General features: G+C 38.4%; 2 protein-coding genes across 2 annotated transcripts; both read right to left on the reverse strand.

Annotated features, from left to right (window-relative positions):
- Positions 1-1,748: 1,748 nt before the first annotated feature.
- FHL5 (four and a half LIM domains 5) lies at positions 1,749-33,463 on the reverse strand. The gene is made up of 6 exons (XM_056342268.1): positions 30,203-33,463; positions 12,574-12,755; positions 10,149-10,323; positions 7,169-7,338; positions 4,838-5,024; positions 1,749-3,583 (listed from the first exon to the last, which is right to left on the reverse strand). The coding sequence occupies exons 2-6, from the start codon at positions 12,730-12,732 to the stop codon at positions 3,432-3,434; spliced, it is 843 nt and encodes a 280-aa protein (XP_056198243.1). The 5' UTR covers positions 12,733-12,755; positions 30,203-33,463; the 3' UTR covers positions 1,749-3,431.
- Positions 33,464-35,621: 2,158 nt separating this feature from the next.
- UFL1 (UFM1 specific ligase 1) lies at positions 35,622-57,336 on the reverse strand. Its single transcript, XM_056342261.1, has 19 exons — positions 57,187-57,336; positions 56,257-56,402; positions 55,157-55,185; positions 54,288-54,385; positions 53,305-53,419; positions 52,002-52,132; positions 51,284-51,342; positions 47,838-47,984; positions 46,488-46,663; positions 45,605-45,784; positions 45,064-45,184; positions 42,713-42,835; positions 40,645-40,765; positions 39,503-39,666; positions 38,255-38,385; positions 38,033-38,113; positions 37,188-37,273; positions 36,561-36,741; positions 35,622-35,857 (listed from the first exon to the last, which is right to left on the reverse strand). The coding sequence occupies exons 1-19, from the start codon at positions 57,261-57,263 to the stop codon at positions 35,645-35,647; spliced, it is 2,379 nt and encodes a 792-aa protein (XP_056198236.1). The 5' UTR covers positions 57,264-57,336; the 3' UTR covers positions 35,622-35,644.
- Between the last annotated feature and the right edge of the window lie 14,753 nt (positions 57,337-72,089).

A 72,089-nucleotide genomic window follows, 5' to 3' on the forward strand; every position in this document is an offset into this window, starting at 1 on the left:
ATGGCAAGGTTTTGCTAGTGACTGGGCTACAGGGGCAGCTTCTGTGAGAAGCTGCCAGAAGCTGCCCCTGTGTCCACTAAAGACAATGCCAGCCAGCTGCAAGATGGACCCACCGCTGGCCAAGGCTGAGCCCATCAGTGATGGTGGTAGGACCTGTGGGATAGTGTATTTGAGAAGAGGGGAAAAAAACACTGCAGAACTGCAGCTGGAGAGAGGAGTGAGAATATGTGAGAGCAAAAACCCTGCAGACACCAAGGCCAGTGCAGAAGGAGGGAGAGGAGGTATTCCAGGCACTGGAGAAGAGACTGCCCTGCAGCCTGTGATGAAGCCCATGGTGAGGCAGGCTGTGTCCCTGCAGCCCATGGAGGTTAACGGTGGAGCAGATACGCACCTGCAGCCCGTGGAGGACCCCATGCCGGAGCAGGTGGATGCCTGAAGGAGGCTGTCACCTATGGGAAGCCCACACTGGAGCACGTTTGCTGGCAGGACCTGTGGGCCCCTGGGGAGAGAAGACCTCACTGGAGCAGGGGAAGAATGTGAGGAGTCCTGTCCTCGAGGAGGCAGGAGCAGCAGAAACAACGTGTGATGAATTTGCCATAATTCCCAATTCCCATCCCCTGCACCACTGCAGGGGAGGAGTTAGAGGATTTGGAAGTAAAGTTAAGCCTGGGAAGAAGGGGTGGGGTGGGGGGAAGGTGGTTTTAAGATTTTTGTTTTATTTCTTATTATCCTACTCTGATTTGATTGGTCGTAAATTAAATTAATTTTTCCCCAACATAAGTCTGTTTTGCCCATGAAAGTAATTGGTAAGTGATATCCCCCTGTCCTTATCTTGACCCACGAGCCTTTCATTACATTTTGTCTCCCCTGTCCACCTGAGGAGGGGAGTGATAGAGCAGCTTTGGTGGTGGCGTCCAGGCAGGGTCAACCCACCACAAGAGTATTACTGTATTTTTGTTTAGGCATTGGTTGCTAGTGATAGACACCAGGAAATGTCAACCTGATATCTAATATAACTTTTATTCCAAGTATTTATAGCAATCACATTTATTTCTTATTATTATTTTGAAGTGAAAATGCTCAGTTTCAGATTTGATTGTAGTGTATTTACTGCAGGAGGAATAAATAATTCAGTTGGTATTTCTAAAAATATAATTAGTTGATGAGTCAGAGAGGAATTTCATTTTCCCAAATGTTAAGGCTGAAAGATGGGGATTATCATGATCAGTGTGTCTGACCTGTGACTTTGTCATGTCTTAGGACTCTGCCTGGTAATTCTTGTGTCTGTTTGTAATTAAATTGGAAGATTGCTCAGACAAGACAGAATAAAGGGCCCAACCACATTCTTGCACTTTGCTGAATGTTATTTCACACAACACAAACAAAAGTTATACCCCATAGACAAGCCTGAATCTAGTGATTCATCATTTTCATTTAAAAATTTCAGACAATTAACATTTACTAATGGGCTAATTTCTGATAACTCAGTGCACATTTTTAGAACATCATACATAACTGTGAACCGCTGTACGTGTGTATGTGTATATACATATATATTTAAGGCAATGAAACATATTTCTATTTATGGGAATGCAAGTCTTACCAAGAACCTGTATCAGCCATGTGAAATGTGAAAATAGAAAAAGAAGCAGCTGGGATAAAATGAAAAGGCATAAACTAATCAAACTCTAGACCGCAATAAAAGCTGCCATGAAAGCAGTAACTGAAAACCAAAAATGAACACCATGCAGAGGAAAAGATCAATATTTTATTGACTGGAAAACAGACCGCTATGTACTTGTTGGTCAGTCATTATCCATATTGATTTTATGCCACTGCAGTTCAGCTCTGGCTTAGCTAGGCACACATATTCTTTTTTTTTTTTTTTTTCTTTTTTTCACTTTTCTACCTAAAGTAATGGCTGTCTTCAGTCTGGATAAAGCCCACCACTCAGGTCAGCCCATTAACTCTATGCACTTAAGGTCAGAATCTAAAGGAGAATATATGACTGAAAGACGTGAGAGATGAGGACTAAAACAGTGCTGAGTAATGCAGAATCCGCCGTTCTTAGTATCACTGCACCATTCACAATGTCCTGGTACGGGCACTGTAACATGAATTAGGCCAGTGTAACTTACAGTATGGAAGAAGAAAGAAGAGAAATGCTTGTAACTCAGCTCTAGATGACCTTTAATGATACACACTTGAGTGCTGAAGCTCAGCAAGCAGGTTTAACCTCCTCAAAGCCCGGTACCTAGAAACTAACACCTTGTACTACAAGAAGGGTTGCCTGGCTTGCAATGACAACGTTACCAATTCTTGTCATAATATCAGCAAATGCACGTGGCACATGGCAAAATGAGTTGGGCATTGGTTCTGAAGAGCTTGTACCCTGGTATAGACAAGCAGGCACTTACAAGAAAAGGGGCAGGCTGTGCATCAAAGACCTAGAGGGGTGGAAATGGTAAGGCCATTTACAGTGCTTTAATTGCTGGCAAATGAGTTTTGAGGGGAGGAAAAGTACAAGGTTAAAGGGACAAGTGTAAGTTGGTTCTTTGTCTACTAGCAAAAATATATATTTCATGTGTGTATTTCAAGGTCTAGTGAGGACAACAGAGACAAAGTCTTAAGGCATATTAGATATGGGAAAGTGTAGATCAGCACTATCCAATCTGGGGCAATCATCATCTCTTACAGTATCTCAGTGTATGGGTTTATTTACATTGTAAAGAAGCTATGCCTGAAAAATTAAGTACAGTTAACCAATATGGTGAAAGGACCTGTCAGTTTTTTGGATGACTAAAGACTATATTTGTAAGGAGGAATCTCAGTAAGGAGAGGAAAATGACCTTTTTTCCCTTTATCTGGCCCTGGAATGGGCCTCTGTGACTTGGAGGCCCTCTGTGAAAAAGTACCCCCTCCTCCCACTTTCTGCCTGCTTTGTCAACAACTTTTTTGCCCAAAGTATGGAGAAAGCTGATATTTACAAGTTGTTCTTATCAGTGTTATGACCCAATAGAAAAATGCACATGCTTAGCTTTCCACACCAAGGTCTGCATCTCTGAAGCAGTGCTAACGCCTCATCATTAGTCATATGCCATATAGGCTTTCACAGTCCTCCCTGGTTCATAGGAAACAAAATGTAAATTTTTAAGCTTCTAACAGCAGAGTGCAGTGTGTTACAAGGAGAAAGATACTGTAGTTATTTTTAAAATATATACAAACCTCTTCCGCATTATTTCTTAAACAGTATACAGCTGTTTACATTTTTTTAGAAGCAGTTGAAAACTATGATAGAATTAAACTGCTGGTGGAAAGTTACTTCAATGACTAAATAACTGTTAGACCTTTTATATGGTTTTCTTGCTGCAGAGTAAAGAAGTACATCATTACAGAGCAAGAATAATGCAGCTGTACAGCTCTCCACAGAACTATGAAGCAGAGCCACATCTCTGACAAAGGACATCGTCCAGCCGAGTGAGAAATCCCTGGCCCACCAGCGAGACAGAGCATTTTGCACATTTAAAGCATTCCCCATGCCATTGGTGCTCTTCAAATGAGATAAATTTGCCACCTCCAAGAGCTGAAAGAGATTACGAGAAAGAAGATGTAAAGCCAGTATTTCTGGACATGGTTCAGAAACGAAACAGGTTGTTTTCTGATGTGTGATCAGGTTGTCATTCATATAGCAAACAAACAAATCAACAAAAATCCATAATCTGAAATATCCTTTCTTGGCTGAATTGACAAAAACCTTTAAAATTAAATACAGTAAGAAATATTTTAAGCAAAGCCACAACTTGTTTTCATATCCCATTACAAACTCTGAACAGAATGAGTTTGTCAGAATGTCCACTCAGATTTGCTAACTTCCCAACAAACTCTCATGAAAATTATTTGCAATGTGTTGATACATGTAGTTCCTTACAACACTGAGTGAATTTAATTATTTAGACCTAAGTTTTTTCATAATGGAGTCTGTAGGAAATTACTAGATCATGGGATTCCTAACGTAAGTGTCTGAAATAAAATATCGGGGAGTTGTGGGGTTTGGAGTTTTTTCAGGATTTTATTTTTTTGGTTGGTTTTGGTTTGGTTGTTTGGTTCTTTGTTTTGGGTTGGGTTTTTTTGGTGTGGTTTTTTTTGTTTGTTTTTTGGTTTTGTTTTTTTTTGTAAAAACATGCCCATTTGATTGGATATTCTTCATTTCCTTTGTCCACTTAAATATACAGCATGCACCTGTAACAATCAGGTGGCACTTTTCAACAGCTGAGTCCACACATAACAGAATTACGATGCAGAACGCCAGCAAATGCTCCCCGAAAGCTTCAGCTATCACAGACTAGTGACGTATGTCCAACTATAAATCAGCTAAGTACACAAGGATGCATGGAATAGAGCTCTGTTGCATTTGGCAAGCTTTCTAATTTGACAAGTGTGATTTAGCAACAGGCAGTTAATTCATGTCCAGTTTGATTGCATTTGCATTTAAAAACAAAGCTAAAGAAATTGCAGAGATGAGGGACTTGTGTGTACTGTCCTGAGAAGAGCCAAAAGTGCCTTTTTTGTATTCTTAAAGATGAATTTTGGTGCAGAAGGCACTAAAACAATGGAGGAACTCCTTTTGGCACATAAACCAACTCCTTAGCAGTTAGGGAACACGCATGACCAGTAGGTCCTAGCACGATATGTTGCATGTGATGGGGAGAGTGTTCCTCTAGTAGTTAACTCCTTCAGTCTTTCATTATGATGGGACTTTTAATGCTGTTTTCTAAAGTAAAGGCCTGCTTTGAGAGGATACATCAGTTTCTGGCTCCTTCTAGAAGATGAGACTCACCTGTAATAGGTTTCTTGCAAGCAGCACACTTCTTGGCATACAGTCTGCTGAAACAGTCTATGCAGTACGGGTACTCGTCTTTGGAAATAAACCTTTGTCCAGATAGCTGGGTGTTACACCCAGCACACACAAAGCATTCTTTATGCCAAGGCTGGTCATGGTAGGTCAATCCCCCAGAAGTTATTACCTAATGTATTGACAAACCAGGACAGAGCAATGAGACTGTGAATTGTGAACAACTGTGAACAATGAAAAGTGAATTGTGAAGGATTATCCGGCCCTTCATAAGTCCTTCTGCTTCATTTCTCTCTTTCCACACACACAAGAGAAGACAGTTGTGGTCACATCAACTGTTTTTCATCTGGAATATCAATCTGACTAACTGTAGTTGAGCTGAACATGCCACTGGTTTGTTATTCTCAATTTTCTGTCACAGGATAACCTCATTGTTTGTAATAAACAGGTTAGCTTCTTCTGAAATTTTCCTCTTATACATGTGGATAAAACCTTGACATCAGGTACACTCTCAGAAGAACAATTCTCAGTGACGGACAGTGGATGAGAGAACATACGCTGAGATTATGGCTAATCTCCAGCTGGAACTGGCAGTTTGCTGTCTCCCACTGAAACAGTATTTTAAGTAGGAAGAAAGACAGTAAAGAAGCAAAAGTAAGGCAGGAAGGAGATCTACACTGTCAGAAGAAGAAAAAATGGTGTTTATCAGTGTCATCAAACTTCCCAATCCCTGCAACTCATTCACAGCTCTCCACTGGTTATTTATGAAGAGGGAAATTTCCAGTTGCTTTATGGCTTCCATATGTGTGGTAAAGAGCTGGTTTCACAGAATTTGTGAGAGACTGTTCAGAGAAATTTCTGTAGAGATAAAGATGAGCTGTGAGATAGTGTTTCTACTGTCAAGTCACATGCATGACAGTGAATGGATGTATGAATAATTGGAACAGGAGGAGAAAAATTTGGAGAAGCTTCATTAAGAAAAAACAGTGACACCATCAAATTTCCCAGGGAAATACAGTTTCAGGGAAATAAAGAATAATACTGGGTGATGTCAGGCAACAAAGAAATCTAAGTAGTTCCCAATCCCCCTAGCATTTCAGTATCGGGCTATTTCTAACTCTCATTTGCTTTTCCATTAAAATCTGAAAATCTCTGGCACAAAATTCAAGACTCCAGTTTGGCAATTTAATCTTTTTGGGCTCCATTCTTATTGATGGGAACTGAGGCAAGTTTAAGTAGTAAAATTGCTTTAGCTGTTATGTAGGGGACTTGTTGCATTCCTAGAATTTTTAAGAAGCAAATCCTGATTATTTCACATAAGTGCTAACCTCCATGCCTCTAATAAACATAGAGCAGAATTACTATATTTGCCATGTGATCTTTTAATGCAAATTAAAGGCTAGATGTAGAGACATGGGAATATATAAAAGTACTTTCTGAAGTTTAACTACTGAAGAAAAAAAACAGGCAGCAGATTTTTATTACATTAAAAGCTTTTGTTAGAGTTTTACAGATAAACATTAAATAAGTACAAAAATTATAAGTTATTTGATGAAGTGATAAAAACCTAAATAATTTTTGCTTCCATAGTGATACAGGTACTAAAAAATAAGTTAAATTCTGCCATAAAAAGCAGCCTCAAACATTTCCCTAGAGAACACCTAGAAGAGTGTTTTCATCATCCAGAGACAATTTTAAAAGATGAGAAATTGAGGGAGGAATGAATTGATTTATTTGTATTTGGGGGGAAAAAGAAAAACCCATTTGAATTCAAACTTTCTGCTACCCACAGGGGAAGCATCATATGTTGAAACAGTGGAACTCTTGAGTAGTATTTTCACGATGGAATATTACTTAACCTGATTATTGCCTGATACATTTCATGAAAAAAAAACAACCAAAACAAACCAGGCAAGACTGTGAATGCTTTGCTTAGCTTAGGTGGCTTATTATGCATTATATATATGAAAAACATCAAAAAGGGAGGTATGTTTATCAAGGCAAAATCAAAGATTATCAGGGTTTTGCATAACTTTCAGAGAAAAATTCTACCTTTGTTAAAAATCACAATCAGTAACAAAAGAACCCTAAAGTATTTGTTCTGGTCAATAAATTTATTTCAAATATAATCAGGCTTAGATCAATATTAACTAAAGGGGACAGCAGACACTGTCACACTTGGCTTTCAGTGGCCGATGCCAAAAGGAAGACTCTGCTCTTACTCTTAGTTCACCATGCATTTTACATGTTCCAGCCCCTTCCCACATGAGCAATATTGCCTCATTAGGGCAATTTTTCAATTTTATGTTTAATTACCTTTTTGCAAGAGTAGCAATGGTGAGCAAATTGCTTCTCAAAACAGGGCATGCAGTAATTCTCATTGTTTTTGGTGATCAGTGGTTTTGTTCCCAATGGTTGCCGGCAATACTGGCAAACGAAGCAGGATTCATGCCAGAAACTTCCCTTAAATTCCATTTTACGGGAACCTGCAAAAACCCAAAGTGAACAATCCCCCCAGATATAGCTTGTAATATAAGTTTTAAATGCTGGGAACACTCCTGTTTTTAACCTTCTATCTCGGTACTGGATTACCCAAGAAAGCATTTATCCTCTGATAAGTTTCTCTGCATGTACTTGAAATTTCAAGAATACATTTGATGACATATGATCGCCTGGCAAAAGAAGTGCTAAATTGCCTAAGCTGTGATTTTTAGTCTGTCCTTATATAAGTCTTTTAGTGTTACTTCCCTGTGATATGCTTTAGTTGCTCAGAGTTTTTCTCAGACCAGCCAACTCAGTGATAATGTTCAGGTACACAGCACTTTTATGAATTACAGATTAATTTGTTGGATGTTTAGTACATCTGTTAATGCACTAAATTTTGGCTTCCTTAAGTGAAGGCCCTTCAGTTATAAATGAATTATTTATCTTATTCAGCATAAGATGGCAAGTTTTTAAAAGTAAATACCTTTTTGTGATAAAGCACACTACACTGCCTCGTCTCATAGCTCATTATTTCCATCCTAGATAGACAGTTCTTTTTATCATGTTCAACTAGATGCTTTTGATGCGGCACAAGGATAGAAAGTCACTCAGTTAAGTGTCTGTCAGAGGAGTTTCAGAGCTCTTAGCTCTGCGTACAGGTGCCCTGTACACCTTAATGTAGATGTGTAAGTCCAAGATATGCACATATATCCAAAAACGATTTTTCCAGTGACTCTCCACCATAACTTCCTCCCCTGCTGGTAGCATCAGACTGCAAAGGGAGGTGCCAGGTGCTTTGCCATCCTTTCCACACAAAGAGGAGAATTGCTGATACAGCTGATGAATCCTGAATACCTGTTTCCTGCACTGTGAGGCTAGTGGAGAGAGAAACCTCCACTAGTGGCTGTATGTAAACATAAATCAGAAGGCTGACTTTACTGTCTTTGTCTGCTGGGTAGTTTCAGCACAGAGCTAGAAAGCTGATGACAAAGAAGTTAACGATATAGAAACTGGTTGGCATTTTCATGCTACTTCAGTTCCCTATTTGCATTGTTACTCCTAGTCTCAGCACTTGCTGCAAGGATCTAGTCTCCTGGAGTCTGGGGCAGAATCTGTAAGGCAGATATACATCAGAGGATAATAATGCAAACCCGAGTATATTCTTGAACTATTCTTGTCACATCTGGTAAGGTGTACCTATTAGACATTTTTTTTTTTTTAAACTATGTAAAATGTAAGCAGTGTATCATCCTTCAACTGAACACTATTGCTACAATATTCATTTCTGTTAATACGGCTTTTACCTGTAATGAAAAGGAAATAAACTGTAAAAACACAAATTAATGTTACAAGTTGAACCACGACACCAGTAACCTAGTATTTATACTAAGACACTTAATTCTGTCAGCCTATACCTTACTGTTTGGCATTAAGATCTACTGACAAAGAAAATTCCTATGTCACTGCCAAATTTACTGATGTCGTTGGCCAAAGGTTCCCAAACTAGTAGTCAAGCAGCCATGGCAGATAGTTTGCAGCTGGTATTTGGAGCTACATATGTGATCTGTAAAAAGGTTCAAGCTTTGAGGGTACTTCACTCTTCCAAATGTTAGGGAGCCCCTTTCCTAAGCAAGCTGCTTTGTTTTGCCACACAAAGTGCTGTGGCTTCTCTTAGATACCTCTGAAGAGGCAGATTTTAGGCAACCTCTCTGCTGTATGAGCTTTACTGGTGTGGTAGCAATGAAAGGTCTAGAGGATGTCCTGAACAGATCCGAGCAAAACCTGAAAGGCAGTTTAGTGGAAAGTGCCGAATTTTGAAGTTTGCTAATGGCAGGAAAAAACCTATTGTAAACACAAATGTGCTCGTATTCTTTTTAGTAAAGATGCCAATAATGATTTGAACACGAAATGCCATGTTTTGACAATTTAAACAAAAAATATTTCTGAGTGAAAGAAATGGTATAAAGAACACAAACTTAAGGTCTGCTCAATGTGACAGACAAAAGTGCAGGTGTCTTGTCTAATCCGGCACTCCTGCTAACGTTAGCTCTGTCTACCTACGCTCACAGCAGGATATGCTTCCTAAGAACAGCAACAGAATCAAGGACTCAACACGAACACATTTTACCCTGTCTTGACCTGGAATACTCCTCATAAGTATTCATAAACCCCGTCAGTGCTAGACAGAGGCAGTGTGTCTGGAGAAGGGCAACGGAGCTGGGGAAGGGTCTGGAGCACAAGTGTTACGAGGAGCAGCTGAGGGCACTGGGGTTGTTTAGTCTGTAGGAAAGGAGGCTGAGGGGAGACCTTACTGCTCTCTACAGCTACCGAAAGGAGGCTGTAGGCAGGTGGGTGCTGGTCTCTTCTCCCAAGTAACAAGTGACAGGACCAGAGGAAACAGCCTCAAGTTGTGCCAGGGGAGGTTTAGATTGGATATTAGGAAAAATTTCTTCACTGAAAGGATTGTCAGGCATTGGAACAGGCTGCCCAGGGAGGTGGTTGAGTCACCATCCCTGGAAGTGTTTAAAAAACGTGTAGATGCGGTACTTAGCAACATGGTTTAGAGATGGAAGTGGCAGTCCCGGGTTTATGGTTGGACTTGATGATCTTAAAGGTCTTGTGCAAACTAAATGATTCTATGATTCTGTGTTGTGGCGTCTCTTCACTCCCGGGAGGGTACTACAAACAAAGGAGAAGGAGTTACCTGAAAGCTGTTCTGAAAGTCAAGGACCTTGTAGCTTGGTTATTCAAGGTTGTGCTTATAATTAGAAATGCTGTTCCATTTTCCACCAAAGGGTCCCTGTAATCTTACCAGGCATAATAGTCTTCTGGCAGTGGAAACACTTAGATGAATACTCATCAGAGTAGCATTCGGTACACAGCAAGACCTCATCCTTGGCAGCAAATGGTTTCTCCACAAGCGAGCGACTGCATCTGGCACACCTGAAGCACCCCTCATGCCAGTGGCGGCCTTTGTAGGCCAGATCCTTGGAGAAAGTAAGGCCATGTTAATGAATGCATTTCTTTACAGTGTTCTTATCCCTCCGCTCCTCCCAGAAATAAAGTGAAAAATGGCAAGCATTGCAACAGCGACTTGAAGAGATGACAAGTGTGTCCGTTGGGAAGTGTGCTCAGAGATGATATAAGCACTCAACGTCACTGTATCAGTGTATTTTGTAGATCTCTTGCAGAGACCATTAGGAGCCGTGTTGGCGCAGGCAATTGTCTTTCCTTATGTAACACCAGAGATATGCTTTTATTGGGAGAATCATTTTGTATTTTGCAGTTGGCCTTCAAGGGGAAACAAGTGATCAACATTTTTAATGTGCATGGGCCACCTGACAAGAGGTGCATTCTCCACCGACTCCGAGATGCACCTCATGTGTTTTTCGACATTACAACTTTTTCTTCCAGCTGACACTATATGACACTAAAGAAAGATCATATTATTGCAGACAACAGGCAACTAAAATCTCATTGAGAACAAAATGATTCTTGGGAAGATTATTAAAAAACCATTGCTTTTATTTATACCTAATATAACTCCTCCTAAAAACTTGGCAGAAAAATGTTTAAGACTCAGCAGGCTTAGGGGACGAAAAAGCTAACAGTATATGCATGAGACCTTGACTAAGAATTAAAAAAAAGGAGCAAACAGCAGATTTTATTTTTCCAAGATTAAAAAAAAAGGGAAAAATGCACCTCTCCACCCACTCTCCCAATTAAAAAGTAAGCCAGACCCTTCCAGTTCTCCTTTGTAAGAAGCACAAAAGGGCAGAAATCCAACCTCATTTTTCTCCATTGTCAGAACCCCACCCTTTAAAGTGCTACATGCTTCATTCAGTTCAGGAGGTGCTGAGAGCTTCCCACTTTCCTTTGCTTTAGTTAGCACTCTGAACCTTGCAGAAAGTAGGCGAATGACCCCAGTGCAGCCTGAGGCAAAGGCTGGGTAAGAAGGGGAGGAAGACAGCCAAGCTCTAGCACCTTGGCAGAGGTGGGACAACCAGCTATAGATCTCTGTGGTCCACTTTTTCAGCTGACTCTGGCCTGTTGCACTCCTGTCTTATTATTCCTGCTTTTTTCTCCCAGCTTTTCCTTCCAGTTAGTCCAAAGACCTGTTTCTGTTAATGACCTTAGACATCGGTAGTCCTAACACTTAATTTTAAACTTTAAAAGTGAAATCAGTGAGTTCAGAGCACCTGTTCTTCAGGTGACCCTGATTGGTGCTACATGTACAAGTCTGCTGTTGAAAAATGCTGATGAGAGTTTGAGGAGTGTCAGCCAGATCAGCGTTTTCCTTGGATGATTCCTTTACAGTTCTGAGCTCTAGTCAGACAATGTGCTTTGCAAACCATGAAGTGCTTTGGCCAGGGAGACCTCCCGAGAGGCTTGTTTTAATAACTTTCTGACCTTTTATTTCAAAAGAGCATAGGCAAAGCGAGCGTGAGGAGGTGAGCACTACACACTGAACTTGGCAAAACAAAGGCATTTTGATAGGTTTCATCTGAACTTAAAAATTCAAAGTCAAGTGTACAGGCTTTAAATTGGAGTACAGGGTACTGGAAATCCTGTCAAAGGCCACAGAGGAACTCGTATTATTAATTAATGTTCTAAAAAGGGAGAGGTGAAAAGAAAGACAAGCTCAGAAACACTGCCACTAACACGCCTTCTGCGAGATAGGCAAGGTAAGTATGGAATTAAGTTAAAATTAAAACATACCTCATTTCCAAAAGACAGAGGGAATAATATATAAATTCTAAATATGGGTTTTCCTCAGCTTGGCATCTGCATGTCAACACCTATAGTAAAAGTAATTTATCCAATACTCAAAATATTTTTTCCATGGACATCTCTCAGATATTTCAAAGTGTCATTCAACTTGATCCACTGCATTACACCATCCCCCTACCATCTCTCAAGCACTGCACAGTCTCTGCAGCCAGTGAGTGACTGGAGGGGAAGGATGGAGTCTAGTTGTGCTCCACACATACACCACAGCCTTGCCGTATGTTTGAGGCACATGTATGTGCAGATTTCATGACCTTTGGCCCCAGAGCTTTCCTATTCTTGGAAAGCAGCACTGTTTCTCTTTGCTGTGCGTGGCTGTACAATGGCTATGCTTAGGTCTCTTCACCAGTACAGGGATATGCAGAGGTCTGGATATAGAATCTGCCATTAAAGAAATGGGATTTGTATATAATTTAGAAAAGAACAAGAAGTGAAAGCTAAATGCTTACCTTGGAGTCGCACTCAATAGGTTGCTTGCACTCTTCACAGGGGTTGGCAAACAGGCTGTCATAACATGTAACACAGTAAGCGTTTTCTTCTCTCAATGCATATTTCCTTCCACGAAGAGACTGCAGGCAGTAATGACAGTCTGTGTGACTGCTGGTCATTCTGGTGGGGCTCTCCACGTGCTCTGGAAAGATGGAAAAAATCATTCAGTGGAGGACTATTTGCTTGCTCAGATAACAAGTAATGCTGCCTTACCTGTGGAAGTCAGGACAGGTGTTTCTCGGTCATTTGCAGTGCCCTGAATTTCTAATGCTGGTCTGTTCCATAATAAAATGGTAGTCTTTAACAACGTATACTGTTTATTTTGTTACCTACATAACAGGGAGCAAGAAGGTTGCCTCAGCTTAATCTAATGGTACTTACACTCTTAGGTCAGATGCCTGAAGATAAAGCTGTCTTTGCATTCTCTATGTATTACTGGCATTATGAGCATTACGTACTGGATTGTGCGGCACGGTTTATCGAGAAATCAGGGAACAGAGAGAGAAGCAATAGTTCAAAAAATAAACCAGCTATGGAGTTAAAAGGCCCAAGAAAAGTGTCAAGCACTTTGTAATGTGTTCCTGGCTTTCTCTTGCCATTCCTATCTTTTTGCTCATTCCTTCCTTTTCAAAATACTCCCCTCTACCTGACCAAACAGAAGGAAGACAAAGGAGTCCAAACTATGTGGCTGTTATTCACATAATCCCAGCTATGCTGCTAACATTTGGTGGCAATGAAAGGTGACACAAATACCTCTGGATAGCAAAAGAGCGATCTCATAAAGAGAAATAAACTAAATCGTAACTGCAACTCCCAGAAGGTTTCCCTTGTTGTTATTGGAAAATATTTTCTTTTCCTACATATTTATTTTATTTCTTTATTGCCAGGTTCCATGTTGGCAGTGCCAAAATGCTGTGAGATAGGTTATAGTTCTGTGCCAGACAAGTGCAGGAAATACCACAAATCTACTGAGAGCCACTTGTACGAGTTTCCCATCCTTCGGTTTTCCAGGCTAAGAAGGCTTGGATAAGCATGCAAACATCAGCTGCTTATAGATCTGCAATGCTGACTGTTTTCAGGATCGTGGAGATGAAGACTTAGTCTTGTTGCTGGTTGGATTATCAGCACTTTGCTAAAATTGGGTCTTGGTTCCTGGGAATGAAGGAAGAAAAATCCAGAAAGTTCCCAGTGAAGCAAACCCAGAAACATCTGCTGGACTCATTGGATTGCACTCTTCATTAAACTTGAGTGTAGCTGCAGACAGTGCCAACAATCATAAATTTTAGAGGACTTGAGAATAAGTCCTCTAATGGGGATGGTCTCCTAAAATGTTTAAGTATCAGTGACTTTTAGCATCTGAAATCCTTGTGCTTTGAAAAACAGTTTATCCTAACCAGATGCAAAGCCTGAAAGTAAGGAAGAGACGCACGTGAAGAACAAGATTCGAGGGAGTGCTTAGCCATCACAGAGCTGAAATCTAGTCCATTTAGAGTTACTCCCTCATACTTGTTTTTTATACACTCACTGCCTGTCCTATACCCATGGTTCAGTTTTAAAAAGGCATATCATCTATTTCTGGGTTTCCACTTTGTGAGATGTAAACCAAAATGATCATTTGAACTATGAGAAAGAACAATTACTGCAGGTCTCCACTGGCACCAATGCATAAAGTCAGGCATTTATTAATTTAATCCTGGAGGGATAGTAGTAAGGCAGTGGAAAAGGGCAGGGAGAGAGGCGATAATGCTTATTTCAGACCAAAAGTAATGATTCGATTGTTTGGCACAAGCTATGGAAAACTTGTTGTTCCTGTAAATTGGAAATCTTTTGAGTTGAATTGATTTACTGCCTTTTTCTGACTGCCTTAAATATTTGTGCTAGCCAAGACAGAGTGTAGTAAGGAAATAAAATAATCTGTAACTCAGATCAGTGGGAAACATGCTTTCTTAAAAACATTACAGGTATGTTTTTTGTGATATCCTTGGAACAATAGTATAACAGGGCTTGAATCTGACCTTCCATTTCCTTTAAGACCAGAGATGTGGATGTGAAATGAATGAGGCCATGTATACAAGAAAATGACATCCGTCAGCTTGTACATTTGCACAGCATGACATGTAAAAAGTAGACACAGCACAATGCATTTGGTACACAATCACTACATAGTCATCACCAAAAACAAGTTTAAATTTTGCTCGTTTTCTTCCGTACTGGGGAAGCAGTATAAACTGATGGCTAGGAAGACAATCAAAGAATGTTTGTGGTTAACTGGGCTGCATATTCAAGGTCATAGGGCAGACTTGAAACTGGATTTCAGAGGAATTTTCGTTCTTTTTTTGTGGGAATTAGACTTATGAACTGTCTCTGAGGGCAACCTTGAGTCAATCACCTTTCTGATCTCCTCCCTGCTGAATCAGTACACCAGCTTCCTAACACAGTTTCATCTCTGCCTAAAAGTGGCAGCAGCAAAATCCTAAAAGGGCATGCATGAAGAACCTATGTTACTTACAGTGGATTTTGTTGCACAAAGCTCACCAACAAATAGCTTCTGATATCTGCAGATATATCTCTGTCTTTTCATGCTAATGGATGGTGATAGGTTTTTAAGTTATCAAAAGCTCTGCATACCCATCAATTTTCCTAAAAAAGTGGTCCTCTTGATTATTATTTTTGTTTTTCCCCAGGAAACCAACCTGTTACAGGAAGCCTAGTTTATATGCACAAACAAGACCCACTATTGTAATACCTCAGAACTTCTGAATTTGTAATTATCCTCTTAAATACCTATATGGACATGGGAGCAAAGTGCCATTACTCCTGTTTTACAGATGGCAGTGGTTGCTTGAGAACATTAAAAGAGTACCCTGAGACTACAGTTAAAGCCTGGGGGTGTCCTTGAGCTGCTCCTCTAGTAAAATACTCAAGTCTCCCAAAACTTTGCTTCAGAGAAAGTCTTCAGAGTTCAACAATGATGATATGAGACCATATTTGGCAATGAAGCAGCAATGGTATGAAAAATAATGATGATTTTTGCAAATCTCTTGGCAAATGTCTGGGTAACCTTTGTGAACTACATTTACCATTAGCCATGCAACAAAAAAAAGTGTATCTCATCTGCCCCAGCACTGCTTACCGTTGCTCCAATAAATAAGTAATGGTATGAGCACCATGTAGCTAAGTAGAATGTTTTTCTTGTGCTTTGATCCTAATCTCTAGAGAAATATGTTTACTTTAAGTTTGCTGGAAGCTAGACTTTGTGTTTTGAAGGTCAGTTAAGAAATCTCTGGAGGTCTGATGCTATTCAGTCTCATGGAACCAAACGCTGACTCCAGCATTCCAGCTGCTAACTCGTGTCCTAGGCACAGGGAAAGACTGTGATGTTTCCATTCCTTGGGAAAAGAGGATTTTGCTATTTAGATTGGAACAAAGCTAAATACTGTTGATTTCTATGTGTCTAGTAGGCACGGATACATGATATCATCTGTAGTGTTAGAATATTCCAAGGGGGCACAGAGAGATGCTGCTGAGGATGTGAGGGTATTGCAACTGGGGTCCCTGGGGTCACATTTGAGCATGCAGCAGTGTCACGGTATGAATTATAAAGTAGATGAAAATAAAACAACAGAGCTGGCTAGTCTACCTGCTGTTCCAGCAGATTATTGCAGAAATTAGTCACAAGAAAATAGGAGAGGGACTTTCTGTAAAGTCACGTAGTTTCCTATAAAATGCAGAGCACTAGAAGACGTCCAGTGAAGAAAGCCATAAGAAAATGACTGTGAAGTTGTGAAATCTGATAAATGTGGAACTTTCAGGAAAAAAATGCTTGTTTCCTAACTGGAGCTAAAAAGCTCAGCCACAATGTTAACGTATCTCTTAATAATTTATCTTGATTTTTTCTATAAATGTAGGTTAATCCCCCTTATGTTATATAACTATAAAAAGTCCAGAAACATTAAGACTGCTTAGATGGGAATGAATATACATATGCATGTAGGTATATCCATACGTGAAAAAATATTATATCTTTTGCTTTATGGTGATTCCAATGGAATGTTTCCTGATCTAAATAAGCCTGCCATTGAACTGCATCATCTTTTTCTTTAAGAACATGCAATGGTTGGGATAAGAGTCTATTAGAGAGGCAGAAAGAAAGAAAAATGAAGGCAAAATAAATCATTGCAAGAACAGTGAGGGATAAGAAAAAGAAATTGATCTATTATGAATGGGACATGCCTGCAAGCCATCCCAGGCACTTGTTTATTTTCAGGTAAGCATATATTTTTATCTTGGAACATGGTTTTGCTTATTTACATGAATTTGCTGACTTCATTTTTCCTTTTTTTTTTTTTTTTTTGTGAAAGCTTCTGAATAATTCATCACATACATTTTCAAAATACATTAGTGACTCAGGGTTACAACTGCAGTATAAAGCTAACAATATTAAAAGGAAAATTTGCTAACAATATCACTATTTTATAAATAAATGTTTCTAACAATGTTCTGCAAGGAAATTTTTCCTCATTTCAGAAATCACAGTTTCTTGATTTCTCTGGATGCCGGCTGCCCTCCAGAAATCGGCTATATTATCATGAATAGTCCTAATAAAAGTCCTGATCCCTCAGAAAAACCCCAAACAACCCCCAAGTTAAAGAACAATGCATTTTCAAAGCACTGGCAATACCTTTGCTTTGTCTCTTCCCTCCTAGAGTAACTGCATTTCCCAGTGACACCTTTAAGTTATAGTTGAGTGTTTAAGGAGAGTAAAGTTTTACTTTTCTAAAAATGGCTAGAGAAGCAACAGGAACTATGGGCATATATTATATATCAAGTAAAAAAAAAGTACCTACAGGAAAGCAGCAACACAGGTGCTAACTTTGAACAAGCTGTTTTATCCCTGTTGCACAGCACAGTAACACAAAATCAGGTTCTGGAAGCATCTGAGTGGGTCCAGAGCCCTCACTGATGAAGTTATGCTTTAAGCAGACAGGATGGATGCCAACCAGGACAGTGCTGTCACAAGAGACATGATTTTGGTGGACCATCTAAGCAAAGCAGCTCATTTAGAGGTTGAGCTGGTAACTGCACTGTACTGCACTGCACCGTGTTCAGACACCCCATGACCACAAGCAAAACCAACAAGAACTCTGGCTTAACCAGGGGACTGAGCGTCTCAGGAATTCTGTAACTTTCTCCTTAATTGGTATTGCTGTCTGCTTTGTTTACACCATGCAAACTCAAATGTTGGTGCAGTCATCTAAATTCTTCCTTTATTCCAGTACAGCATAATTTACTACTCACCTAAACATCAAACTAGGACAAATTAGAGCAGTGAAAGTGCCTCAACTAAGTGTTTTCAGTGGTGCAGACAAACAGAAGTGCTGTTGCAGAAAAGGCTTGAGTAGCCTATGTCCCTCAAACTCTCTTTACTAGCTACAGAGTAAGTTGGAAGAGCCTGGCCCCATCGCCTTTATGGCAGCTAGGTAATTTGCTTTAATTCACAAACCATAGAATAGTTTGGGTTGGAAGGGACCATCTAGTGCAAACCCCCTGCAATGAGCAGGGACATTGTCAACTAGATCAGGTTTCTCAGAGCCCTGTCCAACCTGACCTTCAGCGTTTCCAGGGATGGGGCATCTACCACCTCTCTGGGCAACCAGTCCCAGCGTTTCACCACCCTTGTTATAAAAAAATTCTTCCTTGTATCTAGTCTGAATCTACCCTCTTTCAGCCTAAAACCATTACCCCTTGTCCTATCGCAACAGGCCCTGATAGCAAGTCTGTCCCCGTCTTTCTTACAAGCCCCCTTTCAGTGTTGAAAGGCCACAGCAAGGTCTCCCTGGAGCCTTCTCTTCTCCAGGCTGAACAGCCCCAGCTCTCTCAGCCTGTCCTCACAGGAGAGGTGCTCCAGCCCCCTGAGCATTTTCATGGCCCTCCTCCGGGCCCACCCCAACAGGTCCATGTCTTTCCTGTGCTGAGGACCCCAGAGCTGGGTGCAGCGCTGCAGGTGGGGTCTCACCAGAGCGGGGCAGAACCCCCTCCCTCGACCTGCTGGCCATGTTCCCTTTGATGCAGCCCAGGCTACAGCTGGCTTTCTGGGCTGCGAGTGCACACTGGCAGCTATTGTCCAGCTTTTCATCGCTCATCATCTGCAAACTTGCTGAGAGTGCACTCGATCCTGCTGTCTGTGTCACTGATGAATGTACTAAACAGTACTGGTCCCAGTACGGACCCCTGAGAGACGCCACTTGTTGCTGATTCACCTGCAGAACTTCCCCCAGAAGCATCCAGCTCATCCAATACAACTTGTACTTGTTACCAAGATCAGCCTGAGCATTTAGTTGGCAAAGTTCAAACTAGTGGTTCTGTATGCATCTTCCTAATGGATATTTTTCCTCTATTACAAGCCTTGCTAGTGAAACTCAAGAATTACCATCACAGTAAACCCACTGTACAGAAAAATCAGAGATCAGAAATAAGTATTTCTAATATAGTAGCTGAAAGCTGACTTTTTATGAAGGGGACAGAAAAGTTGCTAATGGCCTACAGAATTAAATGTAAATTATCTGCTGGTTTTCTTTTTTTTTTTTTTTTAAATTAATCAACACATGAGTCAGGGAGTGCAATTCATCATTTGATACAAGTACTACAGTAGTGGCCAGAGATTCCATTCCAGAATAACTGGCCTTGTTATTCCGAACACCACAAGCTCTGCTGATGAGCAGTATTGCTGGTCAATAATGCAGCTCCGCCTTCAAGTAGAGACAAACTGTCTTTGGAGTGTTTGGTATCGATTCAAGTCTCTCTGAAGCTATTACCTAAGAACACAAAAGCTTTTCATCTGCTCACATTCCTGGGTCCTGTCAATACCTTCACCAGCAGCAGTACATGAAAAAAAGAGATTAATGCTATGGCTCAGATAATATCTTTTATTTTTCTGAAACTATTCTTACCCACATTTTTTATAGGTTTTCACAGTCTGGTAGAGCCAAAATTTTCTCCTGTGTTCATTATGGAACTCATTCCTTTCTGACTCCTGTCAGATTTATAGAATCAAATAAAGCCATGAAGTATTTCAGCCATGCATTGGTGTACCTTTTCATGTAAAATCTTGGCAGTATTCTCAGTCATACTCTCTATATTCAACCACAAAAGAGGTTTGAGGGTTGCATCTGGTACAAAAGGGCCATGTGATAAAGTATACCCAAATTAGCTGGTAAGTTATGGACTTAGAAGACATTTAGACAGTTTTAAATTGGTTAGCTTCAGCTGCCCGAGTTCCAAAGGCAAAGCAGCCATGAGCCCAAGATGTGGATGAGAAATCATTGCTGTATCATAGGTACAGTGTTAAAGGAGACAATTTAAAGTAATGTCATCAATGGTGTACCCCAGGGGCTGACACTGGGACCAATACTGTTCAACATCTTCAGTAATGACCCGGAGATGGGACAGAGTGCACCCACAGCACATTGGCAGATGGCACAAAACTGGGCCAAGCGGCTGATACACCAGATGGTTGTGCTGTCATCGAGAGGGACCTCACCAGGCTGGAGAGGTGGGGTGAGAGGAGTCTCATGAAGTTCGGCAAGGGGACATGTGAAGTCCTGCCTCTGAGAAGGAATAACTGCAGGTACCAGCACATGCTGGGGGCGAGCCAGAGGGGAAGTAGCTTTGCAGAAAGGACCTGGGGGTCACGGTGAACACCTAGTTGAACACGAGCCAACAATGTGCCCTTGTGGGTAAGGCCAACAGCATCCTGCAGGGCATTAGAACGAGCATTGCCAGCAATTCAAGGGATGTGATCCCTCCTCCCTAGTCAGCGCTGGTGAGACAAATCTGGAGTGCTGGGTCCAGTTCTGGGCTCCCCAGTACAAGAGAGATATGGAGCTACTGGAAAGCGTCCAGTAAAGAACCTCAAAGGTGACTAAGGGACTGGAGCATTTCTCCTCTGAGGAAAGGCTGAGAGAGCTGGGACTATTCAGTCTGGAGGAGAGAAGGCTCAGAGAGGTTCTCATCAATGTATACAAATACCTGAAGGGAGGGAGTGAAAGGGAGCCATGCTCTTCTTAGTGGTGCCCACCACAGGAGAAAATGCAACGGGCACAAACTGATGTTCCAGGGATTCCATTTAAACAGAACAAAAAACTTTCACTGTGAGAGTGGCTGAACACTGGCGCAGGTTGCCCAGCGAGGCTGTGTAGTCTCCAGTCTCCATCCTTGGAGATATTGAAAACCTGACTGGACATAGCCCTGGGCAATCTGCTTTAGGTGATCCTGCTTAAGCAGAGGGTTGGACTAGATGATTTCCAGAGGTCCCATGCCACCTCAACCATTCTGTGACTGTGATGAACCACAGAAAGGTTTATCACTGCTGAATGATATAAGAAGAAGGGTCAAAGAGTCCACAAAATGTTAGTACTCCCTTATGTGCATTTGAGCTGGAGTGGGGTCATTCCCATAACAACAAAACAGGTCTTCTGTAGATGACTTACTGTGAATCCTCATCTAAGCTAGATGTGCACATAGCCTAAACAACGAGACGATGCTATTGCTTTCACCTGTAATATTTACATGCTTGAAGCTGAACTTTGAACTTTGCTGCCTATATACATGTCAGCAATTAGGTTCTTCACAATTAATGTCAGTGTTTCCTGATATTTCACATATGGTAAACATAGTCTCTAAATTCTCAATTGAAATACATTCAGTGGAATTGCACAAATTTGGTTACAGAGGAAAAAGCAGAGGAAAGAGCAAAGGAAACTAGGGATTCCACGTGATTTCTATCAAAGAAAAAACTGGTCTCAGTAGATTCAGCATTTCCACAGGGAAAAATCACTTCCAACATTCTCATGTCCCAGCCATGCGTGAAATGAAGAGAGAAACATACTATTTTCTGTGTTGTCACTGTGTTCTGTGTGGAGCATGAAATGAGATCGATATGTCCTTAGTCAATCATTCTGATACTCAGATGTCAGTACTGCCCAAAAGCCGGGCCCTTGTTGATGGCCAGGAGTTTACCAGCTTGTCTGCAGTACCTGGTTTACCATAGTAAAGAAGATTCTGTTATTTCTGTTGTTGCAGGCTTGTGCAAGTCAAAACTCCTTTTTCTCAGTGATCATTTCACATTGTAAGCTAATGTTAATTGTTATAGACCAGGCTGCAGAAGAGATGTAAAGGTTTGGATGCCTTCAGTAGCCTCGGCTGTTTCAGTGACCTGGCTCAGAAGGGAATGCAGGCAGCGCTCTGCTCCAGCGCTCAGCCACCGCCCGGTACAGGACAGCAAGGAATAAAGGAGAGCTCGCGGCACCAACATCTATACTAAGTGCACTCTCTATGAGGATTCAGCAGAGGAAGCAGATCTAAAAATTATTGTGTGATGACTTAAAGACTGTGTGAAGGAAGATGGCTGTAACTGTACCTATCTTTTTTTTTTCCAGTTCAGCAAGTGAAACCACCCTAAGATGCAAGAAATCCTACAAGCAACAACCTGCTCACGGCGCAAGTTTCCTAATCCCCTTTAGAAGATTAAATTCATGCTCTGAAATTTAAGCATTTATAAGCTTCCCAAACTAATATATATCAAAAGAAAAGTTATTGCATCAGGGTATTTTTGGAATAAAAAGGAGTTTTGCTAACACTTTTATTTCTAAAATTTTGATTTTTTTTTAATAGAAAGTATTTGTGGATAAAAAATATTTCATGGTAAACCTAAGTTTATTTTAGAAAAGCAGGATTCAAAAAAGTGAAATATGAAAAATACTGGTTAAAATTGGATCTTAAATTATCAACAGGAAAATTTCTAGTAAAAACTTAAATTTCACTTTTGATATAAAGTTAAAAATTTCATTTGAAGAAGCAATTTTATTGTTAACTTTTATTCTAGGAAAAAAAGATGTGAATCTAAGTTAGAGTGATCTCATTTTGAGAGAAGAAATTTGGTAGCAAAAGGATGTTTATGCTGGGTTGCAGTTTCTTCAATTTAAATGGTGGGAATGTAGATAATAACATATTGTATTTGCATGGAAATATTAATGTATTTTCCTCCTGTCAACCTGCAACCCAGCAAGTACTACATGTTTTTGAAAGAGAAAAAGAAACATTAAATATCTGGGGCTGAACTGATCAAGATGAGAAGTGATCACTGAGGCCACAGACAATCTCTGGCAATGAATAGGAACTCTTCCTCACTACCCTTTCTGCCTGTTTTTCCAGTCCTCTTTCCTGCCTCCATCCTCACCTACAATCCCCTAATCATAGAAGATACTTCAAAAGTGCTTAAATAAAAAGAAAATGAAAGTTACAAATGAAGACATGTGGTGAAATCCCGATCTGAGACTTTTACCAGTGAGTTCATCCCCAGCGTGCAAATCACAGCAGCTCTTCTGAGCGAGCTCTGCTAGAACAGCATCTGCACATCAAACATCTGCCACCCGATTCCCCTCTATCCGGTGCACTGAAGTCAAAATGCCTGCACAGCTAAGCAGAAACTCACTGAGGAAACAGCAGCATCATAGCTGTACACTAACACCACCCGGCAGGAACACATCTACGTGAAAACAACGTTAAGCCTGCATTTGGGACTGAAAGCTTTCCTGGAGAAAATACTACCCATAGGAAATGATGCCTGGGGAACGATGTGCTCACAGACCATGAAACGAAACAGCCCTGCCACTAACAAGAGGTAACAGACTTTCAATAGGCAACATTGATGCTGACTGCAAACTTTTAAGATCTCAATAAAAAATAGGTAATTTCTTGTCTTTGCATCACCTGCAGAGACTGAATTTCCCTCACCCTTGCGTTTCACTTCAGGGACAGAAAGGTGGATGAAGAGTACCGTGTTGTGTGAGAATGGGTACATCACATGAATTAGAATCCTTTAAAAAAAAAAACAACCAAACTTCAACTGACTATGCAGTACAACTTCTTCTAGCTGGGTTCTTTAGAAGCCTGTGACCTACTTTAGAACTGCTTTAAAAAATAAAATTAACAATAAGAAAAGATCATCACCAGCAGCAGCAATGCTAGCAGCAAGTGAAAACTGGAAAGGATTTTCATTACCCTATTAAAAAAAATAATAATAAAGACCTCCTTCCCCTGAAACCAAACATAAAACCCCCAAGTCGTAATAAAGCATCTGATGCAGTGGCACAGCCTTTCTCTTTTCTCTCCCAACTGCACTGTGCCAACCTGACCTAGTTTTCTGAGGAAAAAATAAACTGAACCGCAGCACTTTTGTAATAAAAATATGACACCTTATAAAAATGAACCAAACCTGAAGATTTCTGATCTGAGCCCCGTTAAAAGATTGTCATGAGCTAGGTGGCATTACAGCTTAGGAAAAGCAAAGGTTACTGTAAGGAGAATTGGTATGTAAGATCTCTACATCAGTTATCGTTGTTTCCAGGTATTTAGATTTGTAGGCCCAATGAACGGCCAGTTGTGTTGCCTGAGGAGCTCCATCAGCCTTGGCTGCCACCTTCTTATGGAACCTGTCACTGAAAACAGAGATGATGTAATTCTGCAGACGAGCCCTAGGCTGCTTATTATGCCCACAGGAATATACAATCTAAGAGATATTGGCAATGACAAATGTAGCATAAATACCCTCTCTTCACGCTACCTATGAACTGTTTAGGGTGACCACTGCTGTGGCCATCTCCTTCCTGCGGAGAGGGACTCCATGATGTGCCTCCACCGACCTTCCCAAGGGAAAACAGGCTTCAAGATGGGCAGTCCCAAGGGGTAGGAGATCAAGGAGAGAAGGAATGGGCAGAAACATTGAGTAGAACTAGTAACAGCCTGATTATAAACCAAGGCATTTTTTTCCTGCATTTTTTCTGGCAATTAACACATAGGTATCGTTATGACACCTAGCAGTAACGATCCTCTGCAATTGCACTGTCTTTGGAATACAGGGATCCAATAATAACACAGCCTTATTAAAATACATACATATATATTGTAACTGCTAGGTGGGCAGACCATGAAAGGTCTAACATGGTGAAGAAAACCTGAAAGATGTGGTCCTTTTTTTGTGCCACTACCACTTTTACAGTAATTAACTGGTTATACAATACAACTGAGACAGAGGGTGAGAAAGGTTTCCAGGAAAATGCAGAATCACCAACCAACATGAAAATACATGGAATGTATTTAACTTCCTTCTGTTTCCCTCCGCGTTACATGAACACCTGCTTTGTCTTCTATTAGAACAGGACCCCAAAACCACTTGCATACGTATGTAAATTAATGTAGCTGAATAAGTTAACTCAATTAATGCATGTCAAATTAGGTGATTTAAAATTTTCTGGACTAGGTTTTTACCACTGCATGTTAGGCTTGGTGTCCTCACATCTGTTTGGGAGCTCTAGGCACAACTCACTTATGAAGTCTCAACATCTGGACCGAGGTTGCAGTCACAAACTAGTACAATTCAGCTGCATGTGCATTTTACCAAAGCTGTGGAATTATAGCAGGGTAGCTTTGTTCTTTTATTCTCCACCATGTATTTGGTTTAAACACACTGTAAAGCTGGAAAACATTACTAGTTTAACTATGCAGGTGCATCAAGGGTGGGCTGCTGGTCTTTGGGCTGGGAGAAAAAAAAAAATAAAATATGCAGATATACACATTTTCTATGATGTGTCCTATATTCACTGTTGATAGTAAACCAGCACATTTCATTCCATCACAGCAAAAGTATATATGACTCAAAATGTAAAAACTCAGTTCTAGAAGAGAGCTGACAACAGGACTTTTGAAGGCAGTGAACCCCTTTAGGAACGGGGCTGATATGGAAGTAAGGGCAGGAAGCGGAGGCCTTTGGCTTCTTCTTTGTTCTCTTCCAGGGAGGAAAAATAATGAAGTGTTACTAGTATGAGTATAGAAAAAAATGTTAAGTTTCATTGGGTTGTTGGTTGTTTTGGGGTTCTCCCCCCCCCCCCTTTTTTTTCCCCTTTTCTTTAAATATGTGGCTTTGTGCATCATCCAATAACCAGAAAACAAATGTTAATTAAGATCTCTTGGGTCTTGAGTAGTTCAGTAGATACTGTCCTGTCAAACAAGAGAAGGGTATATCACGGCATCGATTCTGTTTTAATTTCAATCCTCATGTCCTGTCAGCAGCAACAGAGAGACTCAGCCCTGGGGTTTGTTCATGTCCTGCAGTGACCTTTGCCATGTACTTGAAATCTTTGTGCCCCTTACGTTACCTGTTCTGCATACTTAGAAGATAAGGTCTGCTGAAGGATTACGTGACTGGGTCTCCTAACATTTCCCTTAAGCCTTAAAATCTCTGTGCCAGACATTAAACATATTTCTTTCTATTTTAACATAGTCTATCTTCCTAAAAGGGGCTATGGTTTAAAATTAGACCCTGCAATGAGTAGACCATGGTATTCTGTCTGTCTTTATTATGATGTGAGGTTATCGACCCTTCAGTTACTGCTCTGCTGGGATTTTTGTAATGTCCTGGCATGTGAAAAGGTCCTTTTTGTTTGTTTGTTTTTGGCACTATGACTTTCAGAATGGATTTTTTTCTATGATTATAAATACACATTACCTAAAAGCTGGTTCCATTGTAGGATTGCCCTATTGTGACTGAAGGAAAATTAAGGACAAAGTTTATCTGAACACCTGAGACAGTCAGGGTTTGACTCGGACAAATAACAACCATCAGCAAAGTCTTAGCGTTCTGGATGAAATTTAGCAAGGATGAATAAATTCCTTTCTAACATTTAGGAACATTTTAAGAACATGCTGTTTAACTCAAGGATATTGTGGAACAACGGAGTTCACCGCAACTAGTAAAGTTTATCAAGTGATGACATGAAGCCTGGCATGCAGCAACCATCTTTGCAAACCTGGAATAGAATTGACCAGTTTTCAGTATGGGATGATGCTCAGAGATGATAACTCTGACCAGCTGTGGGGGATAAGGTTGGTCTGAGGAGGAGAGTGGTAAGCAGCAGCAGCAACTGCATTAAGGAACAAATACAGTTCAAGTACTTTCTGCTAATTTATGTTAAATTTGGTAAATATTTTCAGTAAAACATCTAAGCAAGTAATTAAACAAATTAAGAATTCTGCTACTGTATTAAAAAAAACCCACCCAAATATTGTGAGCTTTTAATTTGAAATGTTTCTCAATGCTCTTCAATTTGCAAGCATCAAACTAAACAAAGATTGACAATTAGAAGAACAGCATGAAACAGTTTCCCCCCTAATCTTTTCCTTTATTTTAAAATGCAAATAGAATCCCAGACTCACAGAACTCTAATTATGCCACAATTTTGCATGTTATAAAATATAAATGAATCATGATGTAGCTGAAATTGAAACTTGAAGAGCTCACTTGAGGAAGACTGGGCTCCTGATAAAATGATTTACAGCCTAATACTGTTCTGTGTTTCTGATAAATAGAATTACAACCTCTGAAGTATTTTACAGCCTTCCTTTCAAATATTTCAGAACGCTTTTCTAACAACAATAATAAAATGATCCTAAAACACAGTTGTGAGATACTTGTCTACAGGAAAGGTTAATGCTTGTCAAAGCAAGTAATTGACTTGCTCAAGGTTAGAGAGCAAACCCGGAGGACTGGGAAGAAAAAGAGCCAGCCACTACACCTTTGTCAGTAGCTGGGTCTGCTCATCAGTCTGTATCCATGGCACTGCTCCGGGATAGGTAAAAGCACTGTACGAAGGTTGCCGGGTGGTCAGCTTCCAGTGCCAGAGTTCCAAAATTAGCTGAACCAATAAAATGTTCCAGTTGTGAACTCTGCAATTGTCCTTAATGTCTCTGAGGTTATGACTAATATTCTTACGCAAAATGTTCCGAGTGGAATTTCTCTAGTTTTGTGTCAAAACTCAGGGCCACGGTGGTTGAGAGAGTTCTTAGTTATAAAGGATTTGGGTTGTTTCCAGAAAGTCTTGGATAATATTGTTTTCAATTAATACTTTTCTCCCCACTGTAACAAACCCAGCTTACCGATGGGGAACTGAGGCACAGATCAACCGGTCACTCTGGTCTGAATTCTGGTCCCCTGTGTGTGTGCGCTCTATCAACAACTACCCCATGCTGTCACTTGGTCACTCTTTCTATCAGTTCTGCTACCAGGGCAACAAAGACACATTACAGGAAGAAAAATATTTTTCTGAGATATAAAACCTCCAAGTGTGAGGCCAGCAACCAGCTCGGGCAGCCTGTTCAGAACCATTATCTGTAATATGTTGAGATGTGCAAGAATTTACCGGTCGTCATGTATGGACCCAGAGCAAATTCAAACTCAAAGGCAATCACAGCTGAGAAGAAAAGTAACATACTAGCATTGAATGAAGTAGAATCAAAGAAAACTCTTATTCTAAGAAAGGGAAACAAGAAGGGATGATAGATGTGTACTCTACAATATCAGAGAACAGGGATATGCACAGAAGCCAGCCTAAGCCTACTGAGGCTGATGAACAAGGCATTTTTTACAGTTAAAGGAGAGAGATAAATTCCTCTCCAGGGTGACTCCTAGCAGAAATTTAATTTAGCCATCATTATAAAGGCAACCAAGGGAGATCAGTTAGCATTTGTAACAGTCTCGTCCCTCACTGTATCTCTCCCACAGAATTTTATGTGTTGGGGTTTTATTAACTTGTTTTTAATATCTCAGTTCAGTGTTTTTGAAGTAATGTTTGCGTATTTCTACAAAAATGTCCTTATTTCATTCCTCTTACATTTTAAAGGAAAATACAGATATATGAAACAAGGAGTTCACAGCTTCATTTCTAACTAGAGCTGCAGACCCTTTTCCCAGAAGAACAAATTCCACTGCAGGAGCTCAAGTGAACCATCAGCACCATTTCACCATGCCAACTTCCAAACTTGGACTCTAGAGATTTTAATAGAACAGTTGAACTGGAAATCATGAACTTTACCAAGCATCCTCGACTTAGACATAAGACATCATCTTACCCTTAATTGGCAGGGAAGCATGCCGAAAATCTCAGGTCAGTTTTATTCCCCAGGTGATCTAAACTCCTGAACAGCATCTAGAGCTTGTTTGGTCAACAGGAGGGCTGCCCATTCAAAAGGGTCACAATTTCACCCTCTGATACTGGGCTTGACATTTGGAAGCATGCTGGTTAAGATTTTCACATCTTAACAGTCTGTCTGTCTGTGGTTAGGCAGTACTGAAAGCTTTTCACTTTGTTTTTGAGAAATAAAGCTCAGACATGGAAAAAGATGAAGAAAGCTGGGCTTGTTGGTGTAGAGGCCACAGAACATATGTCTTACCAAGTCAATCAAAAATAGACGCTTGGTAAAATATGACTGCCTGGAAATAATACAGAGATGCCATAGTTCCCAACTGATCAGATTCTCTTTCAAGCAGCTTTTGATTCCATTTTGCTCTAATACTACAAGAAAGTTAGTATGTCACCTTAAGTTTCTACCAATTACACAACTTTGAATCAAAGCGACTTTTGTGACACTGCAATAAAATCACATGGGAAGACCATCAGCAATCTGTTATAAAGTTAACATATTAAATCCATTACAGCCTGTTCTGTTAAAATACTCTAGAAACGTCAACTCATCACACAAACAGAAGAAAAATATGAGTGAAAATATTAACCACAAACCAAAAAAAGCATCTGAAACTTGTTTTCTAAAGGTAAGAGGTTATGTGCCCAGCTCCAGATACAAACCCACATCTTCTGAAAACCGGGACAGTTAAAGAAATACATTTTCAAACATTACATTTGATAGTTTTGTTCAAGTTTAATTGTAATCTCATTATCAAAAAGACTGCCATTATAGAATTAGGTAGCAGTACAATTAATATACTAGACGTAAAGGACTATTGCCACTGTTACCCTAACTGTTTCAGTTCTGCAATATAGGCAGACACTTCCAGCACCACTTCAGTAACAGTGGTATATCCTTTCTATTATACTCTTTCCCTTCAAATTCCAAACCAAAATTATGATTCTAAAACTGTGATAGCTGAAAGATAAGCAGTGTCTTGTGGAGGGAGAATTTAGAGATTATACTTGATTTTTATAACAAGTGAAAATATTGCTATAAACACCAGCTTGGAAACTGGTTTTATTTAAAAACAACAACAACAAAAATCCACATTAAGCATTAAAAGTAGTTATGCTAGAAACAAGTGACTTACCTTATCAGAAAAGACACTATCTAGAAAGTTTTCTTGCAACAGCAAATAGCTATGAAAGCTTGCTAAGAGATAAAAATGGTGATTGAAATGTCACAGGAAACAGCATACATGTTTTTTGTTGGATTGTTCTTTGGAGTAAACAAAATTAATCCTCATCTCATTACAAAGGAAACCCCAAACAATCTTCTTGTAAATGAATGAGCGAGCGAAATAATCAAATGAAAACAACTGCATCCAAAACAAGTGTGGCATCTCCCGATACATGTTTAGAATTCTGCATCTAATTTAATTAGCAGTTTTGTGTGTGAAGAAGAAAGTTCCTGCTTACTTGCTCAAAATGTTAAATTAGATACCTTGTATGCTACCACACATAAACATTGTCAGATAAAGGAATAGTGGAAAAGAACCTCAGTACTCACATTTGGTTTGAAGCTGCTTCTCTTGGTCACTTGTGCGGCAAAATAAAGGAAGAAATAATTACACGTCTTCACAGAAACAAGCATTCAAGTCCAAAAGAAACAGAACACTTTGCCAGAGCTATTTGAAGGTCCCATCAGAATTTGGCTGGATGCATGAAGGCTGAGGGTCAGTTTGTTTCCCTTAGACCTCATGACATACAAATAGCTGGCTGCCTCACCACTGAATCAAATCATTCTCTGACATATTGTGTTTACAAATTGCAAATACATACCATGTAGGAGGTTCTTAAAGGAACATATTTCAGACAGTTGTCAAAAGGAAAAAGGCATTTGTGTTAAAAAACCCCTATGGAATCAAACCCCCCATGCCCCAAACTGTTTAGTACTAGGAAAAAGGAAAAAAACCCGATTGATCATCATTCATCACCAGATACACTCTGGTCCATGCATAGAAGCCATGTGGGCTTCTAAATCAGAACAGAAATAGACAAGTTGGGATTACTAGAGTCTGATGGTTGTGTACAGGAAATGGGGGGCACGGAGAAACACTCCTCCAACTTCAGGACAAACTTTCAGGGACCCGTCAGAACTCTTCTGACACTACTAAAGCAGTTTCTGGGCTGGAACAATCTGCTGCTCTTCCAGCAGGCAGGACAGCATTCATATGGCATTACCATCAGGGTGGCAGCAATGGCCACCTCTGGGTGCTCTCAGGATTTCTCAGTTTTGGCCTTCTTTGAATTGCAGTCATCTCTTTTCCTTTTTGCTTGGACAGAACAGGGGCCAGCTAACTTTCACAGACAGTCTGCCACATGCATAGAGCATGCAGAAGTGTTTATGCTTTGCATAAGATTCTTTGCAGACCTTTAATTAATCGCAGCTGAAATTGAGGATATTGTGTCCATTTGAAAATGCAGACTGAAGTTAAGTGGCCTGAAAAAAAGGATGGCTGCTTGTGGTATGAACCACGACTGACCTCCAGGCAGATTTTTCCACAACCAAGAGCCAATAGGTCTGAATCATTTAGTCTATAATGTCAAGCGGGTGGGAGCTGCTTTATACCACAGATAGAGGAAATGTTTAAATGGCTTAAAGATGTATTATGTTATCTGAAGACTTCAGTAAAATTGCCAAATCTGGACATGTTCTGGAGGTTATCTGTGTCTAGGTAGTATCTTTACAATTAAGACTGATGCTCTGATTACTACTGCCAAGTACTGACTACCTCTATTTGTGGCTAACTGGTTTATTAAACCTCTGCAGACACTCCTTTCATCATAAACTAGACTGAACTCTCTTCTCTTATTTTCATATGAGCTATAAGCTTTATTTATACCAAGCACTTTTCAAGCTTGCAATTTTTTCACATTGAGAAGAGGACAAGTTAGGTGTGAATTTGAGTCCAGAATGAAAACCATAAATAACTTCCTCTTGCCTTTACTTCCAGAAAGAGAAAACTGAAAGTACAATTCTTGACCAAGTACCTTTTGAAGTTCACAAACCACAGCAAGACAAAAGTAGTACCCAAACAGACCTGTCAAAAGAGGTAATGACACTTAGAAGTACTTCTAACACAGTACGTTCTTTCTGGAAAGGATGAGAAGCACAGACACCTCCTCCATCGTTATCACTTTCCTTAAACTTCAAAGACTATCCTCAAATTTGCCTGACTGTAGATACAGATCATAACTATGTTAATAGCCAGAGAAGCATTTAAAACAGAATCGGGTTTTGCCCATAGGTGCAGAGTGCAACTCAGGAGGTCAACAAAAATACTGTTGCTTCTTCAGAGTATCAGTTAGGTGATGACTCCCACAGCTCTCACATCTCTTCCTGAACTAGAAATCACCTTATTTCATCTGTGCCCAGATATAACGTGTCTTGACCTACCTTCCTCTTCATATTGAGGATTTGGGAAATTCATCAAGCAAATGGTTCTCTTTAAACTACTCAAGATGCTCTTCCCAATTCAATTATTATTTTTTTAAATTAAAACAAAAAAAGGAAATCTAATTCCTTAAGAATTCCTATAAATAAATAAATAAATAAATAACTTGTTTTCCTGAGAAAACATCTTTGGCATTTACTGAGTATGTTGTTACTTGGGTCAGCAGAGAAAGGAATTCTGCTCTCACAAGTATCCTGTTTATCCAAAAGCTTCAGATAATACTATTTTCTATGTTTAAAGTATAATCATCACTGAAAAAGTTTGAATACCATGTATTTGGAGGCTCTAAAAGGACTCAAGGGAAAAATCACTGCATGCCTTGTTCTTATATTCCTCCCTAGGCATCCACATTTGGCCCTTGCTGGAGACACAATCTGGGCTACACAGACCTTTGGTCTGACCAGGTTCAGTCACTCTTGTGTCTTCTGCAACAGTACTACACTTCCTATTAAAAACCCCCACAATAACCCCGTTCTGTAGAAATTTCCATTTTCCTGGCATAAGGAAAATGTAACTTACGTATTAGTGAAAAAATTCACGGAGCAACCACTGCACAAGTAGCCTACTCATAAGCCTACACAGAGAACAGAAGTATTGCAGTTTTATCTGAACAAGCTGTAAGATGAATTCACAGGCAACTAATCCCAGTGCTATTACTTAGAAACTTGTGTAATTATTTTTTTTAAGAAGCTGTGAAACAAGAGAATTTGAAAGAAGGCTGCAAGTTCTAACAGAGCAATAGTTTGCTTATTTCCATTAGACCTGCAAATAACCAGCTGCCAAAGTCAGATTTTGCCACTTAAAAATAGGGAAACACTGTTGCTGAGAAAGGTATTCTACCTATGGCTAATACACCCATTTCAATTTGCTGAGAGTAGCAGCAAATGAGGCTATGAGATTAATTTCTATAAATAATTGTGTACATATGCATACATGCACAATTACACATCAGCTATATGAGTCTATAATATAATGGTGGTGTTTAAGTACCGCAGCTGAAGGGCATATAAGGCTGACCACTAAATACCTGAAACTAAAGCAAAAGTGTTGATGTGTATACTTTATATTGCCTTTCATTTCCCTAGACATTCCAAAGGCAGTTTTGTTTTGTGAACTGAACCTCTGATTTCTAAGACAGGATTACTCTTTCTCCTGCATACATTTCTCCTAGGTAGAGGACGCCTCCCCCCCAGGAATTAGCAAAACATTCAGGAAATTGTGAATATTTAATTTCTTTCTTTTTCAAAATACTTGTATATCATAAACTAAAGACCGATTTTCCAATTCTAAGAGACAACAGGAATATCTGGGAACGTTTCCAAACCTTCTTGAATTCTGTAAGTAGCCAGAAGACATCTCTGAATTTTAGTGCCTTCCTTATATCTACTTCAAAGAATATGCTTTTTTAAGTAATTCTTATAACATTGGCTACAATATAGCAAGTCTAACACACGATGTAATAAATTTTATAAGTACATTATTATTACAGCATAAAACAGTATCAAACAAAAATATAGGGACACTCATAACAAATCAAATAGTGCATACTACCAATTGCTGTTTCAATGCTGCAAGCTGCAAGATGATCAACCACTGGTTAAGTCAACAGAATGCATTTTAAATACTTCATCATTTTATGATATTAAAATAATTTCATATTTGCATACATAATTTCACATGGTGTATGACTTACAAAATAGCTCAATGTCATATAAAATTGCTTACGTTCAGTATAGGAATTAAAATAATTATTTTGGCTGAATAACCAGAAATCAAACCTATTCCTTATATGCAAACTCTATTTCTTAAACAGTCTTAATATTTTTCATCTCTTACTCCTCATCCTTTACTGTCAGCTGATAGCTTCAGCTGTGGAAAGAGAAACAACTACCTTTCCTTCTGCCTTGCAACTGCAAACTATTTTGCCTTCCAGTTGGTAAAAGATCAGCATTGATGTGAAAATTGTTAAACATTACTGCTTTTATATATGTATAATGAATTTTATATCAAAAGATTGAATTATCTTTTACCTTACCAAAATCAACTTAACCTTGGTTAGTCTGTTACTGAGCTTCTGTACTTGACCTCTTCAACTTTCATTTGTTGCAATTTCAGGCTTAGGTATATTTAAGATTAAGCTTATTGAATACATGAACTGTGGGAAAACAGAAACATTTGAACAGAGTAGGGCTTAAACAGAATTTGCTTTCTTTCAGCATCAAAGAATTTTAGCAAGAACGGGTGAATGACAAGTTTAGTAAAAAGAACTATTCAAACTTGATTTTATGCAAAAAACTGAAATCACCCACATGAAATCAATGGGTAGTATTGAAGTAATACAATTACAGTATTTCCAGTTTGAAAATTATCTGCTCTTGTAAGTTAGGAGTACATTTAACATACAAGAATTACATTGCTAATAGTAGCAGAACTCTATTTTACACATTTTTCCACTTTCCTGAAGACATAAAGTACAGCTCATGTAAAAATAAGGTTGGTAAAAACTTGAGGGAAACACTTTAGCCAATATTTTGGTCTATAAAGTATATGTAGAAAGATCATGAACTAAATTCTGTGATTCTGTGTAAATTCTTTTCAAGAAACTCAGGATAAACAGAATACCACAAGCTCTCTCAAGAAGGTGACAGAATGCAGCAAGTGCTTCTAACAGCTCTGGGAAGTGGACTAAGAACTCTGTAAGTCTGCTGAATGAACATACAGCATGTAAAATATGGCAAGCGTAACAGTATTTACCTTCTCCCAAAACATCAATGCAAAAGGGTATCATTTCCTCTGTTCAGATTACAAGGTGTAAATGAACAGCTATTATGGACATTAACAGCATGAGTGTGCCGATTTCCGTAAGCTTTCAGTACATTTACGAACTCACATTAGTACTAGGTCAGCTCTCTCAAGTTTAGCACTATACACTTGTACTCAATGTTGTGGCCCAGTGAACAGAAGCTGAAAACATCCACTAGAGGTATCAAAACCTAAAGATGGCATTTCATTGGTATACTATCAGGGATCGGTATATGTTTCAAAACCAGTATTTGAAATTAAGATATACAGGCTTATATACTTATATGCAATCCTTAGATCACTATAAATCCAAATCAGAAAAGTAAAACTATACGCCTGTGTCTGTATGGAACAGAATGCATTGTTATTTGAAGAATAACCATTTCTTGAGGCCTCACATGAATATGCCAGTTACAAACCACTAATTTCTTACCCAAAGTGTCCACAACTGTGCTCTGTCACAACTACATTTAATGTGTGTTAAACGTATGTGTGTGTTAAATGTACGTTGCAGTAGTACGTAAAAACCCTCTATTTGCCACCATTACCCAACAACTGTGTTCACTGGCTGTTATTTGCAATTGTTAGAAGCCAAATTTTAGTTTGTCAAGCATTTTCTGCTATCTTTCCCTTCAGGATAAAAAAAATAAAATCTGACTGTATCACAGATGTCGATGCACGGAACAATAATTTTATTCCTCTGTTACAGAAGATTTCCTAGGTCTCAGAACAAGATCTTTGATAGAGGTAGTGATTTCCTGGAGCTCTTTTCGAATGGTGTCTGCTCCTTCCTCCTCTTCCAGGTTATCTGTTGTGTCACTGTCTCCGTGTTCAGTTTTCTTAGTCTGGCTGATCAATTGTTTCACTACTAATCCCTGGTATTTGACTAACAGAGAATGCTGATCCTGAGGGGAAAACCAGAACAAAATAAAGGAACGTCAACGTTACACATTAAGAAGGTACACAGACCTTTAATTAGATATGAAGTTTTCAAAAAAGCATTCTCCCATTCTTGCCTAAGGAGGGTTAGAGATATATAAATATATTTCTATCAAGGTGTCTTGCAACGTAAATTCTGAGAGACATTCAAAGAGTCAGAAAAATGAAAGTGCATCCATGCTGCAAGAACAGGGCAATTAACCACTGAAGCGGGAAAGCAATGCAGTTAGTAAACAGCACTAGTTTTGCCAGTTTAGAATACAGAATTTAAATATTTTTCTTTTGAAGAGTTGTGTATTTCTTTAAAACTGAATTAGAAAAGTTTCAAAAGCAACCATGCTCTAGCTGGGAGGAAACAGTGTAAAAAATTTCAGTTATAAGAATATCCCCCAACACATAGCTGTCTCTATGGATAAAGGCAAGAGCTACTGTACTAATAACAGATAGATTTAAAATTTCATTTTAAAAATCTTGAAGACAGATCCCTGAAATGATGTCTGAAATACAATACAGATGATCAGAGAACTTTTATATTATGTACATAAAGTAGTGATTAGACATGAAATACAAAGGTGCCAGTCTTATGCAGCAGAAATAATATAAGGCACCACTTTTATGTTCTGTCATATAAAAAAGGTACTTTCTCCTTGAAAAGCTACACAGGAATACCTCTGGAATCTTGCCACTTAGGAAATTAATGATCTGTGGTACTGATCTTCCTGGTGCATGAAGCATACAGTGGGTTGAAAACTGAAATAACAGTACTGATGTCAGGTGCAGAACAAGAGCTGGATCTTCTGTGACTTTTAGCTGTTCAATCAGAGCTTGTCTATGCTGAAACAGGACTTGCCTAAGGAACAGGAATACATTATACAAAAATATGCTTCTCATTCTGTCTTAGAGTAGTTGATAATAGACTAAAACATATCTGAATTCAATTAATTTTAAGTTTCTCCTCTGACTGACCATTTCATGTGAAATTCTACATCAAAAAAAAAGAAAAAAAAAAAAAAAAAGCTAGCATTGGTACACCTCCAATTTTGAAAGCCCCCTTGAGAATTTATGAGTTGTTGTAAGCAGCAACTCAAGTAACTTAGCTAAATATGAACCTTCCCCTCCTTCTGCTCCTATGGAATTAAGACTGCTTGGCTTTGTATTTTTCAGTTAAATAGTTTGGAAAGAAAGACTTCTATGTACGCAGTCTGTATGACTGCTACCAAAGTAACCACCTAACATTTGTGCAGCAACAAAGCTAAGTTTCACACACTGTGCACAGAATAAATAAAATTAAGGTACCTTTCCTTCTTTTTGTCTCCTTTTTTCACCATAATACCACATATATCCACTGCAGAATCAAGGCATGAAAGAAAATCTTCTATACTCTATTAAAAAATTATATAAGTATTTAAAACATGTTAGCAGATTATGAAATAGGTTAACTACTGTTCACAATTAATCACATGAGCAGATGACTGTGAATAAATTTGGAATAAACTAGGGAAGAAAGGAGAAAGTAAAAAGTACTTACTAGAAATTAATGTTATTCATCTTCCAATAGTTCATATACTTAAATATTAACAGCAACTATAATCCATTAGTATTAAAAATAGAATTAAAAAAGGAATACATGTTCTACAATTATTTACAGAAATATTTTTTCTTAAGAAACATATCATTATGGCCCTTCACATAAAAGAAGTAATAAACGGCTTTCTTTTGTATTTACACTGACATAATCTGAAAAGTTTTTTTTACATATCTAGGATTTTTATTAGTTAAGGAATACATGGGAGAACAATCAGGAACTTCAGGAAGAAAATCCAGGAAACACCAACAACTTCAAACCACTGATTCTCAGCTTTTACTTTTCTCACCTGCACATAAAAGACACTCTGGATTCCACCTGGAAGCAAAAAACTAGGTAACTATCAGTATAAAACTGTAAGGCCACCTTTTCACCTCTTAACATTCACAGATATGAAAATGTACTTATTCTCAATGACTTACACAAATGCAAAATATTATTTTGTCTTCATCTTTCACAGCAGCAGCAGTTACGTACTACACTATGTATGTCACCTGTTTATTGTCACTGCATCAGCAGAATGGAAAATCTGAACTCAGACACTGGATCACTTTACCTTGCCATTCAGAGAAGTATGCAGTTTAGTTAAAGGACCTTTGGTGTCTTCTGGCAATTTACCTAAAATCTTGATCCGGACCTATATGAGACAAGAATGGAAATAATCTGTAATATTTATTACATTTTAGCTGTAGGCATATTTAAACAGAAGATAATTAAATATTAAATAAACATCACTGATCTACATGAGACTGTTAAAAAGGAACTGTTATCTGTGTACCTCACTTGTGATTGTAGAAAAATTTTCTGTTGTCATCATTGAATCAGATGCTAGGAAGTTGAAAATAAGATTTGTAATGTCTGTACAGACAGTCTTCAACAGGTGTTTGGCAAGGTTAGTCTGAGTCTCATCTGTTAAAAAGAAGTGATTAAAAGTAACTTACTATAGTTATATAAGTCCTATGACAGTTATCACAGCACCTCCTAAAATGTGGACTCTTATCAACCATGACTAGTCTGAGAAGGTTATCTGGATCCATGAAGCTAACATCCCTCATTTGCAACTGCTTATGGAACTTACCTCAGTGAAAAATATCAGCCCTCAGGTCTGTAGGAGCATTTTAATGCATTGTTAGTGTTTCAAAGGTGTATCTGTGTAAGCAGTAAACTAATCCCTGTACAATCCTCCTAAACCACTAATGAACAACCACTGCTATCCATCAACAAATAAAAAGTATGTAAAGGAAAGGTCTACAAGAGAAGCAGTTCAAAGAAGAGCAAGCACATGACTTTAAGACTGAAACAATAGACTTTTAGAAAAAAGAGCCTATGGAACACATGTACAAGAACAAAGGCTAATGGGAAATAATTCCATTTATTACTAAACATAGGAATAAATGGGACATTTGCTTATGTTTCTTTTTGTTCTAAGTTTTCCACAGGGGAAGGTCTAGAAGAAAGCTGAATACAGCAGAATCTTTGAAACGGCTACAATATTTTCCTAATGCTACTTTTCTGTCACAAAATACAGTACCTAAAGAAGACGCTTTACACAGTAACTCACTGCAAAATGAATCTACACCTTGAAAAACTACCCTCAAGGAGCAGCTACTTTCAGTACCAAACCTAAAAGAGGTTTTAACAGGGGCTTCTTAGAATCAGGTATCCAAATGTTTCATTAGGGGGACAGGTGACAGAATGAAGCAAGCTTACTAATTTGTTTTTTGTTTTTCCCCCATGAACAACCAAAACTGTGAAGACATGCAAACACTCTGGAAGCAAGGACAAGAACACACAATTATCTTGACAGCAGATATAACCGACTGGACATGAAATAAAGAGAATATATTTTAAGGAAGTGTGCAAAGCAATGCACTCCAGCATAAGGTCAGTGTTAGGAGGGATAAACACATTTCGAAGTTTTCCTTTTTAAAATGTTGCTCTTCTTTGCCCTTGAATATAGATTCTGGAATAAATACAATTTCCTTGAAGAAGCATATTCATTTTTAAAAGTATATATTCATTGTACCTGTGAAATGCTTTGTTCCCTTTTCAAATAACCGAATGTTGCTGTACAAGTTTGAGAATTCCTCCTGTAAGTCCTTGATGGTCTGTCTTCTGCTAGCTCCAGAGGAAGATGTTGAAGACGTAAAAACAGAACGTACAACTTCCTGATAAGTTTTTGTTAAAGGTCTTGGAACAGGGAAGAAGAAAGGAGAAAAAGGGAACACTGAGCAAAGTATAAAACTATAGAAGCTTTTCCAAATATACCAGCAACAGAGAAAGCTGCCTCGTTACACAGTAAATTAATGGGACATGAATGCCGGAGAATGGTGAGATAAATAAAAAGCAAATTATGGAAATCAGAAAAAAGGCACTAGGAAATTAAAATGTACATTTGTAATAGCAGAAGTACTGTTGGTTACAGTATGCATGGTACGTATATGCTTGCCAAGATTTTAACTCATAACAACTCCTAAATGGTAACAAGATGAAGATCGAGAAGATTTCCAGAAGCCACACTATTCACAAACTCTTTCAGGGGTCTCTGTACAAATTTCAGATCAATAAGAGCTATAAGAGGGGAAGACTTAAGTTGCATTAAAATAGCACAGGGCCTTCTAAAGATAGAGTTACCTCTGCACTCCAACTTTATTCCAGCTTGGGCTGTTATGGTCCTATCCTGTTCTTTTTGCCCTGAACACATACACTTGCATTCTCTCTCTTGTAAGGAACGCCTTTTAAAAAAAGTTATTCATCTTGGCTTAGATCACTTTGCTGACCTAGCTTACCTAGTTCACATAGGTACCAGTAGAACCACAGAAGACAGAAAACATGAACATACACCAAGGGTTGTACACAAGATGGGACTGGTGAAACCCCAGCATGGGTCAGTTTAAGGGGATGGAAATACATCCACGAACCTGAAAATACGCTTGCTGATGAAGGATGCAGAACCACCTACTGCTAAGCAGAAGCATTATTTCTCTTTACTGTGTCAGCACAGCTTTCTGATACATAAGCAAGTATGTAACATGGTGCTGTACAAAAAATGAATACTGTGGTTCACTTCCATCAGCAAAACATTTTTTTCTAAGAAAACAGATTGAAGAGAAGATTCATCTGAAGTGAATCACACACTTTCTAATTCTAGCTGAATCACAAAATTACCTTTCTAGATGTTCAGCAAGTTCTGCAATAAGCTCTTCAGGGCAATCCTGCATGTAGGTCTTTAAAACATCCTGAATTTCCTCTTGTGACATGAAAGGGAACTCCGGCTGCTTATTCCTACCTGTAGTGGCCATGAGCAACATTCACTGAGAAAACATCATATTAAGTTTTGCTACAGTACTCTGTGGCATGGGACACTGAAATGCCTCTAAGTCGAAACCTCCACAGAAAAAATGCGTTACCAACAATACAAAAAAAGGGATGACTACACATGACAGTTAAGTTTTACACATATGAAAAACTTACAAAATTTATCTTTTGATCTCCTGGAAATTATTTTCTGTAATAGACAACTTAAGCAGTGTATTAGGACATGCATTTTTGGTGAGACAATTCAAACTGCCTGGCCCATCAATTAGGTCAGAAACGATGATGTCACCAAGACCAAACACAGCTTTATAAAACACCAAAACTGAATAGAATGTTCCTATTTGAAGGATTTCACAAGGTTGCTGGAGCTTTTTAAACCCCATTTAGTAAAAGAGTATCCTACAATTGAGGTTACAGTATAAAATTTGAGACATGATAAAACAAGAATATTAAACTAGAGAAGAACTCCCAGTAACAAAATCAACTTACATGCTGTTTGTAAATGCATACAAATTTTTGCATCTGCATTTTGGTTTTAGACAAAGTACGAAGCTTGTCTGCATGCTGCAGAATTTAGTTTTTTACATATAAGTATGAAATCAGGATGATGACACAGGGAACCAGAAAAGGACAGACATTCCATGTTCCAGATGCACCATAAAACAGGTTCATTTTGCAGATAAAGTAACTGAATGAATGGAAATCAATGATGTTCCTAGCTGTGCCACAGCAGCAACGAGCAACATACAAGGCTACATAAACAGGTGGAAAGGGGAGGTTAAATCAGGTTTTGGAAGGTTCTTATTTATAAATGAGAAGGCTACATCGGAGTTTATATTGGGAATTTGGTTCAATCTGTTTATTTACAATGCAGCAATACAAACATCAACAATCATAAAAACATGTAAGGCTACAACAAAAAAGGTGATTTAACACTGTTTTACTCAGTAACTGAGCAGTCTTGAAAAATAACTTCATTTATATGTGAATTACGGTAATCTATGAGTAGTATCATACAAAATTAAAACTCCGTACTTCACAACTTCAAGCATGATGTTTAAAAGTATTTTTCAGTCAGTGTTGAAAGTCTAGATACTATATATAAAATGGAAGTACACAGTTCTGGTACTCCATCAAATGAAAGAAATAACACATAATTAAGATTTTTTCACTTGCAACTACTGTTTGCTAAAAGACTAACAATGTAGGCATCTACTTCTGAGAAAGCCATCCATGCTCCTTCTCCTAACAGTAAAGGTAGAGAAATGTGCACCAATGGGAGCGGTTCAAACTCATCCTGTAATGCACATCTAAACCAACTGTGAACCGACTAGGCCTTCAAAGTACCTACTTCACTACAAAGTCAACAGTTACAAAGGTAGATAGCTCAGATACAGAAGTCTCAGTTTGACATGATGAATCTTATTTAAAATATTAAAACATTGACTGCATATTTTATCCCTATGAGGAAAAATATCTAAATACTGGTTTATTGCTATGATTTGTTAATTTAAACTAATTAAGCTTTGGAACTGGACGAGAACTCCTCCATTTATCATACACTAGTTTGTTATCTTACACTACATTCAGGAGGTGTTAAGAAACCAAGTGTAATATTAATCCCAAAATCTAAAGCATTTCCTACACAAAAGCAATATTTTTAAAAAAGAAAGCTCTCATTTCCTTTATTTAAATTTATTTTTTAAAGACTGAGTTATACTTGTCAGTGAATATAGTATGTCCGTTTCATTTAAATAGCAACATCATAGCCACTGATACAATTCTAATTAAACAGCATTCTCATCTTTGATATTTTACCTGACTCTATCAATACAGTGGGTTAAAACAGAGATGTAGAAAAGTAAATGATAAAAACATGTCAGTATGAACAGACAGCGCCCAAAATAAAACAACAAACCTGTGTTAGTTGCTTGTGTCTCTTCATCACTGTCAGCGTCCTTTCTTCCTTTCTTCTTGGTTTTCTTAATCTTGATCTCTCTAGCATTACCACCTCCTCCTCCTCTCACACTCCCACTGCCCTCTGGTGGAGAATTATTTGCTTAGGTCACAGTCAAGTTGTAGCACTTAAGTTTACAGTATTATGGTAATTTATCTGTGTTACTTGTTAATGCTAATTTAAGAAACCACAACCTGATTCTAAACATTACCTACAATACATATTCCACAATCTTAGGGCCTTAAATGTCATTTTTATGAAAAAAAAGCAACTACGGTCAAAACTTTATTTAAGCTAATGTCGTTAATAAACACAAATACTAACCATATCAAATGTACAACTCTCAAAAAAAAAAAAAAAAGAAAAAAGAGCAGTATCTTTTTCCAGCTGAAAACAGATGAGCTACCAGCACCCACAATGTAATGGGAGATTTTCCGTTGGCTGAAAATAGCATCTTAGAAAGCATTTATTCTTTTTATTCAGTGAATAATAGACCAGAATAACTGACCTACTCAAAAATATTCCAGATAATGTAACTTTGCTAACTTTCAGAGGACCAATCCTACATAGTAAGCATTTATCCAAAATATTATTGGAAGCGTGCATTCAATTATCTAGAACACTAATTCTTTTTCAACTACTCTTAGATGATTATAAAGCAATGAGATGTTCCAGTTCTGACAAACGTAACAGATTTCTTAGTTCATAGGTCCCGTAATCCATGTATTCATGCTGCAGACAGGACCTCAATTTAGAATCCAGGCCATCTCCACAAGGTAAACTGTTCTGCTGTTTGTTCCCTTTTTCACAGCTTGTTCCCTTCGTTTTCCACTTGAAAGAAATTTAAACTCCAGAATAATTGGTTCTATATATGTATTAAGTCTTGAGAAAGTACTAATATTTCCATTTAAATACATGGTCCAAGTTTTCACATAACTACATTATGCAATAGTACTATCATTTAAGAAAAGGAAACACAAAGACAAGATGCTATTACTCACAAAGCTAACTGCAGCTGTTACATGCTATAATGGATTTTTAAGCATTACTTTGCAGGAACAGCAAACCAGTTCACCAACTCTTCCTTTCTTCAGGAACCACTTCAGAGTAGTTCCTGCTGATAGCGCAGCATATGTTACCTGTGGATATGAATGTGTCTAGACATGTAGTACATGCTCAGTAGAGTCTCACTCCTCAGAGGGCTGGAAGCTGAAGTAATTCTATTTATGACAGTTCAATTAAAGTTCAAGCTTCTGTGCCTCAGCTATGGCCTAGAAAATCTGCTGTCTCTTTTGACAAGAAAAAGTTTCGTTTCCATGTCAACTCAGTCATGGCCTTTTTAAGAGTAGAATATAATGTTTAATTTTGCAGATGAGTATATTCCATTAAGCTAGATGCATCAGTGCTCTAATCCTCACATGAAACTCAGCATAAGAGTTCAACATAGATTGCTCAGCTGTGCTGTAGCAACACAAGAGCCACATAAAGTTTTTGGGACTGAAAATACAGTCTTTAGTCTGAATAATATTTTAAAACCCAGAAAGATTTGAAAGGGTTAAACCCACACATTTTTAGTCTTCCTCAAGATTAAAACCTATTCTGAACAGCTACCACAAAAATGGAGTAAGACCTGGGATTAATTTAACCCAGAATATACCTTAAAGTAAACTGTGTGAAACTCCAAATAATTGTTATGCATGCAAACAACAGAAAATTGTCTGCATGAGACTCCCAGAAAAGACATCCAATATTAATATTCTCCAAAAAATACCCCAAACTCCTCATTTCTCAATTTAGACAGAGTGAGTTTGGAATTAACTTCTCAAGACTATTAAGAAGTATTTTCATTTTCTTGGATCCCTGAAAAGTGGAGAGTAAGAGTGTATCTACACTGTGTAATAAAAAATAGTACAAAGGTCCCTGTGCTAATACTTGTTTGGTCAGCCCTCACTGCACAACTCAATGTTATGTGACCATAGCGTACACACCAATAAGCGAACATGGACTCCTTGCTTCTAAAACCAGCTGCCTCGTGTTGGACAAACTCAAGATACCTTTATGGTACTCTGTCTGCACTTCTAAATCTGAAATTAGTTCTCACGGACATAGCTCAGATATATCTACATCTACAGTATAATGATGAAAAGTGGTTGGATTATTAAATAACTTCAGCAATGAACTGGAGGCAACTAATGGACTACAAAATGTATTAACTTCATATTTCAATATCTCCAAGGCTAAACAAGCCTTTTTTTTGGTTTTTTTTTTTTTTTTCTGTTGGTTTTGGCTTAAGCTAAATATTGATGCCTTACCTGTTGCTTTCTTTCTTCTTTCATCCTTTTTGTCTTTTTTATTAGCGTATGAATTCTCTAGACTAGAAGTCTGTTTTAAATCTTCTTCAGTGATTAAATTAACAGGGTTATTTTTCATTTCCTAAAATGAAAAATATGCACTTAATAGCAAAAAGATACACACAGCAACAAAAGATACATATGAAAACATTTAAGCCATTTTTCCACTTTTATTTTGTTATGTTATACATTAATATATATATTATATTAATATGTTATATCAATGTAACATTATCTTTTCCAAGTGCAACACATGAGACATTTACTCTTCTCTTCAAAATTCAGCATCTGATCATACAGTTAGTGTGATGGTGTTTCCTGAGTGCAACTGAATATACATTAAATTACACCAATTACATACACAAACCTTTTCTTCATTTTTGTCCTTCTCAAGTTGTATTTCAGACGAGATGTAAAGAGATGGTAACAGCAAACAAAGTCATATAAAGTACAATCCAACACTCAACGTATATTGCATCTTGACCAATAAAAACACCTGTACCTTTTCAGCTTTCTGTTGCATCATACCAGAAAATAGATTGGCACAGCTGCTTATAAATTTTTCACTGACTACAATGGTGTCACTGAAGACTAAACCTGAAGAATTTTTGTTTAAAGATCTCATCACTTGCTGAAGCAAAATCCCAGTATCTTCTACTGACAATGAGCTGGGCAGAAGAGTCTAGGGTAAAGAAAAATCAAAATCATATATATACAATAACCTGTTCTAGAAAGGACAGACATACTTGTATGTGGACAAAAAGAATCCACAGACAACCCATTTGACATCTGTTAAGTATTTAAAATATATTGCACTTTTAAAATTAAACTAGTATTTTAAGAGTAAACTCTATTTTAAATCTTCTAACATACAGAATCAACACTGCTTTAGAATATGTGCTACCTCTGAGCAAACCCCATTGCAGCTTCTTCAAAATGCAACTCAACAGATATAGAGTAATACCAAACACAAAACAACAGCCGGTCTCCTTACAAACAACAAAGTAGTGCTGTAATGTCTAAAATTAGGATTTAGCCAGGGCAAAATAGCTAATAACCCTCTGCTTAACAGAACTGTCTCAAGAATTCAGTTTAAACTTTTTCCAAAAAAACCCCACAGAAATATACTACTCTCTAGCAAAATACATTAGCACTAATTCTGAAATGAAAGTTAGTCTTGGGTATCTATCAACTAAATATTGATATGTCCTTCCCCTGGTTTTGTTCAGACCAACTTAAAAGGCAAATAATGCCTTTTTACTTGTTATTTTACTTAAACTGAATATTCTTCTTTGACAACATGGAATTTTCATTATACATATGTGTAGTTTCAATAAAGTACCATATGACACAAAAAAAATCCAAAAACTGAAAGGATTGCTTACTGCTACATCTATCCAGTTTCCAGAGCTGATGGCTTCCTCTACAGAGGCTTCAACTTGATCCACAATTTCTTGACCAACACAAGCTGCTCTGAGAAATAAGAGCTGTGTGGACTTGTATCTCTTTTTGATGTAACCTGCTGGGTCGGGGATGCCAAGTCTGTACAATGCATCAAATTCTATAAAATAGGATGTCTGTTACATTTAAGTACCTCCATATACATACAGGATCTTATGTGGTTATTTTTTGGAAAGCAGGAAATGAAGAATTACATATAGTTTTCATACAAGTAAATGCAGCCTCAAGCTGATGCTGACCTAAAACTTAGTTCAGTACAAGCTACACCTAAACATAGCTATTAGAAATATGAAGATTAAATCATGGACACTTTGGTCTGAGTTTTAGAAAAAAATTAAAATGTGCAGGTTCTTACACCATTAAGTTTAGCCTTGCAATTATATCTTTCCAAAGTATTCTAAAATTACATGAACAATATTTACAGTATCTACAATGTCAAAATGTTTTGTTTTCAAGTTACTCCAATATACTTGTAGAATTGTGCAATGCTTCATAAGCAAAGCATTTCAACTATTTGGCAGTTCAATCTTAGATGTTCTGGAAACATTCAAAGACTTTGACAGATATTCTGTCAGTCAAGCAGTATTACAGAAACACTTAATACTACCACAGTAAATTATGCTGAACCTTTTCAAAGTGCCAGACTAACTGTTATTTAGGGGCTGGCCCTTTGGGACCACAGGGGTACCTTCCTCTATTTATTCAGGTCCCCATCTTCCCATAGCTCCTGTTTTAAAACACCATTGTCCAGCATCACTCAGCTTTAAGTTAGACAGACTTGTCTGGATTCAAACCAGGACCCTAGTGCTACCCACTCCAGTTCTTTAAATTTTATTTTGGAAAAGGTTCTTCCTGTGCACTGCGCGCTTCGTTATCTGGATTATTAAAAGCCAAAGTTTGGTTGTAATTTGGATGCCTGGACTGAAACCCCAACCATGTGGGTCAAACATGACCATCTGAGAAGTCTACAATGGGCAGTTTAAGAAATGTTTTCAGAACAGTAATAAAAGTAGCATTTATAACTCTATTTGTGAGAAATAAAGTTACTGTTTAGCAGTATAGTTCTTTCTGCTGAAATATGTTTTTTTTTGTGATGCAGTAATATATATGATTATACGCAAGATGGACTTTTAACCGTGGAGTATCAACTACTGTATTGATTTCCACTTATTCTTGTGAGGCTTCACTCTAGACACTAGCTATATTAGGGTAAGACAAATTATCTAAACTAGTTTTAGAAAGATATTTTATCTACGAGAATACAGATTAATTACCTAAATAACCATTCTGCTTGAAAAAGGAATCCACCCAGTTGCTCTGCGTTCTGGCATAGATGTCTGGAACAAACACAGCCTTATCCTGTCTCCCACCAACTACTGTGCCTTTTAGACGACCAGTGTTAACAAGTTCTTCTAGCACAGCTACAAGAAGAAAATTGACATTTTCCACTTCAATATACCCATTAATCAAAACATAGTAATTATTTCCCTTGTTTTGTTTCTTCTTTTTCCCACCCATTAGTTGTTTGTGCTTGTTCCAGTGAAACATTTCTGAGTTCTATCAATTACTTTTAACACTTACCAGAATGTCTTGATAAAAGCTTTCAAAATAATACAATGTTTCAAAAGAGTGAGCCACAATGGCAGGAGTAAAACTTACTGAACACACATATCGACAGTTTGAGCTTTTAATTTAGAAAAAGAAGTCATAAAAGAATCTTTCTCTGATGAGCCAATAAAATATGAGCATTTTATGAAGAATGTTCTTTTCAAATTCACTGTTTGCATGTTAAACAAGATGGAAAAAAGTGAGATCTGGACACAGTAAAATGACATGAAAAATTTCTAACTAAACTGCATAAATATGAGCACCGTCTACTGGTGACCATCTTCATGGTTTACAACACTGTTGCCAATAATGCACAAATACTGCTGATAAAAAACGTACTGGTAGCTGGTAGTACCAAAGTACTAAGCCTTTCTCAATGCGAAATATTTTCTATCCATTAAAGGTGCACAGAAATACCTGATTTGCCTCCCATGTTCTGCTTTTGCCTTTCCGTAAGTCAGTATAAAAAATAGTGACACCAACTGCCAAGCTCTGCTAATTTTCCAGAGCTTTGCTAGATAGCTTTATAATCTCACTTTGCTTTGATTTTTATTTCATTAAAAGACAGAATTTACCCTGGAACAGAATATTAAATGGTATGACATGGTACTGCTTCTTCCTCATTAAATATGAGCAGCAGTTAACATTAACACATGCTTAGTGCAGCCTACGGAGGTTTAGCTCACCTACACAGGAAAATTTACTTGAAAACCTGGTTCCAGAAGACATACTACATATTAAAGCATTATTCTTTTTTTTTGTCAGATATGCCCATAGTGTAGACAAACCTCTATAAGCTAGCAGCTATTGAACAAAACTGCCACTAACAAAGCTAAATAGTACTTATACTGCTAAAATGTAGAAGATAAACTGATTTAAACAAGATATAGCTTTATGTAATCTACGACAAGAGCTAGAAATCATATTCTGCTGTGGTTCAGTGACCTTGTATAAAATTGAGCTTATATGATAGATTCTGAAAATAAAATTCGTGTTTTATACTAATTGTTTAGTTACCCTAGAAAACAGAGTCAACATACCTATTCTATTTAAGCAACTGTCAGACAACGCAGTTTGGCTCCCTGCAATCTGAACTTTTTATTAATAGATTTTCAAACAATTTTGTGGAGCACTAGCAATGAACCGGTCTTTAAAGAAATGGGGAGAACTTAAGATGCCAATTAATTTTTGTTTTATGCCAAGTGCCGGTTCTAAAACTCCAGGGCAGAGAAGGTGCTTTCATAGGAAATTTCACAGCCCCTACTACAATTATGTCTAGACAGTCTTTGTTTTAAAACAAAACAACAGGACCTTTGCAGAACTACTGTAATGTCACACCGAGTTTTAAAGGCGATTGAGTAGTCTGTAGTGTCCTATTAGGTCTCAGCCAGTCTGGCAAAGATACACGTCCCTCCATGTCTGTCCTACATCAGCAACACAATATTCAGAAATTATGAACATCTGTGCTTTCATCATACTTTGCAATTAGTGTTTTAATTTGAACAGTTTCTGATTTCAAAATTTTTTTTCTATCATAACTGCATGCCAGTTTTTCATGAATAGCAACACAGCTATGTGACAGAACCAAAGAATATTGTTCATCTTGTGTAATACTGTGTTGATTAAATAATAAGCTGTTTGTAAATTACACAAACAGTACACTGAACTTACATTTTTTTCCTGGAAGAGGCACAAAACTGACAAAGACAACTTTAAAACAGATTGTTAAAAATGACAAACATAAAAATCACAGAGTATAAGTAACATAATTAAAATAAATTTTTCAAGTTTCCAGCATTTGCGAAATTGAAATGGTATCTCAGCAAATGGACAGAATAAAATCAAATGTGTACTAGCTCAGCTCTTTGAAACTTTCAAAACTGTAGAGAAAATGAAATACAGTAAGAAGAACCACAGAAAAAGATTAATAAAGTCACTAAAAAAATGTATGCATATAAAAAGAAAGTACTAGCAACACACTTAGCCATCATGATGATTACTGGTGTCAGGAAAACACTAGAACTTCAATTCACATTAACACTGTACATGAGCAAAACATGATCATGTACTTGCAGGACCTGTTTGAAAAAGATGATAATTTGCTGGGTACTGCAACATTATTATAATGCAGTTTAACAGATTTTCCTTTTACTCTATGAATACCTGGATGGCACATTAAAAAAAAAAAAAAAAAAAAAAAAAAAAAAGAGAAAACCTTAAATTGGTTAAGTGAAAGTAGAGTGTTTATACAATTTTATTTAAATGCTAAGATTTTAATTCTTAATGAATAAGTTTGTTGCAAAGAACGAGAAGGTAAGCAAGGAAATATCACAGGGAAGCTAAAGTGGGCAATGTCCTGAAGGCAAAAAGACCCAATCAAACAAAAGACAAACATTAACTTTTGTAAGAAGAGATAGAAAACCATTAAAGGATTCTGAATACCAGTAGCACTTGGTCTGCCAGCATGCAAGGCTAATGATGCTTGAAGCAGTATTTTGGACAGATGGGAGGGGGTAGTCAAAGAATAGCTGCAACGTTAGAAGTGAGAAACAATTAAGTATTGCCTAAAAGTTTCAGCAGCTGGATAGGAAATCTTTACACATTTACATTTTAAAAAGGAACTGCAGAAAATAAAAGCAAACAGTTAAAGGATATGCTTTATCTCTCAGCACGTACAGACATTTAACTAAGAGCATAACAAAAGCTATGCCTCCACTATCGCAGAGAAAAGTCAATAAATAAAATCCAGAGTAGCTAATGCCATTTGGCTACATAAAATCTGTCCCCTTTTGTGTGCTTCACTGATAAAACTGCCAGTAGCTAAGGGCAAATACGGAAACAGATGACAAAATGAGTACTGTACTTCTTGCATCATTCTGCCCCCAAAGGCATTTCATCAACGTATGTTTCCATTGCTTTAGATAAAAAGAACATCTCTTCAGTTATGGATAGCAGAAAAGGTTTAACACTTTTTACACTAAAGAAAACCATATTATTCTTTATTCCAGAAGTAAGTCTATATACTAAAATGCTGTTATGGAAGCATACTTCTCATAATGAAGAATCTATGAATTAACTAACAAAAATACAAAACAGTCTGAATGAAACTCACAGTAAAGTAAATGTTCTTGAAATCCATATCGAGTGATTAAGTTATTTACAGGTGTAGGCCTTGGAAAAAAGAAAAATAAAAGAACATACATTAATGACCTGAAACTGATGTGGAGAATCTAGCAGTAAGAGAGGTTACTTTCAGATGGACAAAACTACACAGTGTATTAGCCTCAGGGTGCTACACTGATGTTTACCACAGCTTATAAGGTTTTACTTTTGAATCACTATGAAGTTGTATCTTATAACAAAGATACAACAATTATTGCAAAGGAACTTTTGCTGTCCCAAGTTCTTATCTTCACACAAATTAACATAGACGGTTATTGATTTAATAACGAAAAATTATCTACAATCACATGTGTTGGGTAGACATCACCATGTTAAATAACTGGGGAGTGGTAGTATGACAATAAGAATAGATAATCTCCAAACAGATGAAAAAACTACTGATTAACATTTTCTTCAGCCAAAAAACTTACATATGTTTTCTATAGTATATTGTTATACTTCCCTTGTTTTCCTTTCAAAGGAGGTCACCATGTAAAAAACAGTAAGTAAAATAGAACTAAATATTTCACCCCAGGAACTGAATTACACTTGAAGAAATCTATCCATTGGTCTTTCTTCTCTTTTCTTTTTCAATCGCAAGTGAATCTGGTCCATAAAGACCTATGGTAACAATACTTTCATATGTGGTTGCTGGTACTGTAACTTACCGAGTAATCGCAGTGAAGAGACCACGAATGCGTGCTCGATGCCGGGACACAAAGGCTTCTGTAAAAATCACCCCACGGTTTTCCTGGTCTAGTTGTCCATGAATAATTCTACCCAAACGCCTCGATAATGCCTGCAAATAGAAGCTGGGATGACTGCTAAAATTGTATATTAACAATATTAAACAAAAATTAATCAAAAAATCTGTATTAACAGATCAGCAAGTCAGTTTCGCCAAGATAGACAAAATATTCAGAAATGAGGAGTACAAGCAAGTTGATGCCATTATGGTCCAAATTCCAAACTCAGAGAATTCAGCTTTCCTAACAATGCCCCTCTTCTATCAGATACATGTGTATCTGATGATGAAAGAAAACTTTGCAAAGAAGTAAGTATGGTTTGGAGATGCACAAGGAAAGCTAAGGTGTAACTTTTGTATTAATTTTGTACAAATCAGTGGCAGACAAACTCACTATCCATTTTTTCAAACAGTCAAAATAAAATTAGCAACAATAAACACAAAAGAAAGAGCTGTAAACAGTTTATAAATGTGCATCTTTGCAAAGTGAACTAAACCCAGGAAATATTGCCCAGGAATTATAATTTTTTTATGTTACAAATGTTTTTGTAGAAGCTGATCATGAGAAAAATCTTAGAGGAAATCTGCTCATAAATTGAGAGTCAACAAGGTTGTCTGTGGTACCTAATATGACTGTTCACCTAACACATACCACAGGATTACCCTTTGAAAACAGTACCTTCCAAACACAACCCAGCCTTGACTGGAAGTCAACAACGGTAAGAGAATTCTCCCTAATTCTTTTAAACACTACAGTAGTCACTAACAAAGGTAAGTAGTTTTTTGTTTCTAGTCTGATTGTCTGGCTTCAGCTTCTAGAAACGAACATTTATTTTACCTTTTCTGAATAAACTGAAAGATCTCTACCATTGTATTTCTGCTTCCTGGTTAGCTAATAAGACTGATGAAATTACCCCTACTTTAATATTCCAAACAAATAAATTTTCAGATCTTACACTAATCTAACCCGTTTCTAACATTACTAATCCTAATATGTTCCTAACAGTCATAAAGATTCTGAAGAAATTTTGCCCAGTAGTGAAAAGGCAAACATCAATCTCAACCTCTGAATATCTGTTACACTGCAACCTTTATATATCTAATACTTTTCTGCTTAGAATGACAAGCAGCTCATCACCATTAAAGCCATGTGATATTGTAAAGATAACAAAAGAAGGTAAATGCCATCAATTCTTTGCATTTGCTAGGTTGGTGGCTTGCATCACCTGTATCAGGAAGTCTCCCGGAAGGTCATATGCCTTGCAGAGTTCCGATATTGTCACTTGGCCAGTTTCCTGCAGTTTATCATTTATTTCTTCTGCTAATTGATCCAGGTAACTCCTTATTTAAAAACAAGAGGAAAAAACCCCATAACCCAACACATTAAATGTGAAATTCAAGATTAATCTGTCAGCCCAATATGGAATTCTTAATTGACCTGGTACTATACCTCTTTCTGTTGCATCTTTGAAAAAATAATCTGAAGGTTATTTCACGTAAAAAAAGGAGAACAATGTAGAGTGAAAATATGTTTTTTTTAAAAAAAAGCCTGCTAACCAGGTAGCTACTATTAAAATCGGCCATTTATCTGCTTGTATGAAACTGTCAAAAAGCAGCAACAGGAAAACATTAAATGTCAATGAGACTTAGGAAAGGGCTTTGGTGAGCAAGATAGGTCTTAATTACTTCAAGAGAGCCAGGAACTTCACGCCCTTTGCCAAGAATAAATCCTGCAGTGCAATCAGTAATAGGAACAACCCCATAAGAGTATTATTTCAGTGGTGGTTTGTGTGCTGAATGCCATAAAATAACTTGATCATACATCTTAGGCTTGTGAGCTAAAGCAAGAGGTGGGGAAAAATGAAAGGGTTTGTCAATAGCTGAGGAAGACAGCGAAGCTGCAGAGTAAATGAGATCTGGCTGCTGTACACAAAGCCACTAGGTAAGAAATAAAGCCTCTTAAGTGCAGGATACTGCGCAGCGACATTACGTAAGGCCTTTGCTCTATGGATTCACTGCAGGCTCTGCTGAGAGACGCCTCACTTGCCATTTGGAAAAGAAGCACTGACCACCACCAAGCAGCCCTAGCAGCAGTCAAGAAAAATGTATTTCACTTCAGAAGCAACAAAGGCTGGCCATCGCTTCTAGTCTGCGTTTCAAAAAATAGAGAGAGATGTGAATTATACATAACGCTCCTGACAGTACTCACTCGTTGATAAGCTGTCCCAGTACAAGCTGAATAGTTTTCTCAGATTTAACAATGTCATTAGCTCTGTTTTCAATGTGCAGAAGGTCCACATTTATTACCTAAAAAAATAATCCAATGAAACACCTCATCAGAACTTTAAATTGAAATTAATTCTCAAACATTCAGATATTATACTCACATATTCCTATGTCTTGAGAAAAGCTGGTTTTTATTTTTCTAGTATTGCATACATACAGAGTTAATCTGTGATTTGGAATAAAGCAGCAATGCTTTAGGGGGAAAAAGCTCTCTTTGCAACTGTGACAAGGTTAAAAGAAACCTATATAATACAAAATTCCAGAAGGCTATGAGCCGAAAATACAAAATTGTCTTTCAGAAAGGTTTTCTGATTCCAGGCCAGTTCTGATACTCAGGCCAGAAGGGAAAATTAGACACAGAGGAAGACCACTGGAGGATAAAGATTAGCAGAGACAAGAGATTAATGAAGGAAGAGGGAAGATCCAGAGAGACATGCAAAGTTAATTATACATGCTCCTGCAGCTTTAATTTTAAATAGAAAACATATTTATTTTCTGTTCCCTCCCCCCCTTAGTTTACAAAGAAACAGTTCATAAAGAAAATCTGTGTATTTTAGTGGTGATTTCAGAGGTCCTAGATTATCATTAAGCAGAGAGAAGCTTTCAATAAAGCAGTAAATGGACAGTTTCAGTAGTCCGCAGTACTCTGACATGAGCTATAAGCTCTTCATAAAGTTTGTTCTCTTTTACAAAAATAACTTGGCTGGAATATAACTGATGAAGTCCATATTTACAATATACACGTTGAAGAAAATAAATAAATATATAGGTTTTTTATTACTAAAAAGTTACCTGTTGTAAGTCAACAATGTTTACTCGACCTTCAAAAAAAAGTACAAATATACTTTTAGTATACAAAACATGTTTGAACAGTTGAGAATATAGCATAGTCCATCATGTACAAAATATTTCTTCATTACTTTTTTGTAGACCAATTAAACCAACTTCAGCTTTATATACTGTCAAATCACAGAAGCCACAGGTGGTCAGTGCAAGATATCCCATAGTGTTCTACCCTATGGCCTTGCTGACAATCCAGCACAGAAATTCCAGAAGTAAAAATCACTGTTCAAACTGCCTGCCAATTAGGTTTTGCCTTGATGCTGATCTGGATTTGATCACTAGTCCATGAGTATCAAAATGGAGATTGCCAAAACCTTCTACCTTTGTGTGTTCCTACTAACAAAAAATAGGCAACTTTGAATTCAACTCAAGCTATCAAACTGATACGATACACAACGGTGTAACGCAAACGAAGGCATACTTGTGGTAATCCTCAGAAAATGACTAATCTGTCTAAACATAAGGAAGTTAATTTTCCAAACAATGCCTTGAAATTGACCCTTAAAGACCTAAAGGTACAAACACCACACTGTTTTCTCATTAAAAACATTGACAAAAAGCAGTCTGAAGCATATTCACTTTCTTATATACCTGTTGGATCTTACAAAGCAGATGGCTCTTCATACTGGTAAAATAAAAGACTTGTCAATTGCCAGTGACTATTTAAAAATATTATTACTACTAATGACATGCAAGAAGAATGATTTTGAAATTCTGAGTCAAGGCTAAACATCTGCGACAGATACTTAACCATACTAAAATTACAAATTTCCTTCAAAAGAGTTGCTAGATTGCTTCTACCTCAGAAATTCTGTGGTGAAAATGAGTAAAGTAACCTATCTTCATAGGCTTGCCTAAAAGCTTAACACAGATCTGAAGTGAAAATAAAATACCAGTAGGTGAATTAATGTGTAGAAAAAGCAACAGGAAGCAAGCTCTTTTTTTTTTTTTTTTGCAAGATTAAGGGTACTGAATAAAACTTTCAAATTCTTTCTTGACTTGAAAATTCACTTCCCAATCCAGAGGAAGAAAGCAAATGCCACACTTACCACCGCAAACATGAAGTTCATCCCGGATCTCCCTACTAATCTGTGCTGGAGTGACATACTCTTTTCCATCAAGTGTGTGCACTACTTCCAACTGCTTGTCTGCAATCAGTTTAGTGACAATTTCTATACAGTTCCGTTCTGACAATCTATCAACAACACAAGGAATAATCAGTTATCCTAAGTAAGTACATGATAAAATTAACTTTAAAGTGATGTTTCAAAAATACTAAACACAGGAAGTGTAATGAAGATTACTTGCTGCTTTGTGTGAATACTTTTTAAGACAAAAAAATAATTTCAGGATCCAACTTATCACCTCTGAAATCATCCATATGGCTTCACTTATGTGGGTCAGCTCTCTTAAAGAGCTTTTCTCCTGAACAGCCACCAGCCCCTTTTGCTAAGAGAATGCACATATGAATGACTGTGCTTACAGAATTTGTGTTTTTGATCTTTCTGTACTTTTTTAGGGTTTTTTGGTTGGGGTTTTTTTGGTTTGTTTTTTTTTTTTCTTCTTTTTTTTTTACGTGTTTGGTGCGCTTTCCATTCTTTAGTAAACCAGAGTTCTGGGCAACAACCTCAGCTGCTCAACAACACACAAGAGCCGTGACAACGTTTAGCAGCTCGCACTTCACGGCGACTACAAAGCCGTGCACTTCCGTGGACCTGCATATCTGGGGGCCCCAGACGCCCCCGCGGGCTCACAGGCACTGCCACACAGGCCAGCGCCAGCCAAAGGGGGCCTGCAGAGGGGCAGCGCCTGGCTGGACCCGCCGGGACCCCGCTGTGTGACAGGACCGGGGCCCGTGGCACACCGCCCCCCGGGGCCGGCGAGCAGAGCAGGGGAACGGGGGGGCGCCGGCAGGCGGGCCGCAGCGGCAGGCGGCGAGCTCCGGGGGCCGCAACGGGTACCGGCACCGCCCTGCTCACCTGTGGGCCACCTCGGCAAACTGCGCCCGCTGGAAATCGGCCGCCAGGCGCCGAATCTCCTCCCAGGCGGCCGCCATAGCCGCCTCGCTGCTACACGTCAGCCCCGCAGGGCGGGCTACGGGCCGCCAGCGGAGACAAACTCCTCCCCGCCATCGCCACCCGCAGCGCCACCTTTCGGACGGGAGGTGCCCTGCGCTGCCGGCCACCGCCGCAACCACGGTCGTGAAAAAAACAAAGCCCAATTCAAAAGGAAAAAGCGGTTTCCCCACGCGGGCCTGGCTGGAGCAGCCGGGGCCTGGCTGCAGCAACAGTTGGGGCCTGGCTGCAGCAGTTGGGGCCTGGCTGCAGCAACAGTTGAGGCCTGGCTGCAGCAACAGTTGGGGCCTGGCTGCAGCAGTTGGGGCCTGGCTGGAGCAACAGTTGGGGCCTGGCTGGAGCAGCCGGGGCCTGGCTGCAGCAGTTGGGGCCTGGCTGCAGCAGCTGGGGCCTGGCTGCAGCAGCTGGGGCCTGGCTGCAGCAGCTGGGGCCCGGCGCGTGCAGCCTGACAGCGGCAAAGGGTGCTGTCCGTAGCGAGGGCCAGCGTTGTGGCACCGTGGCTGACAGGGGTGCTGAGGCCTGGGCAGCGCGCTTGAAACCTGTGAGGGTGGCGTTGCTGGCAGGGCAGGGGCTAAAACTGGGTCTGACATGTAATCCCGGCTTTCAGCGTATGTGTGGAAATACAAGCAACGTTATAAACTGACATTACTGAAAACTGAAATGAAATTTAGACTGGAAGTGGGGCGTGTGGTAAACAGTGTCGCCATTTAATGGCACCATTATTACGCAGAGAGGGGTGAACTGAAGTTATTCAGCTGCCTGATCAGAGGTTGGCCACACAGTTTTGAAGCCTCCTTAGCTTCAAAAGCTCTTAGGTGAAGCTGGCTGGTCTGTGGTGACAGCCCTGTGTGCTGCACAGGCCTCGGGGCAGGCAGCAGCCATCACGGTGTGCCACCTCCCGTGGGACAGCAGCTGGCACGGTGAGCCCCCGGCCCAGGCAGTGTGGTCCGTGCTGCTGGGGCTGTGCCATTGTCTTTCCGTATTTCTTGCTGGCAAAATTACCTCAGTGGATATGGCTCTGGCATGGCCACTATTTTACTGACACTGTTTTCTCTGCCTTCCAGAAGTTACAGGGAAGTGTCTCTGGCGTAGCTTGTGTCATGCTGGGTGTAGTTTAAATGCAGTGAACAACAAATACTTTGCAAGATACTGGCATAGTAAATTATAGAAGCATGTTTTTAGTGGGATAAGTATGTGTCTTCAGCTTTAGTGGTAATTTTCTTTGTGATGAGAAACTAGAGGCAGGATTCGTTTAGCTTAGGCATCTGAAGTTAGCTGCTGAGGTCTGTCTTGGAGCCTTCACAGACAGTGAGACAGGCTCTTCAAATTGTTGTTCAGCTCTTCCTAAAATATACATCTAAGACAAGTTAACCAGTTGGTCACTGGAGGTGCCTGTTTTTCTCCGTTGCCAAAGACGACAGGAAGGAAGGTTCCTTAGATCCTTGATTTAGACTTCAGTGTTTTTGTGGAATGAATGATGTATTGGCAGAGTACAGGAAAAATGTGAGAGCAATTGTGGGGACAACTTTTATGAAGATTACATAGAAACAGGCTATCATAGGGAACATCAGGAAAACAAACTGGGAAGTTAGAACTGGATTCCTCCTGCCTATCCTTAAATGTATCTGAAGTGCTTTAATTATGAGTATAGTCTACAGGCTATGGAGAATTCCAGCTAAAGTCTGAATTTCTCTTGGGGCTAGCCAAACTGGGCATTATAGTTAAGATCAAAAAGTGAATTGTAATAGTTTTGGCCTTCACTTCTGTGTATATAACTTGAATTCAAGCCACAGTTGCCAGATCTGTGGAAGTAGGCATCTGTAAATAGAGCTGGGTTGTTGTTTTTTGTTGAAGTTTAGAGTTGTGTTTTACCAGTGTGCTAAGGGGCAGATGAATCACATAAACACAAAACAGCTATAAGCATATTGATATTTCTAAATTGCAAGTTCTGTACTGAGTCTGCAATCAAAGAGATTTTATAAGGACCCTTTTCTTTTGAGGTATATGTACAAATGCACAACATGTGCTTTAATGTTTTCTATACCTAATAGTTATTCAAGTACCAATTCAGATTTTTTTTCCTGTAGAAATCAGTTTTCTTTAGATGGTTTACAAATTAAGTTAAATCTTCTGTTAAAAATACAGCAACTGATTCATTTCACTATACATGCCAAACCTCTTGCAGTTAACTGAACTCTAACATTATTAGCATCTATTTTATGTGATAAGTATGTTGTTTTAAAAATAAAGTTGGCACTATTTCTTACAGTACTCCAAAGTTTACTGATTCCAGAGCCACCATGGTAACAGAAATATTTTTATTTCATTGTTGCAGGTATATAAACAAATTGTGAAGGTTTTTGTAGCTTTAATGATAGAAAAGGTTTAAATAAACCTTTACATAATGCTTATAATATGGATTGATGGCCATAATTCATTGACACAAAACAAAGCAAATAATTTCTTATGAAGGCTGTGTACAATATTGCATTGATTCGCTCTGGGAATATCAATTACCCTGTTAACTGGGGACAATAAAAGCAAATGGTGAGGTTATTTATGCTGTCAAAATGAATCAATACTGTCTGTATGACATAAAGCATGTTATAAAACCTCATGTTATAGTATTCATGTACTTTCATATGCACTATTCTGAACTTTCTCTTCGGCACGGGAAACCTCAGTTCTGCAGTTGCTCCTGCTTGCTGATGTAGTGCATTAATCACCAAAGGAACATAACTTGAAGAACTGGACTGACTCACAGCTGGCTGCCAAGTGCTACAGAAAGTTTCAACTAATGGTTGCCCATTCCAATCAGCTGTAGATATTGTCTTCTAGCTAAATGGCCGGTGAAGGTTCATACAGTCATTGCATTTAGAGTAGGAGACAAACATGACACTCAAGTACACAAACTTATTTGTGTAGAAACACCTAGCTCTGTTTCAGGATTGTGTTCAAAGACTCCAAGTGCTTGTATTTCCATACACTGGAGCACTGGTTCCTAATGCCAAATAGAAGTGTCCTTTGAGTTTTTGAGAACTCACTTTGCAACTCTAGAAACCTCCCTGGGAGAAGGCAAGAGGTTTGAAAAAATCTGTGGTTTTCTATTTTCCATTTTGATCTCTGTGTACACACATATTTTTGTTGCATATTTTATGGTGTCTGTCTGTTGCTTTACAGCAATTATCCTGAAAAAGAGATTAATTAATAAAAAATAATTGAAAGAAGACATTGATGCAATGCTTGTTTGAAGTAACTAGTGAACCAGCAAAAATGCCCCTGGTGCACCCTCCTTTACTGCAGAGCAGACTCTTTGAACATTGATGATCTTTGAAATGTTTAGTGTTCATTTAGGAAAGAAGAGAATGTAAATGTGTCACAAAAAAGTATTATTAATGCCATTGAAACCTGAATACATAGGGATAATGTCTTAAATGACCACTGTGTTACTCAATGTAGCTCCTGTTGATCTCAAGATAGATTAGGAAATGAATCTATTGATAAAGGAAAATCCACAGGATGAGAGGACAATGCTACAATGTTAAAGTACCGTGCAAAGGACATGATAAATGTGTTGTACAAACAAATTCAATTGATAATATACTATGGGGTTTTTTTGACCACATAAATTGTTTTTAGCTGTATATAGAAAATACATAGAAAGAGTGAGTAATATGAAATAGAAAGAAAAGTTCCTAAGAGGTATGGTTTATCAGAAAACTTTTTACTTGACATAAAAAATTAATTAGAGCTATTTTGATATGCATTGTATATTTTCCTTTCGCTCAGAAACAGCAGTGTCACAGCTTCTTCATCTGGGAATGAAATCGATCTGATATTAACAGGGGAATAAAGCATAAAGATGTGATTATTTGGTTGACTGGACTGTGTGTTTTGATATGGGGCATTTGGTTAAGATACCTGCAAAGACAGGAAATAGCCGTGTAACCACAGTAATGATGAAAAAGTAGAAATGATGCAAGCAGAAATGAGTAAATAATTGTCCAACAGGATGCCTGAAAATAGTTTTTAAACTGGTGAAATGAATGTAAATTTGAATTTTATTACATGTTTCTTTCATTCTGCCTATGTCATGGTAGTATCTTCATCACTTGCTGCTCATCTTTTCCTACGAAACAGCTGAATTTGTGAATTTAAAAGGTTTAGCTTTCAGGTTTTGCTCATTAATTTGCTTACTTTGATTTTAGCAATCAAAAAGATTACCTCATATCTCATTTGTGATGGTATACAAAATTTAAGTTTTGGTGTGGTGATTCAGAGTTATTACTCTGATGAAGGAACAGGTGCATAACAAGCACTTCCTTTATCAGAGGGAGTTGGCAATATAAAGCACAAGCTTTTTTAAAATGATAACTGGACATTGGATGTACATTAGAAGGACAGGGGTTTCACCCTGGCTGTGTGTGCCATGGGTAGCTTTGGCTTTTTTCATTTTTACAGTCCCTCTTTAATGCACAGTTATAAATAATGTAATGTTTTGCTTTTCATCATACTTTTTTTCTTGTCCTGTTGCACAGTGGCTGTGCTGTATGCTAATGAGAGGGTATTTAGTTCAACCTCAGACAGCCTTTCCTACATAATTGGTTTAGTTATGAAACACCATACTTTCAATTAATTAGTGTGATTACTTACCTAGCTCCAGATAGGAGAAATTTGGTATTCATTTGGTTCTTCCTTTGCAGTGAATGTTCATATCAATAATAAAGCCTCCTCTGACTAAAATATTTATAGATGTGCAGGGCATGGAACAGCACGTGCATGTGGAAAATCTCACAAGTAAAACTGAATGCTAACTGCATCAGCAGCTGCCCTGTTCATAAACATTATGCAGGTGTTTCAGATGTATTCAGAAAATTATATTCATATAGATACTGTTCGTTGGGGTTTTTTACTGGTTTAAGTAACTTTCTTCTTTTTTTTAGTACGTGTATAGAGCTAAGGAAATTTTTTCACCTTCAAAATATTAAGTCCAGTTTATATCCTTGTTTGGCAAGGTTGTTTTCTCCACCTGGATTAGAAGACTAAATGTACTGAAATGTTTAAATGAGTGAAGTTCCACACCGTGTTTGACAAACCCCCCTTTGATTATTTTTTTTTTAGGAATGATTACACATAATATACAGAATTTAAATTAACTTTGTTTCACCTGATCTTCAAACATAGTACAGAATATTTAGGGGAAGAAGGACATATTTCTGCAGGTTTTCAGCAATATGCCCAGTTAAAAATCAAATGTGCTGCTGTATTTGTAGAATATTTGTAGAAATTTAAAAGAACAAAAGCCACTGTAAATACCCATGTTTTGCTATTCAACTGAATATTTTGATTTATTCTAAATATTAGACCAATTTGTCAGCAATAATGTAGCATGTCATAGTGAAATACTGCAAACATCAACTGTATCTTACTCTGATATACTGAGCCGTCACAGAACAGAGCACCGTAGTAGCATGTAAAATTTTTATTCATAGTAAACCAGAAGCACTTGTAAAATATTGCAAAAAATAGAAAATATATGCTGTTGTGTAAATAAATGAGCGTTTATACTATCAAAGGCAACAGAGAAAGTTTTAAGGTGTCTGTCAACAGAAATTCTCAAAATCCAATGCCAAGCAACGACTTGAGTAGCAATTAAGAGCAGACAAATAAAATAAAAGCACTTAAAGATAGAAGGGAATTACAGATTCATTTTTAATATAATTTCAAAATGCAATATTAACAAACATGCAAATAAAAAGAAAACCAGGTACTTTCATCCCCAGAATATTTTTTTTCATGGTGATATATTTTCAAATAGCTCTTTCTGATGCTTCTTCTGTATTAGGCTTATGTTGCAGTTGAGGTGTCATCAATCCCATCCTAAAGCAGCAGTGCACTGAGGTTTTGCATATTCTTGACAGACACTGAAGCATCAGCAGAGGTGCCGGCTCAGGGCACAGTGTGGGATCAAGTATTAAAGGTGCTGGAAGTCCAGTGCTGTAACATGGAAGAGTACTTCAAACAAGTATAGCATTCCCTAACTCATATGGGGGGGAATTTTAACGGGAAGGAAGGAACCAGGTTTCAAAAGCCTGCCTGCCTCTCTGTCACCTCTTGACCTCTGAAATTGCCCCTTTGAACTATGTGGTTTCCATCACTTTACATGGGAGCAGGCTTTTGACCTGCAAATAGCAGTTGGGTTGCTCCCTCATGCTCTCTTCCGTCAGGAAAGCTGTTTTGGAGTCAGTCTATCTAGATGATTAGAAATCATCTGATTTCCAAACTGAACTAATTTATGAGCATTAGTTTTTGTGTCACCATAGCACTTAGTTGAATTATTCAATCACAGAATCAGCGTGGCCTAAAAATGTGCAATATTTGTGAAAAGGATCAGTATGATGCAAGGGTGCTTGGGGTAAGATATGTCTAGTAAAGATGGGAGTGTTAATGCCACGGTGAAGGACGCTGGTTATCAGAATCATGTACAATTCTAAGTGTCCAAGTTAAAAAGAAAAAAAAGTCCCTGTAAGAGCTGCAGGTACAATTTATGAGGACAGGGGAATGGAAAGTCTGTTTTACAAGAAGATTTAAAAAGGCTAAAGTATGTTAAGCCTTTAATTAGAAGGTAAAAAACTGACATATAGGGAAAAGCTATAATTAAGTTAGAGACAAAATTGGTGCAAACACCCAGAACAATGAGGTTCTGGAACTACCTCAAGATGTCAGTTATGAGGCAAACAACTCTACTGGTTTCCAATTTGAATTTTCAAAGGGAAAATTATGAGACTTGGTTGTCTAAAATATTCAGAGTCTAGATCACTGTAGGAGATCTCATTCTTATGTGTGGTCTTATGTGCGGTTCAGTGGTTTTGTAGGAAGAATGAATCACAAATGATTCAGAGATCTGATAATTTTGTAAATGTGAGTAAAAGAAATTGAAAATCAGATTCAAGGTCGGTTCTAATATGATTATTTTAAATGTATTGTGGCTGAAGTCCCTAGTAAATCAAGCTTCAAAACCCCTAGCTTTATGCTGTATTTAAATCAGGTTCTGTGAGTGGAGACACAGTCAAAAAAGCATGATGATATCTGTGGATAAAAATGTGCTCTGACCCTCTCCAGCTGAAAGAAAATAAACTCAGGGTTGGAACAACTGGATCTTACGTTGCAATTTGGACGGGCTAGGAGCTTGCAGTAGTCAGTCATCACGTCTCAGGTAATGCATGGTAACTTGCCAAATTGCAGTAGTCCAACTGCTTCTGATCGTGTTCTTGAATACTATTTGCTAGTCCATTTCCTGACTGCTCTTACAAGATTAATGTGAATTTTGTACGGTTTTGTTTTTGTTTCAACTCAGTCCTGCACCAAGCCTCTGAAATTACAGGCATGCTCAAGCAGAACAACTGTGTTCTGTTTTAGTACAAGGTATTAATCCATTCCATTCTGTGTCATTTTGTTAGAGGGTGCCTTCATGATGCACACACTGCAAATAGCACAGATGTGCTAGGATAAAAACACTTCATTATCTTTCAGATGGATCTTTATGAAATGCCAACGCATGATGAGAAGCAAATTCATCCTTCTATTAGAAACAAACAGCAAAAACCAGAAGTAACAATAAATCCCAACTTTCTTCTGCTAAATTTACATCTGCAAATATTAGATTTGAGAAAACAATTCTTCCTGTGTGCTCACATGACAGCCACTGAAGCTAAAGAGTCAGATATTTAGGTAGGAAAAATAACCCCTAAGATATTGGTCTTCTGCACAATATAATTATTATCATACTGCTTTTTTCCAGGGCTGATGTAAAATTTAAATCTCAGAAAATTAATTTGTAGAGGTTTTCCTCTTCTGTTTTCTCTACGTGCCACATCCTCTCAGTATTTTGGATATTACATGTTTAACTCTTTCCTTACAGAAGTCACTCTCTTTTAGTAGTGTCAGTCTAATGAAAGAGCAAAGAGGAAGCTGGTGATAGGAGGATTAAAAGCAAAAAAAAAGGAAAAAAAAAAAAAATAAGAATTGTAGAATTCATTAATTCATCTTACCTATTTCTTTATTCTGCAGTGGGAAATCATGTCAAGAGTAGTGGGTTTTATGGTACATTCTAGATACAGTCTACAATTTTTTGAAAAAAATTGTTTAACTCTGTTTCTGAGGTCAGTTTTTTAAAATTGACTTCAAAATAAGGAAAAAGGTTTAAAAGCAGTTTAGGAACTAAGAACTCACAAAAATTATGTTTTCGTACAAGACTTAACAGTTAGATTGCTGGTATGCAGAGAGCACTTGACTTTGTAAAGCTGTGCTGTGGTTTCACTGTGCTTCCTTTATTGCAACTAGTCTCCATCTGTTATCTGCTGTCTTGTTATTCCATTGCAAGTTCCTAGGGCAGAGGTTTGTCCTTTTGTTGACTATATATATATATATATATATCTCACATAATAAAATGGAGGCTCAGTTTCGGAAAGGAGTACCTAATAGCTGTGACAGTGCAAAGTAGCAAAACAATGTCACTCAGTTTTTAGAAATGGAGGAATGTGCTGTTGTCTAAGGAAGAGCCAACAGTTACATTGATGTGCAACTGAAGCTCTGTGTATAACATTGGCTCCCATAGCGCAAGTACAAATTTTACTCTTCTTACTAGCAACAGAATACTGTTCTTGAACAATGCCCTCAGGTGAAAGTTCCTGAGCACTTCATGCTTTTTTTCCCCCTCTTCTAACAACCTCCAAGTCAGTTAATTTTAAGTATTAGATGAGGAAAGTTGGGTGGGATTTGGTCTGAGATTAATGTACCTAAATTTGTCATCTGTGTATAGGTACTTGTAGGTATCCTAGATGTCTAAGGTGCCTCTCCAGTCAATGGAGAGCTAGGGCTTGATTCAGCTACTTAAATAAGGGGGAAAAGAGCCATATGAGGTGCTATAAAGTATCCAGAATATCTGCATGGATCTGGTAAGTGTGACAAAAGGCCTAAGGGAGACCTTGGCAGTTCCGGAAGCCACATGGAAGGCCTTTAGACATCTCAAATGGAATTAGGTTCTTATGCTTAGGCAGCTAAAATGAGCATCTAGTCAACCTAGTTAGTGGAGCCCAAAGCAAGCTTAAGGTGACCTGCTGTGAGAGGTGGTTGCACAGGTATTTAGTACTATTTGAGATACTGAAAAACTCCCCTGCTGGCCTCCAGCCACCACTCCAGAAGGACACTGGTCTTCCTCAAGTCCTGTATCGTGCTTGGCAGCCATGAGTCTTTAATAACTTATGACATTTGAAATAATACTGGGTGTCTACAGATGGGCAACTAAATCAGGCTGTCACTATCTACTCAGTGAGACGATGCTTGCTAGGCTCCTTTGATTATGCTGCTTAGATGTTTATTGATTGTAATGAGAGCTTAAAGAAGCAACATGCTTGTAGGCACCTACCTTTTGGAAGGATTCAGTTGCATGTGAGTAGATCCCTAGTATCATTTAGGCTCTATGGGATATTGCCTCTGCTCTCTCACTGCCCCTGTAGAAGCATGTGCTTTCTTCAAGCATCGTGTCATATTTAACTATGCAGATGTTTTGAACAGCTGAAAGCGTTGCATACGCACAAGATATCTGCACTTGGGCAACTAAATTAGTCTCCAGCTTTCTTAGCCTCAAGCTGAATCGCAGCCATTATCTCCATTTTATACACAGCAATAAGAAGAAAAACATTTCCTAAGATGGCTCCAAAATGTGAACAGAAGTCAAATTTCCAATTCCTGTCAGTATGCAGTGACAAAAAGATTGGGAGAGGGTGGCCAACCTTTTAGCCCAAAGGGTAACACCAGTTAACTTCAGTTTGAGGGACTGACGAGCCAACTCATTATTTCCATAACAGCTCTGTGCTCTTTTTGTTTTGTTACATGCTTATGCCCTCTCTCATGACATTTGCTTACAATGTCTGTACTTTTGGCATTTGCTGTATAAGAAAACTGGAGAATTCACTTGTCTCATCTTGTATATGAGGAATTCCAAGCATGATAATATTAAAATGAATTATATATTTTAAGTAGTAAAACCACAAAAAACCTGGACACTTTAAGTGTAGAGTTTGTGCTTTGTTTAGTTTTTCTAACTACTGCAGCCTTGTCAACAGCTCCTCTCCTTGGAAATTTGGTTGCTCATTTTGCAGTGTCTGAGACAGGATATTTGAAAAGTCCATTAGCAGAATTCTGCAAAATCATGCCTTTTACTGAAGGCTTATATGTATTATGTAGCACTATATAATGCCTTCAGATACTAGTAACTACTGGCTATGTATTAACTGGGCTGGATTCTGCAAGATTTGCACCCAGAACGTGTCTGTCATTATGGAACCTGCTTTTCTAAGTGTTTCTGGACATACATGGCCGATGAAAATGCCTGTGTAGATGTCTGACTAACAGGCATCTGTTTGTCATGACATGAGCCTAACAGAGCTCAGAGAATAGATGTTTTGCGCAACCTTTATCCTGCCTGACATAATTTTGGAAGTTGTCTAAGTTTAAACTGAGTTTCCTAGTCAGTGAAGTGAAACAAGTGTCTGCAGGGAGACATTCATCTTGTCTAAACCACCAGATTTAGGATGAGATGAACTACCTTCTGGAGGTGCCTCATTTATTCCCTTGATACATATAGGGCTTAAGGTTACTCATTTTCAAGGAGTCAAGTAACTTTCAGGTGACTGAAGTTGATAACATTAATCTTCACTTTTGTAATTGGAATGTCCGCAGCAGAGAATGTGCTAACAAGCTCTCGGGCTTTTCATCAAAGCTGTACAGACACTGAACACCCAGATTTAGCTTACAGATGGTAGATGTTTCTACTGGTCTTTTGGTATTGCCTCCAAAGCAGTATCACAGGAAATTTCAAGTTTGTCCAATTCTCAGCTGCTTGGAACAGCTTAAATGCATTTTGGAAAAAGACAATATATATCGTGTTTGATTATTCAGCACTCAGACTACCACACCAGGCAAAATTTGTAACCGTTATCTCTGTTCCTTTGAAATTTCTTATTATTTTACTTGAGTTTGCTGTGAGGTCAGCATGGACAGAAGGAGCATGTGATGGTAATGGTGTTCATGAACTAAGTGAGCTGTGGCCAGGAGGCACATGGGGGGCACGTTTAGTTTTATGAGAGGGAACCTGCTGAGTAAAGGTCTCGTACAAGAGTGGGAGATGCCTGTGCCTGGCTTCTGCTTGCACTTTAACTGGCATTTCAGGAGCATGGTGACCTGGTGTGCTGTAAACAGGAGCCACAGAGACTCAGCAGTTAACTTCATTGGTGATAGGGTGAGCAATAGTGGTCCCTAATGTTCAGCAAAACTGGAGCTTAGCCCCAAAATTATTAGTTTTAGCTTTCTATTTATATTTTTCTTTTTTTTTTTTTTCATTAAAGGAATATTTTTTGAGTTCTTTATTTGCCTTCTTAGTTTACAGCCTTTTTGGTTCACTCCTTACGTTTTCTCAGAAGCTATGGAGGCTGGAGATATGAAGGTTAAGACTCTTCCAAGAATAAAAATTTAAAATTAGTTAAGGTCTAATTAAGATGCCAGATTTCATGGCATTTATGGTTCTGGACTTTAAACCAGAAGCAGCAGAGGAACTCTAGACTGCTTTTTAAAGACAATTTCCTCCATCTCAGTGGCAGATGTTTTCGCAGAATCACAGAATGGTTGGGGTTGGAAGAGACCTCTTGAGATCATCTAGTTTGACCACTCTCAGGGTAAAAATATTTTTCTTCTGTTTAAATGGAATCCCTTGTATTCCAGTCTATCCTGTCAGTGGGCACCACTAAGAAGAGCCTGCCTCCCTCTTCTTCATTCCCTCCCTTTAAGGTATTTATATACACCAATTAGATCCTCTCTGAGCCTTCTCCAGGCTGAACAATCCCAGCTCTCTCAGCCTCTCCTTATCATTTTCATGGCCCTTCACTTGACTCACTCCAGTAGCTCCATATCTTTTATACTGGGGAGCCCAGAACTGGGCATAATACTTCAGGTGTAGCCTCACCAAGGTTGAGCAGAGGGGACCTCCTTCAGCCTGTTGGCAGCACTCTTCCTATTGCAGGCCAGGATGCTCTTTGGCCTTTTTTGCCATGAGGGTGTATTGATGGCACCTCTTGATCCACCAGGACCCCAAAATCCTTCTCTGCGGAGGTGTTTTCCAGGTGTTCAGCCTCCAGCATCTGCTGGTGCCTGGGACTGTTCCTCCGCACAGGCAATACTTTGCATTTCCCCATGTGAGCGTCATGATACTCCTCTCAGCCCCGTTTCCGGCCTGTTAAGCTGCCCCTGCATGGCAGCACACCCATCTGGTGTAGCGGACACTCCTCCCAGTTTTCTGTCCTTTGCAAACTTGCTGCAATACACTTTGTCCCATTCTCCAGCTCACTAATGCAGATGTTGAACAGTGTTGGCCCCAGTATCGACCCCTGGGGTAACACCACTGGTGATTTGCCTCCAGCTGCAGTTTGTGCTCAGATCGCAGCCCTCTGGGTACAGCTGTTCAGCCAGTTTTCAGCTCACCTCACTGTCCACTTATATAACCTGTACTTCCTCAGTTTGTCTGTAAGGATATTATGGGAGACTAAAGTCACAATAAACAAGATCCACTGCTCTCCACTTGTCCACCGAGCCAGTCACTTCATAGTAGAAGGTTGCCAGGTTGGTGAAACATGCTTTCACCTTTGCAACTGTGCTGACAACTCCTGACCACCTTTGTGTCCTTCGTGTGTTTGGAGCTGTTTGCCAGGTCTAGTTGTTCCATCATACCAAGGGATTGAGGTGAGCCTGACTAGCTTGTCATTCCTCAGATATTTCTTCTTGCCCTTCTTGAAGTTAGGAGGGGCATTTGTGACATTTTACAGTTGTCTTACACAAATCAAATTTAGAATAGGCCACCTTGGCTGAAGAGAGTGAGCAAGGTCCTCACTGTTTCTTTTTTCTACACTGTTCTTTATCCTCAGCTGCCTCACCATTATAATAATAGGAAAAGCTTGTCAGGACAGCACAAGATTCCCTATGGTGTTGGTATCAACTTTTCCTACAGGAAAAGGAAATCTATATGGAGGCAAAATACATCTTGGGGCAGAAGTCTCAGGGAATGGAATTTAAAGAAATGGAGAAAAAAAGTGAGATGATTTCACAGAATTCTGTGGATGATTTCACAGAATCCTAAATGTAGAAGCAAAATCTGATATTTCAATTCAAGCGCCCTATAACAAACTTGGATCTGTTTGCTGCTGCTTTGGAATTTCAGAAATCAGCTGTGACTTCTTTAAACCTTTTTTCCTCTCCTTGTAAAAAAATTTATTTAATGAATTCAAGGACAGAGACATGTTTTAAGGCAGGCAGTCTAGTTTCATATAGTAAAAAAACCCTCATGGCATGAGGTATGAAATACCTAATGAAGCAAATTATGTGCACCAATGGATTAAATATGCTTTTAGAAAACGGATTATTCTGCAGTGGGCTACGAGATGTGTAGGTTACATGAGAAGAATGCAGCTTGCAGGTAGCTAAGGCAATAGTCTTTTAAAAGGCTGGAGAGCGTAGTGCACAGAAATCAAAGGCATGGTTTATAACCATCCGATCAATAGGAGGTTGGATGGTTTATAAATAAGTTCCACTATTTTACTCCTGGATTTTGCACAGAAGAAAGCTGTAACTTAAATGCCAAGGAATTTGAGTAGCTCCAGCTCAACACTGATAGTATAGCTTCTCATCCCCAAACCTTTCAGAAACTCAAACATCTGTATTATAGAAAATAAATTCACAGTACAGAAGATTGCTTAAAAGTAGAGGAAAATTGACACTATGTATAAATATCTAAGTTAATTCTGAAATAGAAAGAGTTATCCACTTACACACATTTGCTTTTCTGCATGAAGTAACACCTGCAAATTGGACCCAAAACTTGGATTTTCATATTCTATGAATATAAATTGCATTGCTTGTTTATATAAAATGAAAGATGCTTGAGGTAGTGAACATATTCTTTTCTGTTTTTTTTTTGTTTTTTAAATTTTTCTTATGTTTACCATGGCCAACCAGCTGCCTTAGTAGAATGACTTTGGAAGTGAGTAGTATGACTGCCAAATCAAATGGACTGACATTGTGTAAAAGGAATAGAAAGGGAAATCTGAGACCACAGATGTTGAGCAAAATCATACATTAATATGATGGATTGACATCCCCAGAGAGCAGGTGAAAATTTTCTTAAATCTTTTAAAATGTAAGATCTGTCACAGAAGTTCCTTTGGCTCAGAAGTCAGAATTTGTAATTCCTGCAATGGTGTATTTTGTCCGTGCTTCCCAATGGCACTAAATTGACATGGATCATGCAGTCTACACTTACCCAAGATGTGTAAGAGATGTTCCGCATCTAAGTGCTGTTTGTTTCCTATTAGTACTGCATTGTCAGCAGTAGTAAAGCTGTGAGTGTTGAACCAGCACAGCTGGCCTAGAGCAGAAAGTTGGTCATCCTTTTTTATAGATTTCAGGTCCTGACAGAGTGCTTGTCAGGAATATTACATTTGTCATCTTATGGCAAGCCCGAAAGGCACTGGCATTGTTCTGCTGTTCTCCAGTTTTCCATTGAATAAAGAATCAAACCAAATATGAATATGAAGAAAAAAATAAGTGTGCTGAAATATTGTAACCTTTACAAGTAGCTGGCATGTGATGTAAAAAGCAATTAAAATCCTTTAATATAGACATGCTTAGAAAAGAGCCTTTTTTGTATTTTAAATATGCACGTGTGTCTACATTAAGCACAGTCTTACAGGTGTAGAATT

This window comes from Falco biarmicus, chromosome 6, assembly GCF_023638135.1.
Source record: "Falco biarmicus isolate bFalBia1 chromosome 6, bFalBia1.pri, whole genome shotgun sequence".
Lineage (NCBI taxonomy): Eukaryota > Metazoa > Chordata > Aves > Falconiformes > Falconidae > Falco > Falco biarmicus.

Coding starts and splice junctions, on each gene's coding strand:
- UFL1 (XM_056342261.1), bottom strand. CDS start 57,263: ATGGCGGCCGCCTGGGAGGAGATTCGGCGCCTGGCGGCCGATTTCCAG. Junction 40,766..42,712: donor GACACAAGCAACTAACACAG/GTTTGTTGTTTT, acceptor TGGCCACTACAG/GTAGGAATAAGCAGCCGGAG. Junction 38,114..38,254: donor TTTCTACAATCACAAGTGAG/GTACACAGATAA, acceptor TGTCTCATATAG/GTCCGGATCAAGATTTTAGG.
- FHL5 (XM_056342268.1), bottom strand. CDS start 12,732: ATGACCAGCAGTCACACAGACTGTCATTACTGCCTGCAGTCTCTTCGT. Junction 5,025..7,168: donor ATTGCTACTCTTGCAAAAAG/GTAATTAAACAT, acceptor TCAATACATTAG/GTAATAACTTCTGGGGGATT. Junction 3,584..4,837: donor TTGCAAGAAACCTATTACAG/GTGAGTCTCATC, acceptor AATCTCTTTCAG/CTCTTGGAGGTGGCAAATTT.